Raw genomic sequence first — 60,948 nt, 5'->3', positions numbered from 1 at the left:
GTCCTGCGTGATTCTCTTTTGACCCCACGGACTGTGGTCTGCCAGGCTCCTCTGTCCATGGGATTTCCCAAGCAAGAATACTGGAGTGGGTTGCATTTCCTTCTATCATTTCTTAAATTATGGCTAATCTAGCACTGGGTTGAATTTTCACTAACACTTATCCAATCCTGGTCCCCAAACCTTCCTGAGTCCACCCATGGATGTTGATAAACTTGCTTAAGAATTCAGAGGACTGATTGCATCTCATCAGACCTGAAAGCTGCTAGGATTCAAATGACCTCCATAGCTGTGTGGAGACTGGAGTGGGCAGGCTTTGTCTGTTGTGTTCCCCACGTGATGGAGGAAAGAACACAGCTAACTCAGAGGTTTAAATCACCGTCTCTTGATGGCTTAAAATGTTTTCAGTCAAGATACTGGGAAACAAAGCCTGTTTCTTCCGACCACTGTCACCAACCAGCTCATTTGTATGAGCATGACTTCTCCATGGTGACACTATTCCCTCCACTCCCAATAGGGAGAAAATTGGTTCTTAGGAGTTGAAAAAAGAATTAGTGTTATGTATTGGGTTGGTCAAAAAGGTCATTTGAATTTTTGCATAATATGTTACAGAAAAATCCAAATGAATTTTTTTGCCAACCCAGTATCAAATGCAGATATACAGTATATCTAAGGTATTCAAATTTCATGGAGGAGGGGTGATCAGGAAAAAAAAGTCTAGAAAAGTTTCCTTCAGTTCGGTTCAGTTCAGTCGCTCAGTCATGTCTGACTCTTCGCGACCCCATGAATCGCAGCACGCCAGGCCTCCCTGTCCATCACCAACTCCCAGAGTTCACTCAGACTCACGTCCATCGAGTCAGTGATGCCATCCAGCCATCTCATCCTCTGTTGTCCCCTTCTCCTCCTGCCCCCAATCCCTCCCAGCATCAGAGTCTTTTCCAATGAGTCAACTCTTCGCATGAGGTGGCCAAAGTACTGGAGTTTCAGCTTCAGCATCATTCCTTCCAAAGAAATCCCAGGGCTGATCTCCTTCAGAATGGACTGGTTGGATCTCCTTGCAGTCCAAGGGACTCTCAAGAGTCTTCTCCAACACCACAGTTCAAAAGCATCAATTCTTCGGTGCTCAGCTTTCTTCACAGTCCAACTCTCACATCCATACATGACCACAGGAAAAACCACAGCCTTGCCTAGATGGACCTTTGTTGGCAAAAGTTTCCTTAAGGAGGTGATAATGAGAAAAAGGTTGAAATGCTGATATAGATTAAGTCTTGGGGGTTGGAACCCTGACTAAATCCTAGCAGTAAACTTTTTTCTTTAGTGAATTTTCACTATGCCTGAGTGTGTGGCAGGGGGCAGGGAGGAAGACGGGAAATAATGTTAGGTTACATCAACAGATAATGGTTAAATACAGGTGCTGCTTTGGGTTTTATCTTTGCCCCTTCTGCCTTTTTCCTTTGGACAAAAAAAAAAAAAGAAAGTATTAGTCACTGAGTCATGTCTAACTCTGTGATCCCATAGACTGTGTAGCCTGCCAGGCTCCTCTGTCCAGGGAATTCTCCAGGCAAGAATACTGGAGTGGGTAGGCATTTCCTTCTCCAGGGGATCTTCCCAATCCAGGGATTGAACGCAGGTAGGTCTCCTGCATTCCTGGTGGATTCTTTACTGCCTGAGCCACAGGGAAGCCCTTTCTCCCACCTGATCCTAATTCTTCTTGGTGGAACTATGAGAGCTACGCCCCAGGCCCACAGGACAGTACCCCACAGAACGAGGCTGGCTTTGGGGCTGGCCTGCAGGTGTACTTCAGAATTAGGATTGCTCTGCAACCAGAGTCCTGCAGGTCAAACTGTCCTGTGTGATGGTTAGAAGACTGACTTTCGTGTCAGAGCCCTGCATGGTCTAAGGACATTTCTCCTGTTTTCAAGAACTTCCACCCTTCGCTAATGGTCCACTGCACTCCTGTATAGTCAGCAGTTGGTTATACTGAATGCATACAATTTAAAGTACCATTCTGTTTCCTTGGGCCATTCTGCCAGGTTACCAGATTATTTAACAAAAGAGGCATTCTTACATAGTCCTTAATGGTGGTTTATGGATGTGAGAGAGGGACTGATATAATGGTATCAGGGTAATGTTCTGATACTTTATCCCAGACCATTGTCTTTTGAGATGTGACATGAGTTGTATGCAATACAGTCCAAGGACCAAGTTTGTCTTTTTTGAGTCTATTTTAAGAGAGAGGATTATTTTGAGTTATTGTTCAGTCACTCTGTCATGTCCGACTCTTTGCGACCCCATGGATTGCAGCACTCCAGGCCTCTCTGTCCCTCACCATCTTCTGAAATTTGTCCAAGTTCATGTCCACTGCATCAGTGATGCCATCCTCTGATACCTCTTTTCCTTCTGCCCTCAATCTCTCCCAGCATCAGGGACTTTTCCAACGAGTCAGCTGTTCTCATTAGGTGACCAAAATACTGGAACTTCAGCTTTAGCATCAGTCCTTCCAAAGAGTATTCAGGGTTGATTTCCCTTAAGATCGACTGGTTTGATCTCCTTGCTGTCCAGGGGACTATCAGGATTCTTCTCCAGCACCACAGTTCGAAGGCATCAATTCTTCCGTGCTCTGCCTTCTTTACGGTCCAGCTCTCACAACTGTGTGTGACCGCTGGGAAGACCATAATAGCCTTGACTATACGGACATTTGTTTTCAGAGCAATGTCTCTGCTTTTCAACACACTATGTTTGTCATAGTTTTCTGCCGAGAAGCAATCGTTTTCTGATTTCATGGCTGTAGTCACCCTCCACAGTGATTTTAGAGCCCAAGAGGAAATCTGTCACTACTTACACCTTTTCCCCTTCTATTTGCCACGGGGTTGGATGCCATGATCTTAGTTTTAAGCCAACTCTTTCACTCTCCTCCTTCACCCTCATCAATAGGCTCTCTAGTTCCTCTTTGCTTTCTGCCACTAGAGTGGTATCATCCGCGTATCTGGGGTTGTTGATGTTTCTCCTGCCTATCTTGATTCCAGCTTGTAACTGATCCAGTCCGACATTTCTCATGATGTATCCTTCCTCAAAACACAAACCAGTATGGTTCTTAGATTCCTTTCCAAGGCTGTAACAGAAGCTTTGATACCATGATTTATAAGGGCATTTAATGTCTCCCTGTCCCCAACACACACACTGAATACTCAAACAATGATAGGAGCCACTGTTTGAGCTCACAGATGGCCAGACCCTTTATACCCATGGTTCCTGATCTTCACAACAACTCTACAAGGTTTAAGTATCACTGTTTTACTGATGAAGAAACCAAGGCTCAAAAAAAGGTTGAAAGCCTTACTCAAGGTTACATAGCTTAGACCCAAGGACCATCCAGAACTGTCAGAACTTGAGTAGGTATCTTACAGATGATCTTCTCCTTTAGTCCACATAACTCTGAGGTAGGTATTATAACATCAATTTGACATTTCAGAAAATAAAAGCAATAACTGAACTTACAAGAGGTTAAAACAGGTAAAAGCAAACTATATTTTGTGCCAGTTAAGGTAGCAATACTCATTTTGAGTACAGCCTAGTGGGCTGTCCAGGGACACGATGACTCTTTCCCCATTAGGAGGATTCACACTTTTTTTTCCCCCTGTGATTACAAAGCAGGTTTTTAAAAATGTCGCACATGGGGCTTCAGGATGGAGGGGACACATGTATGCCTATGGCTGATTCATACTGATGTATGGCAAAAACCATCACAATATTGTAAAGTTAATTATCCTCCAATTAAAGTAAATACAGAGTCACACAGTAAACTGGGGCCTTTTTATCAGCACTGGAGCACAGAGCACAGGGGTGGCTCCAGCTGGGCAGATTCTGAAGGGTTTGTTAACCTACAAAGTGACACCCTGCATGGACTCATCTCAGCATCATGACCATACCGTCTGCCTTCTCATGCTTCCTATGGAGAAGGGCTTAGAAAATAAAGAACCTCGAAACCACTGGTTTCCCACAATTATTTAATTATCTCTGCACAACTATTTTTTGTAGAATGTTAGCTGTAGAGGACCAGAAATAAATACAGCTTCAGATTTGAACCGTATCCTGCTGTACTTTTTCTTAGAAGCCTGAAATAGAATTTTCTAACACCTTTTGTGGTTGGAAATACTGAATTTAAATAGGATTGCAGATACAAACATGTAGATTGATGTGTCTATTTCCATAAAATGCAGCCACCATATTGGTGAAGTATGGATACTAAAATTAATAAAATGACAAGTAGAAAAAAAAAAAAACCCAAATCTGGAGATAGGCACTGTAGTGACAATAAGCCTTTACATAACGTTAGGTGCTAATAAAAGATGTGAAAAATGAGTAACTTGTTTTATTTTGTTGAGGGACTCTTCAGGTCACAATTTTCTGTTGTGTACCTATTTAAGATGATATACTTTATTGATAAGTCAACAGGGCTTCCCTGGTGGTCTGGTGATTAAGAATCCGCCTGCCAGTGTGAGGTGTATGGGTATGATACCTGGTCTGGGAAGACTCCACATGCTGCCAGGCAGCTAAGCCAGTGTTCCACACCTACTGAACCCCAAGGGCTCGATAGCCTGTGCTCCACAACAAGAGAAGCCCCCACAATGAGAAGCCTGTGTACCGCAACTAGAGTAGTCCCATACGCAGCAACGAAGACCCAGCACAACCTAAATAAATAAATCTTTAAAAACTAATTTTAAAAACATGTTACTATTGCTGATAGCAGTGGCAATGACATGCATAATTATTCTTCCAATTTTTAAGAGGATAAAGCTGAGAAATTGGGGCTTACCTTGTGGTTCAGTCAGTAAAGAGTCTGCCTGCAATGCAGAAAACCCGGGTTTGATCCTTGGGTCAGGAAGATCCTGTGGAGGAAGAAATGGTAACCCACTCCAGTATTCTTGCCTGGGAAATCCCATGGACAGAGGAGCTTGGTGGGCTACAGTCCATGGAGTCACAACAGTTGGACACGACTTAGCAACTAAACGACGACAAAGCTGAAAAATTAGAAAGATGGAAATAGTTGGATCTGACTGCATGGTTAAAGAATAAAAACCCACCCGTCTTGTCCTTTTCAAACAACGGCCCCATGTGCCTCTGAATTGCCGTGATGTCTTACATTCAGGTTTGCAACTGTCCCAAATGGTTCCTTTACTATCTGGATTAAGTGACACAACTGGTGTAAATGTAGTTGAGTTAGGAAGCAAAACAATACCAACATCTGATGGTTTTTTTCTATAATGGTAAGAATTTATATTAGATGCCTAAAATTAAGCTTTAATTCAAAGGATGATCTACTATAATCAACTTTTTTTTAAGGCAAACAATTTAAACAGGACTTACTCATACTGGAAAAGTAAGAGATAAAAATCAATGTCATAGCATTTTATGGTTCAACTGAGAAAACTGGATACAGTATATTAATATATCACCAGAAAAATGAGGTCTACAGTTCCCCAACACAACACACACTGGATTCTGCTGCACATTTAGGACTCTGGAAATGGTTTAAGCATCTTAGTCATTTGGATTCTATGATATAAATCAAAACATACTATCTATTGTGTGGCACCAATTAAAAACAGAAACGTCTCTAAGAATTTACAGGGCCAAGAATGTTTATTTTACATCTTTGCTGCTTGATACAGAAGAATCTATGTAGGTGAACACTGTGACTTTTTCTTAGGTCTGCCAGTTTAATCAACAGTTCTACATCAAGGCCAACCACAACCATACCCGACCTGAATCTGGTTCTAGGCTCAGAGAAGCTATTCATTATAAAGAAGTGTATCTGAGGCTCTTCTTTATATCCTGGATTATGCAAGTCAACTGGTCACCATGGTTGAGTGGATTAGCTGCCACAGTTAACTCCCACCACAGTGACATCACTGAAGGGGTGAAGTAGGGAAGGTACATCAGCACCATAAGGTTGTCAGGAGGAAAAGGGTACTTTTTAAAATGGCATTATTATTTAATTATGTTATTTTAAACAAATGATGTTTGGCTTTAAGTAGGGATGATGAAACACTTAGGTTGAAGTTGTAAAGTATGGGTAGGGCTGTAGAAGACTATAAATATTATAGAGGGAGAGATAATATCATTATAAAATAGTGCTATATAATAATGTTTTCTTTATAAGAAGCCTTTTTTCTTTTTCAGAGCTTTAAAGCACAGATCATACCACAGTTCTATGTCAGAGGTCAGCAAACTCTGCCAAATGATTTACTATTAAACAGATCGTAAGTTGGGTTTCATGGTGCATGTATTTTCTAACAACTATTTAGTGCTGCTGTTGTACCTCAAAATTAGCCGTATACAATATGCAAATGACTGGGTATGGCTGTGTTCCAATAAAACTTTATTTTTACAAATATGGGTGTCAGGCCAGATTCCAAGCAAGAGCTGTCAGTTTACTAATCCCTCTTCTAAATAAATTACCACAGAAAAACAAGGTGAGCCCCATGTGCAATTTAAAATTTTATGGCAGCTACACAAAAAAATAAGCAGGTGAAATTCATTTTAATATTTTATTTAATCCAAAATATCCCAAATATCATTTCAACAAGTAATCAATATAAAAAGCTATCAATGAGATACATTAAAAAAATACGTCTTCAGAGCTGTTGTATATTGTACACTTAGCATCCTCGTCATTACAAGTGCTCAGCAGCCACATGTGGCTGGTGGCTACCAAACTGCACCGTATGTTCTGGATCTTCTGTGCTGGGATTTCTACAGCTATCTGGAGGTTGGCAACAGAACTGGGATTTGGCTCTTGAAAAGACAGGGGATATAATTATGCTGCCTCTGGGAGACAGGACAAGGGATTAAAGCTTTTGGGAAGAAATATGTGGCCTCGGACACTAGCAGCTGAGGTAGCCCGTGATTCTAGGGCCATGTAACTAGACCAATGATACAGTCAGAGTAGCTCCACCGCCAGTGCAGTGAGTCAATGCACATGCAAAATGCAACTGCCGTTAAGAGAGCTAGTCTTTAGCACTTAGACTGTATCCGAATTTAAAGCATATATGGATGTGAAAGATAGCTGGGTAGCAAGGAAAAAAAAGCCTCAAAAATTAAATTGAATTTTTAAAAAGATTAAAACAATCTAAATGCTTTTTCAGTTACCTCTGTCCAACACAGTATAATGCTAGTCACCAATAGTTTAACATGTTACTAAGAGGCAATCATAACCCTTATTTTAAGCCTGGGGAAATTCTTCATTATTTAAGCCCAAATTTCTAAGTGATTAAATCAACATTTCCAAATTAAGAATGGACATAACTTTTTGTTAATAAAACTTAGAGGCAAGTGTTTTTAACAAAAAATTTATTACCAAAATACAATATTAAAGTCAATACATGACAAACTCCTGTAAAGCAAAATAAATTATTCTAACATTGTACAGTATTTCCAAAGGTAGTTAAAGAAGCGCTAAGACCTTGCTTCGCTGTTTATTGAACAGATAAACTGTTCTACCATGAACACAATCCTAGAGTTTTAGGCGTTAAGGCATGCAGCTTGATGTGCAGGATAATTTTACAAAATGCAAATCATCCTATTTTAATGAGATACAGTGTCAGAATTAACTGTAGTCTTTACATGTCAGTGTTTCGGAAATTTTCAGACTTTGGCTATAGAAGCAATGCCGTAGTGTTACACAATACTTATTTCTTAAAAAAATACATGTATTCATGTCCATGAATATCAAACTCAAATTTCTATTAAATATATTTTATAGAATATTACTTAGAGCACCTTGCTGTACAATAAAAAAAGATTAAATAAGTGTCTATGAAAACTAAAAATATAGTAAGTCTCAAAGAGAAGCCTGCTTGTCTCTGTCAAGCCAAGTACATTGCAGGAAGATATAATGTAAACGTAGGTGCCCACCATTCGCTTTGTGAGAAGAGACAAAAAAAAAAGAAATAGTAGCAAAGCCACTGATAGCTACCTCGAAGGACCAAAGATCTAGAATAAAGGCTTCAGTCAGTGTCACTACACTGCGCTGGTTGGACTCAGAGCTTGAAGTCTACAGGTCAACTGGAATACAGGCATGGTACTGTTAGAACACTGGGGATACCAACCATATTCGGGATTACTAGAGAAAGAGAAAATGATAGAGCCCTGATAAAATATTATTTATAATGATCAGAATGCATCATCTTCCCCCTCCCCACCTTTGCCTTATCCAGTAAGTTTGTTTTAAAAACTATGCTCACTACCAAATCTTAGAATTTAAGTGTTCAGCATGGAAAACACATACTGAGTTTTCTATAACAAAAGATCGAGTACCAGTAAATGTTATTCCTATACAAAGAGAATTCCTGCTGATTATTTTAATACCTATCTCTTCTAGAATTAAAATTGCATATTTAGTCTTCATCAGTACTTTTAGAAATACTCAATTGTTCTTGGTGGAGACAGTTAACTTAAGGCTTGTCACAAAACCATTATGGGAAAGTACAAAACATTTTTGGTGTATGGTTCCTCCTACAGGCCAGGAGAAAGCTTTTGGAGATATTTTAGGCTAGAGTCAGATGAATATTTAAGACTTTTGAACTTCTGGGTTAATTTTTTTCCCATGAGCTAGGTAAAATTTAAATTTGTGATTCCAAATGGAAAATTTAACAACCAATGGAAGTGGTTTAAGGAAATGAAGAAAGTTAATTCAAAAATTCATTGTTGAAATTTTGGGAACGTTTTTTAGTTATTAATATTTTCCAAATGATTATGTAAAATTAAAGCCAAGGAAAATTTATGAAACAAAAAAACTCTTCTAAGGTTGTCAGTTTTCAGAGTAATAGATTTTTATACAGAAACACTGAGCCAGAGCCACCAGTAATGAAAAATCTGAGTGAAAACAATATAATAATAATGGAACCATTTAAAATGTATCATTTGAATTTGAAATAAAATTTCACTGTGTTTTAATCCTGAAAACAGGAGAAAATGAGAAAACCGACTGTATGGGGTCTTTTTTTTTTTTTTTTCAGAGGCCTTCCTCAGGAAGCTCTGAGGGAGACCTCTTTATGGGGGAAGAAGAGGGAAACTTGGATGGCCTGTATGGGGTCTTGAGTAATGCAGTTTAGTATATAAGAATTCATCTTCTCTTTAAAAACCAGATATCAGAAATGGATTAACTTTCACAAATAAATTAAAGCTACCTAAATTAAACAGCTGCAAAGTTACAATCAATTCTGTTTGTTCAAATATCACCATCAAATGAGATTAAAAAAAAAAAAAAATCAGACAATATTTCAAGTGCCTGGCCCCGCTTAAGTAGTTCCTAAGGCTATCTGAAAAATGTTAATTCATTTGACTCAAACCTGGACTTTGGGAAGAGAATTCTTTCCTAAAATGTGTCCATTGAGTATCCTACTCAAAAACTTCCGTTTCACTGTTTTCTAAGCTTATGAGAGTCACAGCCTTAGCTCTAGAGGATGAAGAGTCAGGTTCAGAAAGAGCACCATGAAGATGGCTCAGGGCATGGTGCACCGCCGCTTTCTGATTTGTAGGCAGAACTGACATTAGCAGAACAATGCACACACAATGATCAGGGCTACAAGAGCAAACCAACAACTGCTATCTTCACCCTTTGAAATACGCTCGAATACAAAATGTGTAATTAATGAGAAGATTTCATCTATCTGATGGCGCGTTTTCACTGGCTTCCCATGTGTCCTATTGCACAACAAAAAAAAAATGCAATTTCCTGGATAGGAGAAACCCAAATGTTTTTTGTTATTAAAAGTTTTAGAAAAACTTGGATTTTTTTACTATATTTTAGCCACATTTGGTTATACTTCGTATGCTAAGTGTAACTAAATAAAAAACTAAAGGAAATAAAATCTCAATAGTATTACTCATTTGAAGGGGCTTCTGAATTTCATCCCACTTCCCCTAAATGATTTTTATTTAACAGTTTAAACTATTTCCAAGGTCTCATGGCTAGACGCAGTTGCCTACTTCGTTGTTTTAACAGACTTTTTTAGACAGCAAGCTTGGCCTAGTTTAGAAGAGCGGATTAGAAGGCCTAGGTAACTACTGAGGAAACTGGGGTTTCTATCCACACTCTGAAAAGAATCTCTGAGAAGTGCACTGTGCTCCACGTTTTTATGAACCTTGAGTTTTGATTTGAGGTCGGTAGGAATTCACCTTTCTCCTCTTTTGCTCACAAGACATTCACTGTAAATTTAAGACAATAATTTACTTTGTAAATGGTTACTTATAATCTAGATTTGGATTTAGAGATCTCTTTTCTTTCTAAAGAGTAAAGTATTAATATATCTCAGGTTGAGTGTAGATTTATTCCTATCAATCTGGCGAAAGATTTGGATCGATCATCTCAAAGCCCTGTAATAATCTTTTTTTTCTTGTTGATACCACAAACCCTCAGACACTTGCCTCCCATTTCTCACAAGAGGCCTGTCATTCATGTTAAAATTGAGAATAAAGAAAACTAAGGTCTGCTTAAGACTGTGACACTTTAGTTAACAGTATGTTTTGGAATAGTTCCTGAAAAGCCCCTTCTTAACTCTTTTGCTTGCATTTCTACACTATAATAAGCTTTTAATAATAAATACACTCAAACTAAGAGGTAACAGAAGGTTATTATAAGGTTATATCTTTGCTGCCTCCTCAACCCACTTCCCCTCACTCAAATGCTTAAATATTATTACCCCTTATCTATTTGGAATTTCTTTTATTACATTACAAATTTGGTTCCAAAGTACCATCTGTCATTTCCTCAAGAATCACACCAACTATTTCTTCTGTGTCTAGTAAGTTGCTGGACAGCACGAAGGGCAGACTGCAGTTTAAAGGAGTCTTCCTCGGCTGGTTTCCTCTTTGGATAACAATTCCATCTAATTTGTGTTTAGAGTTGTGTTGTGGTCCTTATTCAGGATGATGTTTACAATTTCACCCTCATGCTCTTTCATATGATCCAAGAGATTCTCTTTGCTGGTAGATTCAAAACCACATATACAACAACAGAAGAGTAGAACACAGTACTCCACGCCAGGAGGGGCCAGACTGGAGTTTTTTGAGGTATTACTTGCAGGGCTTAGCTTCTCATTCTCGTTGGGACCTCTGACTTCATTGGGAGCCTGGGGAATCAGCTCTGAGGATGACACCAAATTTTCTGAACTTCCAGAAGTGAGAGAATCGGCTCTTTCTTCATTGCTGTTTAATACCATCTTTCCAGAGGATTTCCCCCGAATCCTTAAAACACATCAAACACTGAGTTGGTTATAATGTAGACTAGTAGATTTAACTCTAACTTTACAGAAAATATATAGATATGCAACAGTAATTTATTTATATGTAACAGTAAGATCAAATACCTGCCACTTTGTGAAATTGCATCATTAATAGCCTTGTTCACTTGTTCGTAGTTGTAATTTTGGTCACTGGCATGCTTCCACATGTGAGACTTCAAAGAAGGAGGATGGCTGCACACATACCCACACAATGAGCATCTGAAAAACCGAGAAGGAAATCAGATGACCCCACAATTTCATAACAACTGTTAAATTTGTTCTCCTGAGGACTTACTAGATGTCACATTTCACTGAATCTAAGATGCCACTGATTATAAGAGACATATTGATATCAGAGGCTAAAATGTCCTAGTGCAGATCTCTCAGAATCAATGAAATAAAAGTATTTTACATTATAAAGAAATGATAAGAGTCAGGACACAAACATCTCAAATTACTTTAGCTATTAAGTATTTGGAAAGATTTTCTAACATACTAACATGCTAAATCTTTGCACTAAATTATTTAACCACACACATACACAAAATCAATTCTCTATACCACTTTATTTCTTAAGAAAGCAAAAAGGAATTAAATAATTTTCAACATTAACTCTGTGCTTACTTATAAATTCACAGGAAATGTAAGCAGTAGTCCTGAAATGCTTCAACAATGTAGATTTCATAAGTAAAACAGATACTTATCTTAAAGTTTCTAGTCCAAGTAACAACTGTTTGACATAATTGGGCACATTCAGTAAAATCTGAACTGAATAAACTCCTCTTTTCCTTCTGTACCCAGTTCCTATCATTGACATCTCGCATCAGTATGGAATATTTGCTACAACTGATGAACCAATATTGATACATTATTATTAACTAGTGTCTACAGTTTATATTAGGGTTCTCTATGTTGTACAGTTCGATGTATTTTGATAAATGCATAATGCCATGAATCCATCATAACATCACGCTGAATAACTTCTCAACCTTAAACACCTTCTGGCACTCCGCCTACTTAGCCCTCCCGCCCTAACCACTGGCAGTCACCAATCCTTTTATTGTCTCCACAGTTCTGCCTTTTCAAGCATGTTGCACATTTGGAATCATACTGTATGCAGCCTCTTCAGACTGGTTTCTCTCCCTTAGCCATTTGCATGTAAGTTCTTCCATGTCTTTTCAGAGCTTGAGAGGCCCCTCTCTCCATCGATGAATAATATTCCACCAAGCTACCACATTTGTTACTGTTTTCCATTTGTTGTTCTTGTTCTATTATTTCCTTCTACTCTTTTTCTGCCTTTTGTGGTTTTCACTCAGCATACTATATGATTCAATTTTTCTCCTTTCTTAACATGTCAGTTATACTTATTTTTTTACTTTATATTATTGGTTTCCCTAGTGTTTGGCAAATACATTTACAGCTAACCCAAATCCACCTTCAAGTAACACTATACTGGCTTCATGGATAGCTCAGGTACATTATGATCAAATAAAGACATCTAGTTGCTCCCAAGTTTTGTCAATTATGAAAAAAGCTTTTATTAAACATTCATGTGCAGGGTTTTCTGTGAATATTAGTTTTCATCATTTGTGTAAATAGTTAAGAGCAGAATGTTTATCTTTTTAGGAAACTGCAAACATACTTTTAAACAGTCATTTTTATTAAACACTTAATTACCAATCTAACAAATCAGGTAACTTACCTGAACTCTTCACCACCACAACAAGAGAGTCAGCAGAGGGGTAACAGGACCACTTTGAGACATGCCAGAACATTCTGTTCTTAACAAGGTCTGCTCTCAGGATAAATTATTTAACCAGAGCCTAACCTACTGGAGTTTTATCAGAGCATAACTGACCTGAGGGAAAGAAATACTCAACTCCAGGACATTCCAGCTATCTTGTCAACCAGGGGCTGGGGAGGGAGGGGGCTGAGAAGCACAGTTGACAGCCCAGAGGCACAGGCTCACTAAAAAACTGAGACCTAGGCATGGACTACAGAACATTTTCCCTCCCTTTACTTTTAACCATCACATTCCTACTGACAGCAGAGCCTTTTACCCAGTACATCATGCCTGATTATCACGAAAAAATTATAAGACATACTAAAAGGCAAAAACCAAAGCTGAAGAGACAGAGCAAGCACATGAACAAGAGTCAGATATAGCAGGATGCTGGAATTATTAGACTGCTGATTTAAAACAACTATGATGAATAATTCTAAGAGCGCCAATGAATAAAATACACAGCATGGGAAAACAGATGAGTAACAAAGATGAGAGACGGAAATTCCAAAAAAGAACCAGAGGGAAATCAAAGAGGTCAGAACCCTATAAAATGAGAGAAAAAAAATAGATAATAGAAATTCGGAGTCCTATAATGGGCTTATTAGTGGACTGGATACACTTGAGGAAAGAATCTCTGAGCCTGAGGATATCACAACAGATAGAAACCTCCAAACCAAAAAGCAAAAAATAAATAAATAAATAAAAGGACTGGAAAAAACAGAATACACAACTACAAAAGGTGTAATCTATGTGTAATGGGAATACTAGAAGAGAGAAAGGAACAGAAGAAATTTATTTTAAACAGTAATGACTGAGAAGTTCCCTAAATTAACATCAGATATCAAACCACAGATACAAGCCTCTCAGAGAACACCAAACAGGATAAACGGCAGAAAGACTACACGTAAGCCTGTCAGTTTTGAACTACAGAAAATAAAAGAAAAAGAAAAAAGGAGCCAGAGGGAAACATAAGCAAAGAAGAATTAAACTTCTCAGAAACAATGCAAGAAAGTAGAGTGAACTATTCAAAGTGTTGAGAGAAAAATCAACCAAGGTAGAGTTATGTACCAGCAAACTTACTCTTCAAAAGTGAGCAGAAATAAAGACTTTCTCCAACAAACAAAGTTGAAGTAATCTGTTGCTGGTAAATCTGTCTTGCAAGAAAGGTTAAAGAAGTTCTTTAGAAAGAAGGAAAATGATCAAGTTCAGAAATGTGGATCTACACAAACAAAGGAGAAACGTCACACTGCCGCTGCTGTTCAGTTGCTAAGTTGAGTCTGAATTTTTGCCATGCCGTGAACTGTAGCCCGCCAGGCTCCTCCGTCCATGAAATTCCCTAGGCAAGAATACTGGAGAGGGTTGTCCTTGCTCCCTCCTGGGGATCTTCCTGATCCAGGGATCAAACCAGTGTTTCCTGCATAGGGAGGAGGATTCTTTACCACTGAGCCACCAGGGGAAGTCCCAGATAAGGTGTAAGAGAGGGTAAAATAAAAGTTTTTAATTTTAATTGATCTGAGAGATAACAGTTTGTTTAAAATAATAATAGCAACAATATATTCGATTATGTATGCTTATGTATGTGTGCACCACGTGCGTGCACGCGCACACACACACACACTCTCTATGTATAAGTGAAATGAAAGAAGTAATGCAGATAATGGAACAGAAGAATGAGGTTATTTTATTATAATGTACCTGGGATACCCATGAAGCCAGTAATGTTACTTGAAGGTGGATTTGGATTAGCTGTAAATGTGTATGCCAAACCCTAGGAATCCATTAATGAAAAGTAAAAAAAATTAAGTACAACTGATATGCTAAGAAAGGAGAAAATGGAATCACATAACATGCTCAATGAAAACCACAAAAGGCAGAAAAAGCATAAAAGAAAAAAATAGAACAAGCACAGCAAACAGAAAACGGTAACAAATATGCAACTATAATTTCAACTATTATCAATCATCATTTAAACGTCAATGGTCTAAATACACCAATTAAAAAATGGAGATTGGGACTTTCCTAGTGGCTCTAAGTCACTTCAGTCGTGTCCGACTCTGTGCGACCCCATAGACGGAAGCCCACCAGGCTCCCCAGTCCCTGGGATTCTCCAGCCAAGAACACTGGAGTGGGTTGCCATTTCCTTCTCCAATGCATGAAAGTGAAAAGTGAAAGTGAAGTCGCTCAGTCTTGTCCGACTTTTAGCGACCCCATGGACTGCAGCCTACCAGGCTCCTCCGTCCATGGGATTTTCCAGGTAAGAGTACTGGAGTGGGGTGCCACTGCCTTCTCTGTCCTAGTGGCTCAGGGGATAAGAATTGCCTGCCAATGCAGAGGACAAGGGTTCAATCCCTGTTCTGTGAAGAGACTCCACTACAACGAGAAGCCCACACCACACAATGAAGAGTAGCTCCCACTTGGTGCAACTAGAGAAAGCCCGCATGCAGTCCCAGTGCAGAGCCCAGCGAAGACCCAGCACAACTAAAAATACAGAAAAAGACAGAGATTGTCAGGCTGGATCAAAAACAAGACCCAACTATATGTTGTCTATAAGAAACTCTCTTTATAAAGACACACATCAAATGCATAAAGAATATCTACAGTAAGCCTATAGGTAACATCATACTTAATAAGAAACTAAAAGCTTTCCTGGTAAGTTTAAGAACAAAGCACAGATGTCTTGTCTCACCATGCCTGTTCAGCATCATAACTGAAGTCCTAGTTAATGCAATACATGTGCGTGTGTGTATACATGTATACAGTTTGTTCATGTGTCATCTGATTGTCTACACAGAAAATCTTAAAGCACATGCCAAAAAACTCCTAGAGCTAGGAAGTAATTATATCAAGATTGCAGGAAACAAGGTTAATATATAAAAAAAGTCAATTGCTTTCCTATATTCCAGCCATAAACAAGCAGCATTTGAAATTAAGAACATTTAATCCCACTTACCTTAGCAGTACTGAAGACAAAATACTTAGGTATAAAACTAACAAAATATGTACAAGGTCTGCCTTTATGAAGAAAACTACAAAACTCTGATAAATCAAAGAGTTATAAATGTAGAGAGTATCTATATTCATGGATAGGAAGATTCAATACTGTCAAGATGTTAGTTCTTCCCAACTTGATCTACAGATTCAATATTATTCCAATAAAAACCCCAGCAAGTTATTTTGTGGATACTGACAAACTGACTCTAAAGTTGACATGGAAGGCAAAAGATCCAGAAGAGCCAACACAATGTGGAAGGAGAAGGACAAAGTTGGGAGTGTGCCACCCACATCCATGGAATCAATAAAAGATGAGTAGTCACCAAGGTCTGAGTCACTGAGGGGGAATAGATAGGTGGGGTTCAGCTGACTTTTTTAGGGCAGTGAAACTCCTCTGTATGATACTGTAATGGTAGATACATGTCATTATACATTTGCTCAAATGCACAGAGTGTGCAGTATCAAGAGTGAACCCAATTATAAACTGCAGACAGCATTACAATGACGGGTCAATATCGGCTCATCAATTCTCACAAATATACTACTCTGGTGGGGGATGCTGATAACGGGGGAAGCTATGAATGTGTGGGGCACAGAGTATATGGGAAATCTTTGTGCTTCTGCTTGATACTGCAGTGAACCAAAACTGCCTCTAAAAATTAACCTATTAAAAATAAGCTGACAGTGGGGCTTCCCTGACGGTCCAGTGGTTAAAGCTCTGCATTTCCACTGCAGGGGGCATCAGTTTAGTTCAGTCGCTTAGTTGTGTCCAACTCTTTGCAATCCCATGAACTGCAGCACGCCAGGCCTCCCTGTCCATCACCAACTCCCGGAGTCCACCCAAACCCATGTCCATCGAGTCGGTGATGCCATCCAATCATCTCATCCTCTGTCGTCCCCTTCTCCTCCTGCCCTCAATCTTTCCAGCATCAAGGTCTTTTCAAATGAGTCAGCTCTTCGCATCAGGTGGCCAAAGTACTGGATTTTCAGCTTCAACATCAGTCCTTTCAATGAACACCCGGACTGACCTCCTTTAGGGTGGACTGGTTGGATCTCCTTGCAGTCCAAGGTGGAGAAGGCAATGGCACCCCACTCCAGTACTCTTGTCTGGAAAATCCCATGGACGGAGGAGCCTGGTAGGCTGCAGTCCACGGGGTTGCTAGGAGTCGGACACGACTGAGTGACTTCACTTTCATGCATTGGAGAAGGAAATGGCAACCCACTCCAGTGTCCTTGCCTGGAGAATCCCAAGGACAGGGGAGCCTGGTGGGCTGCCGTCTCTGGGGTCGCATAGAGTCGGACACAACTGAAGCGACTTAGCAGCAGCAGCAGCAGTCCAAGGGACTCTCAAGAGTCTTCTCCAACACCACAGTTCAAAAGCATCAATTTTTCGGCACTCAGCATTCTTCACAGTCCAACTCTCACATCCATACATGACCAGTGGAAAAACCATAGCCTTGACTAGACGGACCTTTGTTAACAAAGTAATGTCTCTGCTTTTCAATATGCTGTCTAGGTTGGTCATAACTTTCCAAGGAGTAAGTGTCTTTTAATTTCATGTCTGCAATCACCATCTACAGTGATTCTGGAGCCCAGAAAAATAAAGTCAGCCACCGTTTCTCCATCTATTTGCCATGAAGTGATGGGACCAGATGCCATGATCTTAGTTTTCTGAATGTTGAGCTTTAAGGAGAGCTTTTCACTCTCCTCTTTCACTTTCATCAAGAAGCTCTTTAGTTCTTCTTCACTTTCTGCCATAAGGGTGGTGTCATCTGCATATCTGAGGTTATTGATATTTCTCCCGGCAATCTTGATTCCAGCTTGTGCTTCCTTCAGTCCAGCGTTTCTCATGATGTCCTCTGCATGTGAGTTAAATAAGCAGGGTGACAATATACAGCCTTGACATACTCCTTTTCCTATTTGGAACCAGTCTGTTGTTCCATGTCCAGTTCTAACTGCTGCTTCCTGACCTGCATACAGGTTTCTCAAGAGGTAGGTCAGGTGGTCTGGTATTCCCATCTCTTTCAGAATTTTCCACAGTTTATTGTGATCCACACAGTCAAAGGCTTTGGCACAGTCAATAAAGCAGAAATGATGAGATATTAATTTTTTTCCCTAAAGGCTTACTATTCCAGTGACTAAATAGCCTAGCCAGCTTCTTCGTATTTAACTTAGTTTGTACCTTTAAAGTTCCAAAGACCTTTATATAAAAGTTTTTTTTAAATATGAAGTTTTTATAAAAATAATATACATGGCATTATTTACTATTATTCTTTTAATCTACTATAGAAGTCTGTTTTCCAGCACTTTATTCAGTATTCCTGCACTGATAGTCCTAAGTGAGATTGGTGTATATATATAGTTTTCTGTTGCCCTTGCCAAAATTTAGTATCAATATTATTCTAATTTTATAAAAAGACTTTGAAAGCCTTTTTATAAAGGCTTTATATTAAAGAAAAAAGAAAAAAACTTCTATAAAAAGGTGAAGGGCTTCCCAGGTGGCACTAGTGGTAAAGAACCCGCCTTCCAATGCAGGAGACATACGAGGCACAGGTTCAATCCCTGGGTCGGGAAGATCCTCTGGAGGAGGGCATGGCAACCCACTCCAGTATTCTTAGCTAGAGAATCCCATGGACAGAGGAGACTGGAGGGCTACAGTCCATAGGGTCTCTCAAGAGTCGGACATAACTAAAGTGACTTAGCAGGCATTGCCATGTTCTTCATGGGAGGTTTATTTTAGGAACACAGAGAACTTAGTATTAGGAAATATATTATAATAAATCATTATTTGAAAGGATCAGAAAGAGACAAGTCATTTTCACTGATGTTACTGTAACTTAATCCAAAGAAGTTCAATATCCATCTTAAGAAAAATTTTTATTATGGACAACTGAAGCAAAAACTAAGTAGGAAAGTATAATGAATCTCCATTTCTCAACTCCAGTAATTACTGACATTTTGCTCATCTTGTTTCATGTAATCCCTCAAATTTGCCTGATTTCTGCAGAAATGGTTTATTTGAATGAGGATCCAAATAAGATCTATAGAGTTATCCCTGGGTATATGCAGGGAACTGGTTCTAGGACCTCCCATAGATATCGAAATCTGAAGATGCTCAAGTCGCTCATGTGAAATGGTTTGGTTGGCACACATCTTGAACTCTTTTAATATGTAATAATTCTTTCTTTTCCCCATCCCCCTCATGCCATTCGTATGCTGAAGACTCCAGGTCATCTGGCTCCTAGAACATTTCACAAGCTGTACTGATTACTTTCTGTTAGTGTCATGTTTCTATATTCCCCACATCTTTTTTTTTTTTTGTAAGCAGTCAGAAGGCAATGGCACCCCACTCCAGTACTCTTGCCTGGAAAATCCCATAGATGGAGGAGCCTGGTGGGCTACAGTCCATGGGGTCGCTAAGAGTCGGACACGGCCGAGCGACTTCACTTTCACCCATTGGAGAAGGAAATGGCAACCCACTCCAGTGTTCTTGCCTGGAGAATCCCAGGGACGGGGGAGCCTGGTGGGCTGCAGTCTATGGGGTCGCACAGAGTTGGACATGACTGAAGCGACTTAGCAGCAGTAGCAGTGAGAGATCTAGAAAAGTTTCTAAGCCTTTGCACTTGACATTTGGGCTAGACAATTCTTTATTGTGGGGGCTGCTCTGAGCACTGAGTGCATCAGTGCATCAGAGCATCACTTTCCTCTACCCACTAGGTGCTGCTAGCATCTTCTCTTCCTCTTGTGAAAACCAACAATATCTCCAGACACTGCCAAATGTCTCATCTGGGAACTATGATGTAGAGGTTTTATCAGATTCAGGGTTAGTTTTTTCCATTTCTATTCTTTTTCAAACATAACTTGATGGGTACAGTTGTGTTCCCTACCACATTTTAGGAGGCACTTGAATCAGGCTGATAACACCTGAACCCAATTAACACTCAATAAAATTTCTCACCAAAATATGCTAGGCAAATAATGCTTCAACATGAAAAAATATATCTACCTAAACCCCCAAAACTAGCATAAAGCTTAAAGCAGAAACATCAGAAACTTTCCCATTAAGCCCAAGAACAAAGTAAGGATGGTCACTATCCCCACTGTTATTTAGAATTGTGGAGGTACTCTGTTGCTGTTGTTTGGTCACTCAGTCATGTCTGACTCTCTGCAACCCCATGGACTGCAGCACGCCAGGCTTCCCTGTCCATCACAATCTCCAGGCGTTTGCTCAAAGTCAGGTCCATTGAGTCGATGATGCCATCCAATCATCTTATCCTCTGTTGGCCCCTTATCCTCTGTTGGCTCCTCTTGCCTTCAATCTTTCCCAGAATCAGGGTCTTTTCCAATGGGTCAGTTCTTCGCATCAGGTAGCCAAAGTATTGGAGATTCAGCTTCAGCATCAGTCTTTCCAATAGAATACTTAGGGTTGGTTTTCTTTAGGATTGACCGGTTTGATCTCCTTGCTGTCCAAGGGAACTCTCTAAAATCTTCTCCAGCACCACAGTTGGAAAGTATCAACTGTTTGGCACTCAGCCTTCTTTATAGCGCAACTCTCACATCCGTATGTGACTACTGGAAAAACCATAGCTCTGCCCATATGGACTCTGGTCGGCAAAGGGACGTCTCTACTTTTCAATATGTTGTTTAGGTTTGTCATAGTTTTTCTTCTAAGCACCTAGTGTCTTTTAATTTTATGGCTGCAGTCACTGTCCGCAGTGACTCTGGAGCCCAAGAAAATTGTCACTGTTTTCATCTTTTCCCCTTCTATTTGCCACGAAGTGATGGGACCAGAGGCCATGATCTTAGTGTTTTGAAAGCTGAATTCTAAGCCAGTTTTTCCTCTTTCACCTTCATCAAGAGGCTCTTCAGTTCCTCTTTGTTTTTTGCCATTAGTGTGATGTCATCTGCATAACTGAGGTTACTGATATTTCTCCCGGCAATCTTGATTCCAGCTTGTGCTTCATCCAGCTGGGCATTTCACATGATGTACTCTGCATAGAAGTTAAACAAGCAGGGTGACAATACACAGCCTTGACATACTCCTTTCCCAATTTTGAACCAGTCCATTGTTTCATGTCCGGTTCTGTTACTTCTTGACCTGCATACAGGTTTCTCAGGAGGGAGGTAAGATGGCCTGGTATTCCCATCTCTTGAAGAATTTTCCACAGTTTGTTGTGATCCACATAGTCAATGAAGCAGAAGTAGTATTTTTCTGGAATTCCCTTGCTTTTTCTATGATTCAACAGATGTTGGCAATTTGACCTCTGGTTCCTCTGCCTCTTCGAATCCAGCTTATACCTCTGGAAGATCTCAGCACTGACATACTGAGTGCAGCACTTTAACAGCATCATCTTTTAGGATTTAAAATAGCTTAGCTGGAATTCCATCACCTGCACTAGCTTTGTTCGTAGTAACGCTTCTTAAGGCACACTTGACTTCACACTCCAGGATGTCTGGCTCTAGGTGAGTGATCACACCATCATGGTTATCCGGGTCATTAAGACCTTTTTTATACAGTTCTTCTGTGTATTCTTGCCACTTCTTCTTTATCTCTTCTGCTTCTTTGGGTTCATACCACTTCTGCCCTTTATTGTGTCCATCTTTGTAAGAAATGTTTCCTTGATATTTATAATTTTCTTGAAGAGATTTCTAGTCTTTCCCATTCTATTGTTTTCCTCTATTTCTTTGTTCACTTAAAAAGGCTTTCTTATTTCTCCTTGATATTCTTTGGAACTCTGCATACAGATGGGTTTATCTTTCCTTTATTCCTTTGCCTTTTGCTTCTCTTCTCAGCTATTTGTAAGACAACCATCTTGCTTTCTTGCATTTCTTTTTCTTGGTGATGGTTTTAGTCACCACCTCCTGTACAATACTATGAACCTCTGTTGATAGTTCTTTAGGCACTCCATCAGATCTAATCCCTTGAATTTATTTGTCACTTCCACTGTATGACCATTAGGTTATACTGAATGGTCAAGTGGTTTTCCCTACTTTAAGTCTGAATTTGGCAATAAGGAGTTTATCATCTGATCAGCTCCTGGTCTTGTTTTTGCTGACTGTATAGAGCTTCTCCATCTTCAGCTGCAAAGAATATAACCAATCTGATTTCAATATTGACCATCTGGTGATGTTCATGTGTAGAGTTGTCTCTTGTGTTGTTGGAAAAGAGTGTTTGCTATGACCAGTGTGTTCTCTTGGCAAATTCTGTTAGTTTTTGCCTGCTTCATTTTGTACTCCAAGGCCAAACTTGCCTGTTACTCCAGGTATTCCTTGACTTCCTACTTTTGCATTCCAACCCTCTATGATGCAAACGACATCTTTTTTTGGTGTTAGTTCTAGAAGGCCTTGTAGGTCTTTACAGAACTGTTCAACTTCATCTTCTTTGGTATTAGTGGTTGGGGCATAGACTTGGATCATTGTGATACTGAATGGTCGGCCTTGGAAACGAACTGAGATCATTCTGTCCTTTTTGAGACTGCACCCAAGTACTTCATTTCGGACTCTGGTTGACTATGAGGACGACTCCATTTCTTCTAAGGGATTCTTGCCCATAGTAATAGATAATATGGTCATCTGAATTAAATTTGCCCATTCCCGTCCAATTTATTTCACTGATTCCTAAGATGTTGATGTTCATTCTTTCCATCTCCTGTTTGACCACTTCCAATTTACCTTGATTTATGGACCTAACATTCCAAGAATATTGCAATATTGTTCTTTATAGCATATGACTTTCCTTTCAGTTACTAGTCAGTACAATTAGATAACAGAAAGAATATGTGTAAATATCATAAAGGTATAGTTGAGAAAAGTATTTGCAGATAATACAATTATGAACCTGGCAATCCAACAGGAAATTAATTACAAGTAATAAGATAATTCAATAAGCGTATAAAGCTAACATGCTGTATACATCAAGTTTCCCCACATAACAATACTGAAAACTAGGAAAGGATCCAAGTTATGAGAGCAATAGAAAAAAAAAAAAAAAAAAAAGGAAAAAGCCTAACAGCAAGTGTGTGTGTAAGCAGTCCTTGCCCTGAGTATTTCTGACATGAATGGATTTTCGTTACTATGGCATATAGTTAGATGAGTCTCCTAACACCACTGTTCAAATTTCAAAGTATTATTAACTGTGAGTAACTGTAGTGTACAAACTTCACCAGGAGCTCTTTGGTCCACTCTGAAAACAATAAAACAAAATATAATCAGCGACTAATTTATGTGATTTCTTTCAAAGTCTGTCAGTGATTAGTCAGTTGCTTCTATTAATTCAGTCACAGACAGCAAAGCGTGTAGTTATGTCGCCTCCTTGTATCCCAGTGATAAATTCATGTAACAATTTACAAAAATTGATGATCCAAAAAGAGAACTGGCCAACAAAATGGAAGAACACACAGCAAGAAACCCAAAAGTGGTAATGCTGGAAGTGAAATTAGACACAAACGTAAATGGACTTAGAGAACAAACAGCTGACCAGAGGAAAGCTGATGCTGCCACTGCTGAAGCAGCTCTAGGTATGCAGCCAGAGGATCTCCATGACATAAATAAGGAAAGCTGTTCCCAGGGAAAGTTACGCCAGAGAAAAACTTCATATAACAGAAACTCTTGGAGATGTTTCATGACATTTAAAGAGCAAAGGATAAAATGTTCAAAGTTGATCCCTACTTAGAAAGGAGTATGGCCATTGGCCAGGGCACAGAAAAACCGCTCACCCTGTGCTGTAAGGCAAACAGTGAGAACACAAGCACTGTGCAAACTATGCTTGAGTAGAACACTCATTTTCAGTGTTTCTAAGTTTTAAGCTACCGTGTACTAAGTTAATATTACTTTTACTATTTTTCATTTCCTTATACATCTGTAACTAACAGTAAAAGAGCTTAATTTTTAATTTAAAAAATCACAGAACTGTAGGTTTCACAATTAAGATGGCTTTACATAATTTCAGCTTGCCAATCATGTTTACGGTCCCATACTATTGCACAAACTGAGAACTACCTGTATACTTAATGCATACATATATGTATGCATGGATATGTGCACATACAAAACAAGAAATGTTCACAATAACACAAATGGAGAAAACTCTGCATGCTTATGAAGGACAACAGATGACTTGAAAAAAATGGAAGAGCTCAAACCTTGTTTGCATAAAGTTGTCAATTCCTTCTAAATTAATCTAGAAGCTTACCACGATCCCAATACAAATAGCAACAGAATTATTTTTAAGAGGAAACTATGACAAGCTGATTCTAAAGTTCGTCTGTGCACGTATGTATTACCCAATCAAAACCTCAAACAAGAAACTGAATTATCCACAAAATCTACATACTTCACTTCCTTATCACCATTTCTCCCAAAGAATTTGGAATAGTTTGCATATACAATTGGAAAAATGATTTTTTGTTTTGCGAAATGAAAAAGAGTGGTATAAAGTGTCCATTCAATTTTACAAAATGATAAACCCTGGGTTCACAATAATTGCTTAAGGAGAAGACTACCTTTATCTTAAGACCTCTTTGTGGGTTCCTCCAAGATCTCATACCTGTTCCTCCTCAAAAGAGGCATTACCTCTCTGAATTGTGTATATGATTTGTTTACTTTCTTAGTTTTATCTTTACGTATCCCTAAAATCTAAAAAGAAATGACACAAATGAACTTACAAAACAGAATCAGACTCACAGAATTCCAGAAGTTTACGGCTGTCAGGGGGAAGGATGGAGGGAAGGGATAGTTTTGGAGTTTGGGATGGACATGTACACACTGCTGTATTTAACATGGATAACCAATAAGGACCTACTGTCTAGCACATGGAGCTCTGTTCAATGTTATGCGGCATCCTGGATGGAAGGGCAATGTGGGGGAGAACGGATACATGTATACATATGGCTGAGTCCCTTCCCTGTTCACCTGAAACTTTCACAGCACTGTTACTCCGCTATACTCCAATACAAAATAAAAAGACTTTTTTTTTTTTTAAAGAGGAACTGACGAGTCTCTTGATGAGGGTGAAAGAGAAGAGTCAAAAACCTGGCTTGAATGTCAACATTCAAAAAACTAAGATCATGGCATCCGGTCCCATCACTTCATGGCAAATAGAAGAGGAAAAAGTGGATGCATTTTCCTGGGCTCCAAAGTCACTGTGGATGGTGACTGCAGCCATGAAATTAAAAGATGCTTGCTCCTTGGAAGAAAAGCTACGACAATTCTAGACAGCATATTAAAAAGCAGAAACATCACTTTGCTGACAAAAGTTCATAGAGTCAAAGCTATGGTTTTTCTAGTAGTTATGTACAGATGTGAAGTTGGACCATAAAGAAGGCTGAGCACCAAAGAATTGATGCCTTTGAACTGTGGTGCTAGAGAAGACTCCTGAGAGTCCTCTGGACTGCAAGGAGATCAAACCAGTCAATCCTAAATCAACCCTGAATCTTCATTGGAAGGACCGATGCTGAAGTTCCAATACTTCGGCCACCTGATGCCAAGAGCCAACTTCCTGGAAAACACCTTGAGGCTGGCAAAGATTGAAGACAAAAGGATAAGCGGGCAGCAGAGAATGAGATGGTTAGATGGCATCACTCACTCCATGGACATGAGTTTGAGCAAACTCCAGGAGATAATAGAGGACAGGAGCCTGGCGTGCTGCAGTCCGTGGGGTCGCAGAGTCAGACACGACTCAGCAAATGAACAACAGCAATCCCAAAATATTGTTTATTCACATATTTTTTGAGCATATAAATATAATCACACTTTATGTATTCTTGTGTGACTTGCTTCTTTGTCTTAGCTCAATGTGTCTGAGTTTCATTCATGCTGACAGGATCATTTATTTACCTTACAGGTTATGTGCTTTACTTTGATTTTTATCTCTGTAGTTTCCCAGTTTCCCTGATAGATAAAATATACACATAAACATTGTTTTAAATATTTACCCAGCATTTTAGTCATCTTCATTGGGACAGTTGTTCAATTTTATCTAGTTCACTATACTGTCTGAAATCAGAGTCTCTGCTTTTGGATGTTTAGTTAGAATTGCAAAGCCAATTTCTGTTCTAACTCAACTGGTCAGCAAATGTGGTCTTTATTTAAACATTTCCCTGATTATATAATCTATATCCTTTACACTGTTGTTGTTGTTCAGTTGAGGATGAGTATCTCTCAGAGCTGGAGAAAAGCTAAAATTTACTGTGAAATACTACTCATGGTCAGAAATGCTCTTTTCTAACAATTCAGGGTCTATCACTTTCATTAGCTTTCCTATGTAAACAAGGCATATAGATGAAGCCTTTTTTACTTTTCAAATTTCTTTCTCATTCTACTGGATAAAGATTTATTTCTGTAAATTTTGCTGTTGTTCAATATCCCTTAATATGAGGTCCTTAAAATCTTTTTTAAGAAGAGAAGAGATAAAGCAAGAGCAATGTGCTGAACAACTAAGTCCTAATTCTATGAATACCTACCTTAGCCTGGCACAAAGGTTATTCTGAAGGAACACTTACAATGGTGAATATTCATTTAAAGATCTAAGTATAAAAAAAAAATGCAGGAACAATCTGAAAATGGTAAGCATTTACTAAAATGATTTTTAACTGATTAGAGGAGAAAGAATACGATAAGAGAACCTTAACTTCAAAGTTACGTAAAGGTAGCTTAAATCTATTTTTACTTCCTTTTAAAGAAAATATTTCTATCAGCTAAAATAGTTTATTTTCATTCCTTCTCTGCTTTTCCTGTATAATTTCATGGGGCAAACCAAATTCTCTTAGTTAAAAAAAAAAATTAGAATGAACCACTATTAATTACTGTCTTGTTTTATTCACTTCACTGCACTTATTTTCTGAAATTCTAGTTTTACTTTTTTATTATCTGTGTTCTTTCATGAAGGTGTAAATTCCATGACTATGCGTTTTGCTGAGTCAGAAAAACAGAACGTTAATGATTCAATAGAAATCTGTGATATCATGATTTTTAACAATATATATTTGGTCTTCATCCCAGTTCTTGGCACAGAGCTCCTATAACCCTTGAATTCCCCAAGAGATAGTGTGATAAAGATCTTCTGTATGTTAATGAGGTGATTTGGGGGAAAGTTTCTAGGTCAGTGGTCCCCAGCTTTTTTGGCAGCAGGGACTGGTTTCATGAAAGACAATTATTACATGGATAGGGGATGAGGGAGATGGTTTCCAGATGATTCAAGGGCATTATATTTATTGTACACTTTATTTCTATTATCATTACATTAGATCATCAGGCATTAGATCTCAGAGGTTGGGGATCCCTGCCCTAGGTAACCTAAGGATGGAAGCTGATTGCCAGAGGAACCAACCATGTGATTAGAGGGTTGGAACTTCCAGTCTCAGAGGACAGACTACTGAGATTCAGTTCAGCCATCAATGGCCAATGATTTAATCAATCGTGCTTATGGAATGAAGCCTCCATAAAAACTTGAAGGATGGTTCAGAGAGTTCCCAGGTTGGTGAACACGTGAAGGGCTGGGAGAGTGGCACACCCAGAAAGCACGGAAACTCCACCTCTCCTGGCTTTGCCCTGTGTCTCTTCATCTGATTGTACACCTGTATCCTTTCTAGCCAATTAATCAAACCTGAGGAGGGAGTCACAAGAACCTTATTTACCTGACTTATGGCCAGCCAGTAGAAGCACAGGTAACAAACTAGATTTGCGATTGGCATCTGAAGTGAGGGCAGTCTTGTGGGACTGAGCCCTTCACTGGTGGGATCTGATGCTGTCTCTGGGTAGACAATGTCAAGATTGAATTAAATTTGCAGGACACTCAGCTAATGCTGCTGAGAACTGAGTTGCTCAGTGGTATGGAAAACATTCGACATCAGAAAATCCAAGGTTTCTGAATCTGGCTAAAAACTTGAACTGAATTTTTCTATAGGCTTTTTCCCATTGCTAATAGGTCAGTTACTTTAATCCCCACAGAGCTAAGAATGTGGTTACACTACCCTATTTCCCTGGCCTGGGGCTTTACTCCAGATCTGATTTAATTAGGAACAATTGTCTTGAGGGGTTAGGCAGAGGAAAGCAAAACCAGATGTCCTGCAGTACTGGAGGTATGACTTGAACATATGTGAAAAGACTGAAGTAGAAACCTTGCAATAGGATTTGTCTTACCACATTCAATTAGTTTTCTGTGCTTTTAAAGGAATACATAAACTAAGGCCCAGAGAAGATTCACTTCAAATTTTGTGATGAATCTAAGAACTCTTTGTGCCACTGTAAGAATCAAAGTCCATCAGTTCATTCTTTCTAAACAAAACACATTTCTTTTCCCTCCAAATTAAACTGTAAGCTAAACTGTTTTCCTTAAAACAAATTCAGGGTTTTCAAAGACTTGAGATTTTTCCCAAGCTAATGCAACTGATAATTCAACATGCTTTCAGATTAAAAGAGATTTAAGAAATCTGTACAGTGGAAGGCAGGCTTCCCAGATGGTACCAGTGGTAAAGAACCTGCCTGCCAACATAGGAGACAAAAGAGACACGGGTTCGATCCCTGGGTCAGGAAGATCCCCTGGAGGAGGGCATGGCAACCTACTCCAGTGTTCTTGCCTGGAGAATCCCATGGAGAGAGAAGCCCAGCAGGCTATAATTCATAGGGTCACACAGAGTTGAACACAACTGAAGCGAGTAAGCACAGGGTAGGAGGAGGGAGGGAGGTTCAAGAATGATGGGACATATATTAATATACACCTATGGCTGATTCGTGTTGATGCATGGCAGAAGCCAACACAATATTGTAAAACAATTATCCTCCAATTAAAAATAAATAAATTAAAAAAAATGAAGTCTAAGTTGGTGGAAGTGATGACATGTGACTTCCATGGGTATGTCATAAAAGGTAATACTGCTTTCATCTGCTTCTTACCTAAGCATTCACTTGTGGAACCAGCACACTTGGAAAAGGCCACGTGGAGAAATCGTGTACGTGCTCCAGCTGAGGCCCTAGTCGACAGTTCAACTGGTGAGGGAGCCCTCAGATGCCTGCAACCCCTGTCATCGCAGTTACCTCCAGACTTCAAGTCTTCCCGCTTGAGTCCCAGACCTCATGGAACAGAGACAAGCCACCCCTATAATGCCCTTTCTGAATTCCTGAGCTGCAGAATCCCTGAGTTGAATAGAAGAGCTGCTGTTTTACACCACTAAGTTGGGGGTGGTTTGGCAGCACGTCTCATGAAGAGTTCTCTCTGGCAAAGCAGATACAGGCGGAGTGGCACAGCTAACAGGAGCAAGGGTTCAAGGCCTGGCTCTGCTACCTGGGGAGATCGTGGGAGATCGTTTCATCTACCCAGCCTCCTTTCCATATCTATTAATACAACATTAATAGTAGTAACATTCCTAAGAACGGGGCTGTCATGAGGATCAAGACAGCTGACACAGACTGAGTACTCAGCACATTGCCTGGCCCATGAAAAATGTTAGCTATTATTCTTGTGTGTTAGTCACTCAGTTGTGTCTGACTCTGTGTGACCCCAAGGACTGCAGCCTGTCAGGCTCCTCTGCCCATGGAATTCTCCAAGCAAGAATACTGGAGTGGGTTGCCATTTCATTCTGTAGCCATTACCATCTGTAATATAGCTGTATAAAGACCAGACTTTTTACAATGACTGACCACATATAGGAGGCAACTCTGTCATTCCAAATGTCATTTCCATTGCTTAAACCCTTTCTGGTTTTTTTTTTTTTTTGAGATTTTTCTTTTACTTTTTGTGTCATATTATAAAACTAGGGTCATTAATACATAAGCACACAGAATTTTTGACTCAGTTAATGTGAATCCCTGAAAACAAGCATCATTATTTTATAAGCACACATTTTACCTCTCCTTTCATCATCTACCTTAATTGCATGACTATTCAGAAAAATCAGCATCAGTTTCAGAGTATAAAGATATATAAAGCCTAAGCACAAAGAAAAAGATTAATACATCTGATTACATTAAAACTAGAAATTTCTTTTTTTCAAAAGATACCACTCAGAGTAGCTTTAAGTATAGAAGATATGTGCAATACACATAATAGACCAAAAAACAAACAAAAACCCTTGCATTCAGAACACATAAAGAACTGCTGCAAAATCAGTCAGAAAAAAGCAGACCACCAATAAAGAAATGTGCAGTTAACACGTGAAAAGATGCTCAACTACATAAATCATCAGGAAATGCAAATGAGAACCACCACAACATATGTACCTACAAGAAGGATCAAAATTCAAGACTGATAAAACAAAGTATGGATGAGGGTCTGAACTGGTACAACCACTGTAAACTGGCATAACCATTTTGGATAACTGTTGACAATATCCACCACACCTCAATGTAGCATGTTCTACTGCTGCTGCTGCTAAGTCGCTTCGGTCGTGTCCGACTCTGTGTGACCCCATAGACAGCAGCCCACCAGGCTCCCCCATCCCTGGGATTTTCCAGGCAAGAATATTGGAGTGGGTTGCCATTTCCTTCTCCAAGTAGCATGTTCTATTACCCCCATATTCCATTCCTAGGTATACACCAATGGAAAAGAACCCATTTCATGAAAAAATATGTAAAAGAATATTGGCATTATTCATAATGGGGGAAAGTCTGGCCAATAATCTAAATACCCATCAAGAGTAAATAAAAAATAAATTGTGGCATAATCTTAAAATGGAATACTATACAGCAACAAAAAGGAACACATTAATCCTACACTGAATTACAGACAATGGTGCTGAATGAAAGAAGCTAGACGTAAAAGAATATGTGCTGTATGACTTTATTCACATTAAGTTCAAAAACAGGCAAAACTAATTTATGATGTTAGAAGTCAAGATGGTGGTTACCTGGTGGGGGATGGGGTAGTGAGTGGAAAGGCTAAGAAGAGGGTGCTGCTGAGAAACTGGCAATGGTTTATTTCTTGGTCTGAGGAATTACAATGATGGGTTTAATTTGTGACCATTCATCAAGCTGTATGCTTTTGATTTATGTAATTTTCAGGATATATGCTGCATTAAGTTATAAAGTCTATTTCAAAATTTTAAAAAAGAGAGACTTAAGAAACACATCAATCAAATGCAATGTTTGGACCTCCTGATATAAACAAAATAACTCTAATAAAAGATACTTCTGAAACATTTAAGGAAATACTGGGTATTTTTAGACTGGGTATTAAAATAGGATTGGTACTAAAAAATCAACATATAGTAATATATCTGGGCGACTCTTCTACTTAAGGAAGTATATTACCACATATTTATTTTCAAAACACAATAAATATATAGAACCAGAGCCATTTTATAGATGAGAAAAACTAAAGTATACAGATAACTATCAGTCATTTGAGCCCAACACTGGACTTCCCGAGTGGTGCTAGTGGTAAAAAAACCTACCTGCCAATGCAGGAGACCTAAGAGATGCAGGTTCGATCCCTGAGTCGGGAAGATACCCTGGAGGAGGGAATGGCAACCCACTCCAGTTTCCTTGCCTGGAGAATCCTATGGACAGAGGAGCCTGGAGGGCTACAGTCCATACAGCTGCAAAGAGGCGGACACGACTAAAGTGACTTAGCACACAAGCACATCAGTCATTTACTGAGTACCTAGTATGTACAGGCAGCGTGCTGAGTGCTTCAGTCCAAAGCCCACGTATGTCCCTGTCTGTCATGTTGTTCCTCCTGCCTTCCGTTTTGCCATGTAGTTTTGGAACCCAAGTACTTATATAATTATGTTTCTAAGGGAAAATGGGCTCAAAGCCACAATCAGGAGGAACCAAGAGCAAAGTGTTTTGTTGTTCCATCTCCAGCTAGTCATTCATAAAAGTGGTATCATAGGAAGGAAACCAGCAGTAACTCTAGTACCGCAATATTAAGCTAAACCAGAGACAATCTAATATCTGAAAATTTTGAATGCACCTTTAACTAATTTTGGGGTCAATGTTATAATTATCGTAAGTGGTATGTGGTTTACTTAGAATGTTCCTTAATAAAGCACTGAAAAGAACAAAGTTTGCTACATTTGGTAGATCTGACACAGGATGAGGTCTTTTTAATCTTTCCCTGTCCTAACATGGGAATGGAAAATAGCTCTCTTCCTTCTGCAGTGAGGACAGGGTTTCTGAGATGTCCTCATGAGCCAGGCCCTTCAGTGCTCCAAGAAACACGCTATCAGAAATGCACAGTGTACGCGCTGAGAAAGCAAGCCTCAATTCTGACCATAAGTGTGCTAGGCAGCAAAACCGAATGAAGCATACATGAAATAAGCCAGGAAAACTATGATAACTCAATATTAAATCAGATATCAAGAAGGCTATGCTTTCTATCAGAAAGTCCTAGAAACATATTGGAAAAGAATATGGTAACCCATAATGCTCTGTAGAGTGCAAATCTCATGAAGACAAAGGGGAAGTATTTAAAGAAGATTAAAAGAAGAATCACAGCATTTGAAAGTTGGAAAACAAGTGTTACGTGAAAGGTAATAATTACATGGAGGGGTGGGCATGACATTTTTTCTAAGGCACTCAGGTCAAACACAGTGAAAAAGTACAGTGTGAAAAAATTTGGAAAATAACCTACTAAGACTTCTCTGATGTAACAGGAAGAAGATTCTCACTGTATGTATTCATTATTTAAAACCATATATAATTATTTAAACCCATACACATATACTCTCTATATTAAAACCACGTATATAGAGAGAGAGAGTGAGAGAGAGTGTGCCACAGTATGGGATCAAGCAACGGCAATTTAAGGTACAGTCTGCCAGGTCCTCATTTAGATATTAATATAGTAACTTTCCCACAGTGACCTGGGTCACACCTATAAAACCTGGGAAGAGAGTTAAAACAGCAACCAAGTTTTGTCAAGGGGATAGAAAAGCTCAGGGCACTGCTGAGCACTATCGGTCACAGTGACTTGGCTTGGCTTTGACTGGAAACTCGATGTTCCCTGATGGCTACCAGTAGAACACACTGCCCTGTGACAGCTGGACAACCTTTGCAAAAATATCTGTATCTTTACTATACATAAACAACAGGTAGTTTATTCTCCAGAGGCAAAGTTTAAACAGTAATTATTTCTATTTATCAGCCTATCTTAATCAACTGAGAACACCTATATTTTCTGAATACATATTAGAATGAGCTTTTGTAAAAAATCAAGTAACAAAATTAAATGATCTTACTCTATACATGGTAAGATTTATTTTCAAAAACAGAATCTTTCACAGGGAATTTTATTGCTTTTAAGTTTTAAGAGTCTTTTGCTGGACTATTGAATACTTAACTACCGAATTATTGAAATGTACTCTAAGCAATGAAAATTGCTATGATAATTTATACCCACATGAAACTGACAGATATAGACATCTTCCTTTATTGCTACTAGGCAAAATCTAGTCAAAAATAAGCCTATCATCCTGAGACTAAAGCTTAAAATTCAAGTTCTTTAACAAACTACACAATACTCGTGAAACCAGGAAGTGAAAGTTTCTTAGCGCTTAACCTATGCTTAAACAACTGTTTCGAATTTTTAATTACTTCCACTTTTTCCTTTACAGTATTGTAATACAAGTATTAAAACTCCAGGATCTTCACACTTACCTGTAAGGCTTGTCAGAGTTATGGATTCGTCTGTGGTTTCTGACACCAACGTATGTTGTACTTGTATAATCACATACATCACATCTATACTGTTTCTGGACTGAAGACTTATTCCCTGGACAAAGCATTTCAGTTTTAGTGATGTGATTGGATTAGATTAAAACAACAATATTTACATTCCACTGTAAATGAGAATTTATACCACACAGTATTAACATTTCAATGCAGGTTTTCTCACTGGTTAATAAAGTCAACAAGCTTTACAGGTTCTCCTGAACCTGCACTTCCTGTGGATATAAAGTGAGGATCATCTGATCTGTAAAAATACATTCGGTTAGCTTCTACATAACCTTGTACAAAATTCTAAACTATAATGAACCTGATGCCAGCTGCCCTGCTGACTGAGTTGCAACTGATTTAACCAGAGATAAACTGTGAATCTGAAAGGTGTTGGTTTATAGGATATAGCTTATATAGCACATATAGGATATAGCCTTCAGGAAACACTGATCGCCAACCAGCTGTAATTTAATACTATAATCCAGTACTGTAAAGTACAGCTACAAAGCATCTACAACAAACTCAATATACAAAGTCCAAAGCCTTTTCACTCTGTAGGTTTCCTTTGTTTGTAACTTACAACAGAAGGAAAAGCAAAGGCAAATTATTAAGTGCTATGTAATGCAGTATAATTATACCCCATAAACGGACAGTTTAACAAGGACTAAGGTAAACATGCAGCTCTCTGAAATCCAGGAATCACAGATCCATGGAATTAGGCCCTGTTACTAAACTCACTCTGCAACAAGGCGCTGGGTGTGAGGGTTGGGCAGGATTCAAATCAGGGTAAGCTTGAGGCAATACAAGCAGAATGACTTGATCACAGAAAACTATTCCTGAAGATATTCAACAATTTATTTACTCTTCTGTCAGCACAAAGTTCATAGGCCATTCATAGCCTGAATGCTTTATATTCAGAAACAGAGCGAGCATAGAAATTGCAGAACAAGGCAGAACAGGAAGAAAGCTTAGGTAGAACACCAGAACCCGCTGCAGAAAAGTAAAATTGGTGATACAAAAGAACTCCCATATGGAAATTTTAACAAAACAAAGAAAATCCTTAGGTTAAATTTAAGCTTTCTAAAATTGCAATTTTCTTTGGCTAATAACTACTTTTGCCAGGCAGAACAAAAATGTCCTAATTTCCTGGTATAAATCTGTAACATTAATATACACACTAATCATAATTATAATCTAAGCACTGCTCTTAATTGGTGGGTTAAAAAGTTGGACTTGATTATAAGTGGCACTACTCCAGATATAGTTTAAAAAAAAAAAAAAAACCCGAAAAAAAGAAGTGTGAAATATTGTATAATGGTTCTGTGTGAGAAATATTACAGATCAATGACAACTAATAAAAATGACAGATGGGAAAACTTAATATAGCACAGAATGAGAGGCTGTGTTACTTCAAGCAACTGTTTCCAACGGAAAGAATACTAGATTTAAATTTCAAAAACTTGGGCTCAGTCCCTGCTCTGCCACTTAGTATGAGTGTGATCACAGGCAAATTATTTCCCCTCTTGAGGACTTGGTTTCCTCATCTACAAAATGGAAATACTGGAACCTCCTGCATGGTTTGTAAGCCCAGGAGCATGCTTTACTTCACCGCAGTCTGTACGTTACCCGTGTGCTGGTGTCAGTCTGACCCGTCACTAGCTGGAGCCTCCCTGAGGGCAGGGATCTGCCTGTTCTGCTTACATAAAATCCCCAGGGCTTGGCAAATCACAGGTTTACAATAAAGAAGAATTAAGTTTCGTTAAGAAACTCCATATGAAAGTGCTCTGTCTACCGCTCCTTGAGTATCTGTGGTGTTTGTTAATGTACTCGTTAATACCGTTGTGTGTTCCTCACTGGGCTGGGCCCCTCAAGGGCACTGACACCTCGACTGCACTTCAAGCACTTAGCACAGAATCCAGCTCACGATGGGCACTCCTTACCTTCTGGCAGGACAAATGTCTGAGGTGCTATTACACTGGGCCTCTGAGTCAAAAATGAGCTACAAGTTACCTGGGCTATCGTGACAGAGACTCGAAGCCACAGAAATATACATCACCCCTCTTGTTTAATAAGTTTATTAAATGGTTAAAAGTGTTTGGATAAAATGTGAATCATTTTCACCTTCTTTGCGAGCTCAAAGCTTGTTCTTCAGCCCAACCACCAGATTCTGAAATATCTAATATTGAATCAATAAAGCATCAGTGCAGATTAAGCAAGCAGGAATTCTCAGTCATCTGAATTGTTATCCTACCAGCAAATAGAGTTAAATAGGGGGTAGGGGGGTGAGGCATGAAGAAGCAATTTAAAATCTATACATGTAACCCTAAGAAACAAGAGTTTGAGCCACAAAGGAAAGCTGCTGCAAAATGGAATGTGGTGGAGAGATGTAATGCTATGAAGCCCAAACTGGTTATTTTAATTCTGAGCTGACATTTCAATCTTTTTAATTCAAATTGTGGGTTTTAATTTGTTAACTCATTTGGACAGTTTTAAATTATTGCTTTTGGAGATGGGGCTAGAAAAGACATATTCCACCGCTGGTAGTAACCGCAGGTGGTACCAGTGAGTAGTACTTACTTTATTCCTTCATTAGGGATTTATGGTCCAAAGATATCAAATGTTTTAATGTCTCCTTTAAAGGGGATATGGAAACATAATGAATTAAAATAAAAGGAGGCAGTTAGGGCTATTTTGTACAAAGGAAACAAAACAGTTTCAGCTCAGCCATCTACTGCGGGAACAGATGCTATGTCATAAACTCCTTTTGTTTTGGATAGTTTTACAGGGATGACATCTGTTTGACAAGGGAATTTTGGTGCTACAGTGGTGTCAAAATCAGTTCTTTCAGAAACATTCTAGAATCAGTTATGCTTTCTGGGGTATAATTTAATGAAACATTATGGTAAAACATTTTACTCTGCAGTTGTTTCTAACTTTAATTCTGAGGAAATCTAAAAAGGAAAGTCACCCCAATATGTTTTATTTCCCATAAACGCTATGTACCACAATTGAGACATTTAAAGGATATCAATTTAAGTGAGCTGATGCAAGGAAGCACAGCTTATTACACTTTATCCCTAATTCTCCGGATGTGGCATCCGCCTTTTCATGGAACTCTAATTAAATCTTTTGATTCTAATATTCCTATTAGCAGAAACTCGGCCGACTGGCACCTAACTGGTACATAAAAAGAGCCTGTGTTGTTTTTTTTTAAATAATGCAGATGAAATCTGGCAGTCACACTTGGATAAGAATAAGATCACAGCAGGAAGCCTCAGTTAAAGTTTGAGGTGGGGGCCTACCATCTGCAAAAGCTCCGTTCTCAGTGGGTCAACCGGTGCCGAGAGAGGGAGGAGGCTTTCCTTCCGCGCTGCAGCTTCCCTGGCTTGCTGGCGTGTTACCTCAGGGTTTCTGCTGTACCTGGCTCTTACAGGACAGCGTGAATTTCAGAGTACATCTACCTACAGTTGAAGCTGAGTACTTCCTAACAATATTCACTTAGTACTCAAGAGATAAGAGATAAGATTCACTCACATAGTATAAAAACAGAGCAGAAGAGACGCAGCCTTAGTCCTGAAAATAACTCACATGACAACAAAGGGCATTTTTTTTCACTTCGTACACTAGTCAATCTCATCTATATATACATTAAAAAAAAATGCACAGATACCTTCCTGAACACATTTTCCATCAGTTTTATCACTGGAAATTCTGGACTCATTAGAAGTTGCTATTGACAAGGTATCTGGAAGACTGTGTTGCTCCCTCTCATGGTTCCTCAGTTGACTCTAAAAAATTGAGAGAAATTAATATGTAGTTTTCAATAAACACAGTTGCACAGTTATTAGGAGGCTACAGAAAGGAGTGAACTGCTTTCATTACCAGTATTTAAAAACCAAATGCACTAAAAGATAACTTGACACATTTGACAACTTACAGGAAGAAATACACTAGCGAAAACACAATCTTATCAAAAAGGCAAGTTAGTTCCTCTTTCCACGGTCTCTGAAAGGAAGCCACTGCTGTCTTAGGGGCGCTTGTGCAGAGTGTGTGTGCGCTTCCTGAACCACTGCTGAGTCCAGAGGAGGAACAAGCAGAGTCTTCAGAGTAACTCAATACCTTCATGAAAATCAATCCAATCAGTTAACTTTTGCACTTCTGCCTTTAAATATCAACTAAATGTGTAAAAGAGACTTCACTGAACTGTGACTCCAAGGACCTCTTCCTCCTCATCCCCACCCCCATGAATCAAGTGTATCAGCAGAAGAAACTGGAACTTGCCTCTGCAGCGCATCTGTATGGGCTGCTTGTCCAATGGCCAGAGGCCACTTCAGAATTACATGAGAGCAATCCAAGTGAGAGTAACTATCTCTGACTCAGAGGCTCTTTTTAAAACTCTTGATTACCTATTAATTACCAGTGGACCTGGACCCCAAGACTGGCTAATACAAGAGCAAAATTCTACACCTCAGTTACCCCTTTAGGGATACATTCCCTGCCCCACCCCCTCACCAGTCAACTGGCACACTGAAGAAAAGTTCTAAACCAGTGATTCGGTGGATGCAAATTTCCTTTACAAAAACAGTACTTCATACTGGTTGCTGGTTTTAGGTGGCACATAAAATGAAAATCAGTCAAGGTAATCCTTGAAAGTCCTGTAAACTTCCCATAAAATATAACACACATGGCTCTGTTTCCACTGCACTATCTTTCATTATATCTCATACAGTCCATTTCTCCCTGTGCAATGGTATAAATCACCCTTGGCTTGTCGTGTGGCAGCTGAAGTGAATGACTTGCATTTAGGGGCCACGTAAGATTAAAAATAGGCATTTTTTTGCATTGATGACATAAGGCTAAATGTGAGTCAGATGTGTGTACAATGTCCCTCCACAGTACATCCCCTTGCAATTTCCCTGCACTTTAAAATCAACACAATTTTAAAAAGATATACACATGAAAACACTAAAGCAATAAACACAGGATCTGTTAAAGACGGGGCATGCGGGGAAAAAGAATCCTATGCCAGACATCCTGACGACCCAGATTCCAGTCCCAACTTTAACATTAATTAATAGGCATGCCCTGGGCACATTACCAAACTATTCTGGGCCTCAGTTTCCCTATCTATAAAATGAGGTGGGTGGACTGTACCTAGAAAGCTCCCTCTTTGCTCTAAAACTCTACGGCTTTCTGAAGGACTTCATGAGCCCATGCTTACCTTATAATGGAAGGAGTCTTCACACTGCTTGCACTGGTATATTCTTGTTTTGCAGTGGTTGATCATGTGGCTCTCCAGGTCTTTGCTGTTGTCGGCAATGTGCTCACAGATGGGACACTGGTAGGGCTGTCTCTGCCGATGGACTCGCAGGTGCTGCTTGATGTAACCCTTGTTACCGCTGCTGTAGTGACAAAGCCGGCAGCGGTAGGGCCGCTCGGCGTTAGGGATGTACTCCACCACACTGCTTCCCGACAAACTCGCATCGCTGTTGGGTTGGCATTGGGCGTTATCCTGCAACTCTTTCAAAATGTCATCATCGGAAGCATTTTGGTCTGTCCTTTCCCGTAACTTTTCAATCACAGTGAGTAGGGACATGCTGATGCCCGTCTTAACCTGCCCGTCTGCCAGCTCCTGCCTACCCTCTGGGAGTGCTACTAAGGTAGAGTTGCTTTGGTTGAAACTAGCTAACCCCTCAGGAGAGTTTTTCAGTGGGGACATCATTTTAGAATATGCTGCCACTGCCCCGTCTACTTGCCTTTGTCCGGTGTCCGGGTCTAAAAGGTTTATGTTTCCATAGTGCCCAAGGTTGGTTCGTGTTAGTTCTGCAGCTCTTATGGGCATTGTAACCAGGGCTTCCGCAGCTAAGGAGTGTAGTCTAAGAGACTCAGAATTTGTCCTTCTTCGGCCTGGTGGAGCATTCTCATCAGTAGCCAGTCCTTTGTTTATTAGCTCGCTGTCTTTCTTCTCTGAGTTGCCCCAGCCTATGATCAGCCCCCCGATATCAACAGTGCATTTATCAGCGTGATAGACTTCACCTCTTCCTTCACACACGAGCTTGGCTTCTGCTGGGCTCAGGCTTTTCCCCTCCTCGATTTCGGCGTTCATGAGGAAATGTTTCTGTGAAAGCGTTTCTTCGGCACTTGGCAGACGCTCCACTATCACATTAACATGGCCTTTTTTATTTGGGCTGCTGCTGATGATTTTCTGTGCTGATGAAAGCAGGCTGTCACCAACCAGGCTCTCCTCGGCATCAGAAATCACCTCAAGCATTTCTTCCTCATTAGGGTCAAGGGTAACTGACTGACTGAGATGAACCCCGCCTTCTGCACTCTGCTCCAAAGGAGAGGAAGACGACAATGGCTCTGAGCTGCAAATCTGCACCTGCACTGACGGCCCATTGTGGATACTCAGTTCGTTGTCTCCGATGGCAATGACTACTGCGTGGACACCGCTGGGTGCAGCAGCCACTGAAGAGTCCAGTAGGCCTAGGGGCTCGTTCTCATTTTCAAAGATTGGATAGGAGCAGTCGACCTCCCCGGCATGTTTCCAAGCATGTGTTTTCAACATTCTCTGCTGCCCACAAGTGTAACTACAAAACAAGCATCGATACATGCCATACTGTTCATAGGCATACCATTTCCTCTTACCTATTTCTGCCACGGACGCTGTTTGGACAGTATGAGTCTGTAGGTTGTCCACACTTGCTGGGATGTCAGGAATGGTTTCATTCTTTCTTTCTGAGGTTTGGTGACACAAGGGGTTGGTGGGGCTTATGCACTGTTGGGCTTTGGATTGAGTGTGGCTGTTGGCATCATTTTCATGGTCATTTACCACGTGAGCTTCAAGTTCCTCTTGGCTTTTTGATGTAATATGGCACTCTGCGCACATTAATATCACTTCATTCTGCTGACCGTGCTGCTTGATATGATCTTTTAACACAGAAAAAGATGATGACAGAAACTTACAAAGGCTACACTGGTAAGACATAGCCTTCCCATCACTCTGGGCAGGAGAGTCAGGGGTAAAATGTATTTGAGACATCTCAGCCCTTCTAATATCAGTAGCAGGTGACTGGGTTACTTTAGCTGGAATCTCACAAGATTCTTGACTTTCAAGAAGAGAGTGTGCTGCAGCACTAGAACGTGGCCGTTTTTTGCCAATTAAAAGACATTTTTGTGACTTTTCATGTTCCACTATCTTGCTTAACTTCTGGATAACATGGATTAATGGATCTGTTTTAGCTTTTCTTTGTTCATCAATTTCCAGTGATGAACTGATGACAGTTTTGGCAGTCAACATAGCTTCCTGTTCCCCAATATCTGACACCAACATGGCAACACTGCTGCCTTCTTCCATATCTAAAAAAACAGAATATATGACAGAAACACCAGGTTACAGGATCATTATAGGCATATAATTCAGGAAATCTAAACTACTCTTAGGAGTTTAAGCTGATCTAAGTATTTTCTAACCTGGGAGCTCCATACTGATATACTTGGCCATCCTCAGTAGAGACTTAAATTGCTTAGAAATTTTCTTTGGAGTGTTGTCCCCTATTGAGACGGATGATCAAGGTCTTTCAATCCTTCATTTCTTTCTTTGTAAATGAGTTAACGACATCTCCTTTTTTCTTGACTTTCTTTCCCCTAAACATCTAGTTGGACCTAATCAGTACTCCTTTTGTACAATGCCAGAAAAAAAAAAGACTGCTATTCCATTATTAAAGGGCTACAGTCATTCTCAGGGCATATGCAACCACCTCAAGTATTATGAAACACCATTCTGTAAATTCAACACATGAATGATGCAATTCTCAGGACACAATTTCTTACACCAAGTATAACTGTGATTTATTACTAAAACCATAAACTTTTTTTGCCTCCCCAGATCTTTACAACTGTGAAAGTATGGGCATGTAACTTTATGTAAAGGGCTTAGAGAATTTTGAGAAGTATTATACAATTGAAACTAAATAAAAGCAATGATCCAGTTCCTCCTTTTATTTATTTTCCTGAAGATAAACCACAAACTACGCTGTGGTTTTTTTAGAGGTCATATTAGTGGTCAACTATTACTCATACACACACACACTCAGATACATATACATTATATATATGGTTTTTTTCTGAAAGGGAAAGGGGCAGCAGAGAAGGCAAAAATTGATATCCCAGTTGTGTTTTAGACCTAAAAAAGCACAGAGGCCTTAAAAGGGGTTATCTGTAGGTTCAAGTAATGTGTCATGGCCAAGGAAGGCATTCAACATGAAATGCTTTATCTTTTAGCCTAAATCTTGAATACTTTATTTTCTGGCAGAACTTTCAAGCATTTCCTTTGGCTTAAAGTGAGATTAACTTGTTGACTTGGAACACATTTTTAAGTTTAGGCTTTTTTCCAGCACCAAGTTTTGTTTTTCCACATTTTAGGTGCATTCTGGAATCTTACTCACAACATTCAGTAAATGCCAGCAAAATTACAAGAACTAGCTACAGGGCCAAAGATCATATTCTTAAACCTCCGTACAGGCTCTGAATTCATTTCGGAAGGTGAAGCAAGGCTCCTCTTCCTGCAGGTGGCTGAATCAACTTTTAGGGGCCCATTAGCTGCTGCCAAGATGGTACCTGAATTCCTATAAGACCTCACCAGTCCTCTGAGCAGTTTCAGGCCCTTTCCTCCCCCATCAGCTGACAGCAGTTATGGCTTTCCTGCTCTTATTTTCTACTCTTTGTGGCACACTAACTTTCTTTTTTTTTTTTTTTACACACCAACTTTCTAAAGCCAGATCCATATCATGCAAAAAGGCAAGCATTCTACTCTGTTTCTTTAGTACCACTTCTCCCCTCCGTCCTGACACTCTGCCTTGCACGATGGGGTTTTTCTCTCTCCTACTTCTAGCTGCACTCCCAGCAGGGTATGCATTCCACAGCCATTACAGCAAAGACAGCTATGCCAGCTCCCCAAGGCCAGTGGCCCTTGGGTCACTGTCCCCCTAAACAATCTGAGGGCATTACCTCTCAAAAGACTATTTCCCTTATATTTCTCTCAAGCAGGAAGAACAGGGATGTTTTTAAATCTCTACAGTCAATCTTAAGTCACTAAAGAAGGGACCATTGGGAGAACAATTTGTTTCTTTAGAAAAATCCTTTGTGGCTTCACAGTGAAAATCAAAGTGTTAGTCGCTCAGTCGTGTCCAGCGTTTTTGTGACCCCCATGGACTGCAGCCCACCAGGCTCCTCTGTCCATGGGATTCTCAAGGCAAGAATACTGGAATGGGTTGCCATGCCCTCCTCCAGGGGAATCTTCCCCACCCAGGGCTCGAACCTGAATCTTGTCTCCTGCATTGGCAGGTGGGTTCTTCACACTAGCACCACCCGGGAAGCCTGCGCTGCCTGACAGGTCCACATGTGTAGGCCAGGGGAGCTTTGGCTCTTCAAGTGATTGCTGATTCCCTCTAGGGTCATTCACTTACGGTTTTATTTCTTTCAGTTCAATTGATTAATGCAAATTTCTTAAATAATAGTTACTAGGACTCCTTGAACATTCCATTTCTTACATAAGATTTGGTGCCCTACTACAGATGGAAGGTCTCCTTCCCAAGAAATGAGACAGCTACGTAGGCTGATTGATAATCTGGAGGTTAACAAGTGAATATTTGCTCACAGACTCTGCACACCCACAGGGTTACAAAGGTGACTCATATTATCCTTGTACTATTTAATGACATAATAGGAGGGAGACAGAGCAGTGCAAATTGCTCCCTGAGGATATTTCAGCATGTACCTTAAAAGAAAGTGAAATGAAGAAGAGGAGGAGCTCATCTCATCGCAAGAAAAAGACTAATACAAAAGAATCTGACAAAACATTCAGATTTTAAAGCTGTGTCTGCTCAGGCATTAAGAGCTAATGGAACTTTGCAGCAGATGCTCCAATTTTCCCTGAACATTTATGCAAGTATCTCATTTTAGAGACTGCATACATTTGGGGATAAGTACAGAAATGGCACCTATAAAACAGATATCACAACATAAAATACATCAGGAAACACCTGAAAAACCAGTTTGGGTCCACATGGCAAAGTCGATGCACAAGTCTCATTATAACAAAAGCCTCTGTTAAAAAAGGTTAGATAAACAGCTCATAATAAAGTATACTAAGAGAGGAAGTTAAGTTGAATACTGGCCAACTCCTAAAATTTTCACAAAAATTTCACTTAGGCCACCAATGTGCATGTGCATTTGAGATCACATGTCCTAAGATAAAATCTGCATAATAAAGGAGATAAAAATAAGGACGACAAATACAATCCCAGTGGCTCAAGAATGCTGACAACCTGGATTAAGATAATCTGCATACTATCCATGGCCTCCAAGAGATCAAGGTAAATGCAACTTTAAAAAAACATCACCAAGGGTGGAGGGGTCGGGGCGCTCAGAGAGGTGACAAATCAAGCCAGAACAGCAAATTTCCTAACTGCAATGATGAGTACCCTGGAATTCATTATATTATTCTTTCTACATGTGTAAACTTCAAAGAATTTTAAAAGTTATGCACAAGGCATCAAGCTAGGTATCAAGAAAAAAGGGAAAAAATTTTACTCACACAGTTTAAAACTGAGTTGAGTGGGAAAGACTCACATACTTAGAAGTTAAAAAGAATTAACCACTTTTAAATAACCCAGCAGTACCCAATGTGAGAAGGTCAGTTTTCATTCCCATCCCAAAGAAAGTTCAAACTACTGTACAACTGTGCTCATTTCACATGTTAGCAAAGCTATGTTAAAAATCCTTCAAGACAGGCTTCAGCAGTAGGTGTACAAGCTGGGTTGAAAAAAGGCAGAGGAACAGGAGATCAAATTGCCAGCATTCCCTGAATCTGGAGAAAGCAAGAGAATTCCAGAGAAACATCTACTTTTGCCTCACTGACTACAGTAAAGCCTTTAACTGTGTGGATCACGACAAACTGAAAAACTCTTAGAGATGGGAGTACCAGACCACCCTACCTGTCTCCTGAGAAACCTGTATGTGGGTCAATAAGCAACATTTAGAACTACACATGGAGTAACTGTTCAAAATTGGGAAAGCAATACAAGACTGTATATTGTCACCCTGCTTATTTAACATCTATTCAGAATATATTATGCGAAATACTGGGCTGGATGAATCACAAGCTGGAATTAAGACTGCTGGGAAAAATACCAAAAACCTCAAGATATGTAGATGATAGCACTCTAATGGCAGAGAGTAAAGAATTAGAGAGCCTCTTGATGAGGGAGAATGAAGAGAGTGACAAAGCTGGCCTGAAACTTAACATTCAAAACACTAAGATCATGGTATCCAGTCCCAATCACTTCACAGTAAACAGAAGGGGAAAAGTGGAAGCAGTGACTGATTTTATTTTCCTGGGCCACAAAATCACTATGGACAGTGACCACAGCCATGAAGTTAAAAGACGCTTGCTCCTTGAAAGGAAAAGCTATGACAAACCTAGACAGTGTATTAAAAAGCAGAGGTCTGTATAGTCAAAGCTGTGCTTTTTCCAGTGGTCATGTATGGATGTGAGAGTTGGAGCATAAAGAAAGCTGCATGCTGAAGAATTGATGCTTTTGAACTGTGGTGTTGGAGAAGACTCTTGAGAGTCCCTTGGACTGCAAGGAGATCCAACCAGTCCATCCTAAAGGAGACCAGTCCCGAATATTCATTAGAAGGACTGGAGCTGAAGCTCCAATACTTTGGCCACCTGATGTGAGGAGCCGATTCATTGGAAAAGACCCTGATGCTGGGAAAGATTGAAGGCAAAAAGAGAAGGAGGTGGCAGAGCATGAGATGGTTAGATAGCATCACCAACTCAATGGACATGAATCTGAGCAAATTCCAGGAGACAGTGGAGGACGAGGAGCCTGGCGTGCTGTAGTCCATGGGGTCGCAAAGAGTCAGACATGACTTTAGTGATTGAACAACAATCACCCAAGGCGAAATAGTTAGAAGGCAACAGCCTATGGCCAAATCCTAACAGACTGAACTCATTTCGGTCAGGAAGGGAAACAAAGGCTCCCTGAAGAGGTAAGATGCATACTGCATTCTGACAGAAGAGCCTTCTGGATGTCACCCATCTGCCCCTGTGGGCTCACTGACTGATTCTCCACTCTGCTCTCTATTCCAGGAGGAATTACATCATTAGGCTCCCATGCCCTCTGGCTGAGTTATGCCAACGGGGAGCCATAAGAGGAAATCAGGAGGAGGCAGCAAAGGGAGATCAAAACATTCATTTTTTTGGTTCCCTCCCTCAAGGTCACCTTTAACTGGCTGTGATCCTCAACAGAAGGCTATTATCTCCAGGCAGGCTGTTCTACAGGACTCTCTTTTCTCCTGATGCTGCTAGCTCCAGATAACTGAATGATTCCTGGGGCTTGACTATATAGGTCCTCCATCTTTATAAGTATCTTTTAAAATACATCCTCCCTGAATTGTCCTAATCTGAGTGTGCCTGCCATTTGCTTTCTTGGAATTTGGTGACAAGAAAGCAACCATAACATCAGTAGATTTTCAGAAGACAGAATAAGCATGCTATCTAGAGATTAGAGAAAAGACCAGTATGGCTGAACAGTAAGGTTTACTAGGATGAGCAAACTACTACTACAGGCACAGCAAAACAGGGTGTTTCTCATTTGAAATCTTTAGACATAACATTCGACCAAATATATCAAACTGTATAAGTAAATAAATGTTGTATCCCAAACCAGAAATGTTCTACAACCTTCTCCACTTTCCTAAACAATAGACTCCCACAGGCAAAAGCTTGTAATTAATGTCTTTCCCAAGAAAAGAGCCAACTTATATCAGCTGTCTTTATTTCCTTACAATTTGCTATTTGGCTTATTTGTACATCTAATTAGTTCCTTTTACTTATAGCAGTATGGTTATCATAAGTAAAATCAAGTTGAACAATTCATGTGGGCCTGGGTGGGACTGGATAAAAGCTGTAATTTTCTGTGGAAGAAAAGGCAGTTCAGTATGTTATATAAAGCATCTTTTCTTTCAGACTAAGATTGTTCTTCCAATTAGAAAAAAAATTGTGTTATAGAAGTAATGGTCAATTCCTCATTTTTCCACACTATTGTAATTCTGAAAGAGAATAATATTTATTTTGCTCTAGCCAAAAGGTGGCAGGGGGCATAGCTCATGGGTTCCTCTCCTAGAGGAACCTCAGTTGTGTGACCTTAGGCAAGTCACTGTTTCCAAGCGTTTTACATTCTGCAGCTGTAAAACTCCAGAGTTGTGCTGGACAAATTTTCATGTTTCTGGGCTTTAAACTGAAAAGTTACTTTGAAAATGCTTACATGTTATTTGTAGATTTAACTTACTAATGCCTCTAACATACTTGAGTTAAAATCTCCTTAGCTTAATGTAATTAACTGCCCACCAAGAAAAAAAAATGACTGTAAATATTAAAGTATGTCTAATATTCCTTAGCTGGCATCTAGCCTGGGAGAATATTCAAAGTTGGCAGCTGCAATTAAGACATAAGGCGAAACTAATGTTAACCAATATTCAGATTTAACATTCACTGAGCACCTATAAAATGCCAAGCAGTGTGCTGGAGACTACCAAAGTAAGTAAGAGGGAATCTGTGCCCTTGAGGTGCTCATAGACCAGAGAACAGTGCCAGTACAGATTCTTGTATTACTAATGTACCTGGGAATAGTGGCCTCTTTACTTGCAGATGAGGAAACTGAGGCTCACAGATGTAAAGTAATAGCTAGCTTAAGAATTAGAATACAGGTCTATCTTATTCTAAATCCATCGTTTCTCAGTTCAGTCGCTCAGTCTTGCCTGACTCTTTGCGACCCATGGACTGCAGCACGCCAGGCCTCTCAACATACCAATTTTCCTCTTAATTCTCAGCGTGAACAAAAAAATGTACAAAGTATAAATACTGAAAAGAGCAATAGCCCCTTACAGCTAGGCAGTATCAAACATGTATGTTTGAGCTTCATTAAGTCTCTGGGACAGGTTACCTGGGTGTTACATAATTCTACAAATAAGGAAACACTCAGTGCAGTTTAAGTGACTTACCCAAGGTTACATGGCTGTTAAGTGGCAGAGCCAGTGTCTTTCAAATCAATTCCTGAAATTAATACAGTCCCTTGGATCAATCTTCAAAATCCAGCTGTAGCCAAGAATGAAAGTATATAGTATCAAACATTTCTCTTTCTTGGTGAAACCAAGTAGTAGTTCTTTTTTTTTGTGGGGGAGGACAGTGAAAAATTACCCAATATTTCATGTAAAGAAATTCAGAGGAATGTTCATTGAACCCAATTATGTGATGCAAATTTACAAAATTTACCTAACAAGCAGACTTCAGGATTTGGCACAAGTTGGAAAAAAACAGCTGTGGCAATTTCTCCAATAATCGTATATTTCATATTTTAGCTCAAAATTTATCTAATTGACTCAAAATACTATTGGCTTTACTGATATAACTTTCTAATGAATAAAAAGCAGTAAGTTGTACACTGCCATTTTAATCTTAATCAAAAATACAGTCTAAATGGTTGATTCTGCAAACTTCGAATAGTTCTACAACTGAAAGGCAGCATGAACTGATAAGTCACAGTCGACTGTACTACGTATATCATCTAAGGCACTTTCTTGCCCCGGTCCTACATTTCTTTGCTATTTCTTATACTAGCCAGAATGAATTTAAAAGATCAAAGAATAGTATTCATTTCACCTATAATGCAACTTTATCGACTATGGTTAAGTAAACCGTTCATTGCCAGGGCAAAAAGCACATATTTGGCTCTCCCCTGAAATTAATTTTAAACGAGTTAGTGGGGTAAAGGAACGCAGGACCAGACTTTCTCTTTTAATCAATACTACAACCCATACACTGAGTCACAGCAAAGAAAGTACAGACTGAAAGAGGTGATAAATCCAGTAATTGCCGGATAAGAGAGATGCAGACCGAAAGCAAATTACAGCCCACTGCGGTAACTAAAAAGATCGCCTGCGGGTTGGGATGGTGACCTCGGCCTAATTAATCATCCAGGCCTTCCACACACAAACTGTTCACTCCGGATGCCCCCAGGTCGTAACGGTGGGGAGCTTTTCCCAGTGATTTCAGTGACTGATCATTAGAGAGACCACTTACTTCATCGAAGTGGTTCGAAATAGGTGCAGAGACAAGAATTGCTTTACCACTAGCTCCTCCTACATCAAGCAGTGGCTGAAGGGCAGGGGCGATAGATAGGGATTGAGAAAAGTAATCAAGAGACGTGGGGAAGACACCGTTTTCGCTTCATCCCGCCTAGGCGAAGCGGTTTCACCTGTGCAAAGGGAAGGACGCGACGGCCGGCGAGCCTGCTTGCGGGCCAGGCTGGTGAGAGTTAAGCCGGGAGCAGCAGGTTCCCCCCACCCGCAGCTGCAGGGCAAGCCTGGGGCCTCCACAGCCCTTGCTGTGGACGGGACAAAGGATTGAAAAAGGACACGAAACTTGGGGCATGTGGCGAGCACCGGGAGTGTCGACAGGCTGAGCAGGAAGCCGGCGCCGGTAGAGGCCTGAGGGGAGGACGCACATGGCCGGCGGTGGCGCTAACAGCGGGCGGAGGGACGGCCCGGGGACGCGGTACCTGCGGTCGGGCGGCGGCTGCTGCTTCCGCGAGCCTCCTTTGCCGGCCAGGAGCCGGCCGTGCCCTCGCCCTCGTCCTCGCCCAACTCTCTCACGGCTCTTTTCCCTCTTTTACGCCGCTTTCCCCATCCTCATCAGGAGCTCCAAAATGGCGGCGCTGGGGACGGATCACGTGAGCTGCGGGTAGGTCAGGTGACCCGAGTGGCGGGCGGCGAGGGCGGGGCGATGCTCAGGCCCCGCCCATGGGCATCCCGGGTCCTGGGGCTGGGCGGGCGCGAAGGCGATGCCACTCCCTCTCATTGCCATCCCGGCTTTTGGATGGGTTTAAGGCGCGAGTTGTCGGACTCCTAAGGTACCATGGCGAGGCCTTGTCAGCGGTCTTTGGTTCTTGAAGTCAGTAACTCGTCACTTTGGAGTCTCCACACGTCGCCCAAACCCTCTGTGGGCTGTCTTTATCACCCCATCCTCTCCCTCACTGGCTTTCAGCAGTGGGCCTTGACATTCTTTCAGCCCTATCCTTCTGAGTTTGCTACTGCTTTTGGCTGGGCTATACTTTTTTGTGGTGTTCTTGGCTAAAATGTAGAGGTCATACCTAGGTGCATGGCTGGACTTGAGGTGTGCCTGGTGAGGAGTAGAGCTGGCCCTGGGAAATCTATTTGCTGGTCAGACTGAAGATTTTCAGGAAAATTCCTGGGCTTGTAGGACCAGACTTGGTAGCTTGCTTGACCAGTAGCACAACTGCAGTCCTCTGAGGGCAACATAGTGTTGGTCATTTGGATCTGTCTTATGGCATACACACCAGCTTTATAAGCAATCCTGTTTTGTCCCTGGCTAACAGAGTAAAATGCAGTGTGAGTGAAGCTTTCTGCCCAACTTCAGGAGTGCTGGGCAGGTCGAGTGTCTTAGCAACTCAACAGCAGGGTGGTTGGATCCGGACTGAGAAGGAGGGCCATGAATAGTAGGAAGGGAGTGAAACTGAAGATTCCAGTCATAGTAATGCACTTTTTCATTGAGATACAGGTGTACCTGGAGGACAGTGTGGATTTAACCATTGCACTAAAGTGAGTCACATGAATTTGACATGAATTGGTTTCCCAGAGTATGTAGAAGTTATATTTATACTCTAAGAGTATGTAGAAGTTATATTTATACTCTACTGTGGTCTATTAAGTGTGCAATAGCATTGTACCTAAAAAACATTATGTGTTGTGTTGTTTAGTCGCTAAGTTGTGTCTGTTCTTTTGTGACTATACCCCATCCCCCCGCCCCACGCAGGCTTCTCTGTCCACAGTATTTCCTAGGCAAGAATACCGGAGTGGGTTGCTGATTCCTTCTGGCAGGAGAGGGAGAGTCTTCCCAACCCAGGGATGGAACTCATACCTCCTTCATTGCAATCGGAGCAAACACTGTTGAAAAATTGGCACTGATAGACTGACTTGATGCAGGGTTGCCACAAACTTTCAATTAGCAAAAGATGCAGTATCTGCAAAGCTCATTAAAAGGAAAAAATAAATGAAGTGCAATAAAATGAGTTATGTCTGTATCTCTTGGGGACTTCCAGGTGTATACAGAGACCTTTGCAACCGGCTGGGCCCTCAATTATCAAGTGGGAGAAAGGTCCAGAAAAACCTAGTCATTGTGCAGACAGGTCAGTGATTCCTGAGATGAGGTATCTGAGGATACAAATTCACCTGAATTGGGGGCGTGGGGGGAAGGCAGGGGGAGGTTGGGAAACCAGCAAAGTGAGAATTCTGCTAGTCCACAGAATTCTTTGCCAGTTGGACTAAATAGCTAAGAAGAAGGAAAGATAAAGGGGTGAGTAATTTTTTCACTAAAAGAGATTGAGCAGGAGACTAGCATGGAAGGGTGGAAGGAAAAATAATTGAGGAAAACCAGAATGCATAAAAGGAAGAAAGTGAGAACACTTAATGGGCAAATTTCTTTCTTTTTTTTCTTCTAGAGCTACTGACACGAACAATCCTTGTTTGTAACTATTGGAATAGAGGCTTTTCTTCAGTACTGTCTTAACTGTAATGTCCATGAATATAAAAATGGACAGAACAGAAATCAGCGTTATTTTATCAGAGTATGAAAAAACGGGGAGAAACTGTAAACGGGGGAAAATAAGGCAATTCTAAAACAAGTGAGAGGTTAAAGTTCCTGAGGTTGTCTTTTCTAATATTCACAAGCTATTTCCCAATGTTCCCCTTCCAGCACAAAGTAAACTTCCTGGCTCAGAGGTGTGGCCTGTGCCCAGTGTTGGCTAATGAATTGTGTTGCAGAAGTGAGGGCCACCTCTTCTGTCCTGGGGCATTTATTGCCACGGCAGTTTCCTCCAGAGTGCCCTCTCCCTGCTGGCTTTATGACCAGCCAAATAATGAAATGGTTTGAAATGGTGGCCACCCTGTCAGCCCACATTTTATGTTTTTTGGTCATGCCTCACAGTATGCACGGCCTTAGTTGCCTGACCAGGGATAGAACCACTGCCCCCTGCAGTGGACATGTGGTGTCTTAGCCACTGGGGGACTGCCATTGAAGTCCCCCAGTCCACATTTTAGAGTGGTGGTGAGGAGCTAAGCTTCTAGTTGACCCACTGCATAAATGTAGAATGAGGAAGTCACTGAGGTTTTGGAGCTGTTTGTTACCACAGCACCACATGGTCACTGCTGATTGACACTCCTCTTCCCTACACTGAAGCAACTGGAAGAGACAGAATCAATAAGAAGAAACCATTACAGGCAGATAGGAATGTTAATAAAAGAATTAGGACCTTAATTCCTGAATGCAGAGAAGGTATGAGACACAAGTTCAGTTCAGTTCAGTAGCTCCAGTCATGTCCGACTCTTTGCGACCCCATGAACTGCAGCACGCCAGGCCTCCCTGTCCATCACCAACTCCTGGAGTTCACTCAGACTCATGTCCATCAAGTTGGTGATGCAATCCAGCCATCTCATCCTCTGTCGTCCCCTTCTCCTCCTGCCCCCTAGTCCCTCCCAGCATCAGGGTCTTTTCCAATGAGTCAACTCTTCGCATGAGGTGGCCAAAGTATTGGAGTTTCAGCTTTAGGATCAGTCCTTCCAAAGAACACCCAGGACTGATCTCCTTTAGAATGGACTGGTTGGACCTCCTTGCAGTCCAAGGGACTCACAAGAGTCTTCTCCAACACCATAGTTCAAAAGCATCGATTCTTCGGCACTCAGCTTTCTTCACAGTCCAACTCTCACATCTATACATGACTACTGGGAAAACCATAGCCTTGACTAGACGGACCTTTGTTGGCAAAGTAATGTCTCTGCTTTTGAATATTCTGACACAAAGTCCAATAGAAAAACCTAGGCAACTTCAAAAACTCAGTGGAGCAAAACTCAGTGTTTTGCTTTCCTACCCAAAAAGCTCTCCAGAAAATTGCAGTAAACATTTTTAGGTCTGGGAACACAAAGACATTCAGGTGTAATTCAACTGAACTTGTGGACATCTCACCGAAATCTCTTCTAGGCACCTTCCACTTGCCATAGAATACCATTTGTTATGATTTAATTAACCAATCCTAGAAAGATTTAGGGTTATAGATAGGAAACTTGCTTACCCAGTTATCTAGTACCTACTCAGTGGAATCCTATGTTGTCTCCAGACGAGAGATGACCCAGATAACTGAATCCTGTCTCCACACATCTCATTATTCTACTTTGGAGTCATTAATTAGCTGATCAGCTTAAGGGTTTCACTTCTACGATCGTCAGGGGTCTGTATCTTTGAAAGTGAATAGGTTGTCTGATAACACATTGTGTGTGCTTGACAACTTAAGCCAGAGCACAGTTTAAATTTGGGGAACATTCACAACAGTGCGGTGAGCACGTTGCCAAGGTGATGTCTGGTTGTAAACTGAATGAGACGTGGAACCAGTTGAAACTTGAGGAGAAGACCAACTTGTTTCCAGCCATGATGTTCGTGAAGGACATCTTGTCTTTGGTGTAATAGGATTAGGTTAGATTTCTTTTAAAGGGATGATTATAAGTCTTTGGCACAGCACAGAGTTACAGGAGACATGTTAGCCTGCGTTTCTTTTAGTTGTCATTTTTATCATGACCTTTAAAAAATATACTTTGGATGAACTGCCTCAAAAAAAGGAAAGATTAATAGACCCACAGACATAGAAAACAAACTTATGGTTCCCAAAGGGGAAGGTGTGAAAAAGTGAAAGTGTTAAACAGCTCAATTGTGTCCGACTCTTTTTGACTCCATGGACTGTACCAGGTTCCTCTGTCCATGGAATTTTCTAGGCAAGATTACTGGTGTGGGTTACCATTCCCTTCTCTGGGGGATCTTCCCGACCCAGGAATCAAACCTAGGTGGTCCTGCACTGCAGGCAGATTCTTTACCATTTGAGTCACCAGGTCAGGGGAAGGTGGGGGGACTGGTAAATTAGGAGCATGGGATTAATATATGCATGTTATTGTATATAAAACAGGGAAGCAACAAGGACCTATTGCATATCACAGGGAGCTATACTGAATATCTTATAATAACTTATAAGGGAAAGATTCTGAAAAAAGAATATACATATGCATATATATATATATATATATATATATAATTGAACAGCTGTGCTGTACATCTGAAACTAACACGACACTGTCAATCAACTATACTCCAATAAAAAAAGGGAAGATTGTGGGAGGGTCAGAGATGGCAGGGGACTAAATGTGAGGGGAAAAAGATATGATGGTGTGAGTGGAGAAGGTACACACAAATTTTTTCTTGACTTTCTATTTAGCCATTGTGGGGCTGTGAGCAGGTGGGCTGTGTCTTTCTGGTGTTTCCATTCCTGTCTGTAAAAGAAGTTCAATTTATCCTCTTCTTTAGCTTCAAATGTCTGCTATATGGAAGTACAGAGTTTAATTATAGGAGTCCTTTGGGTTCAAAATGGGACTTCATCATTAAGAATAATGGCAAGGCTTGATTTTATTAATGAATGAAAAGATTGCTTGATGTAAGTCAGAAGGAATGTAAGATTAAAAGACATGATATATTATTATATATACAGCTGTCAGTAATAAATTAACATTAGCACTAGGTTCCTTACACTTTGCATCCTGAATGTACACCTAGAAATACTTCATAATTATAGTTCAGGTCTCAAGAATCATCATAAATTATCCATCTGTCATTCATTCACTCCTAAAAGCCACAGACCTACATCATTTCAATAGCAGACTGACATCTAAAATCTCTGGTGCTATGAGGCACACATATTAATTTATTTCTTATTGAGGACTGGATTAAACTAGAAGGATACACAACTAATAATGACCAGGAAGAACCGGAGGAGGAGCAGGGGGCATCTGTTTGTGAGAGTGGGGCTTTGTTCTTGCTTAACTTTCAACTCAGCGATTTTGGGTCTGAGCTGTTAACTGGTTTAGAAGAGGTCCCCGAAGAGCTCAGACTGTCACAACATCTGAAGCAGCACTGTGGTGCAAATGGTGATGGAATTCTGTATGGAGCTCCCTTAACCCTGGACCGTCTTATACCAGCATCTGTGAGTGAGGACAGGCATCAGTGGTGGTGACATCTAGTGGCTCACCTGGGATGTTGCAGTCAAGCCACAGAGCCCTCCAGTGGGAAGCAGGGAGTTTGCCTTCTCCAGCTCACCCAGGCCTGACCCCTGGGGCTCTGAATCAGTCTAAGAGTTTGCTTTCTGACAGAGCTGCCCTGCATTCATGTTGATTTATGGTTGGGGTCCAGGAGAGGCACAGGCAGGCTAAGAGTGGAGGTGGAGCGGGGCTGTTCAGGAGGGTGTCAGGAGGCTCCCTTCAGTCTGGTCTGCATACGCCTTGGACTGTGGGCTGGGCAGAGCTGCGTGGAGGAGCAGGGAGTTGGTTTCCACCAGACTGTCTCTCTGCTTCAATGCAGACTGGTTATTGGAGCACTCAGGCAATTTTCAGTCGTCTTTGTCAATAAAGTCTTTTCCACCAGGGGAATGAAAATGAGATTTTGAGGCCTCTGGAGGGCTGTCTCCTCTGGCCACTTTATCTGCCCAGGAACCTCAGCCGAGTTGGGTGGCAGCTATTTGCCGTGTCCACAACCCTGTTGACAGATAATACCACCTGCCTCTGAATGAGACAGTGTGATTCTAATAGGGCACCGTTAAATTCTTCTCACAGAAGCGGTTTCCTTAACGCAGTGACCTTTATTGATGAGAGGGGTAGAGGAAGAAAATGAAGAGAAGGAGATGAAGAAGGACACTAAGAGGAAAAGTAGCTGCTAATCAAACCAAGAGAGTCTGGCTAAAGGATAATCCCATGACCTCCAGATGTGTCATTTGTTATTTTGACAGGTCCTCTCTAGGTGATAGACTGGGAGAAACCGGCAGGGAGTGTCACCTCTTGCTTCCTTAAGGCATTAGTAACTGGATAACCACAGACAGTAAGTAGACCTCCTTCTACGGTCCTCCAGTCTGAGCTCTTCATATACTATGGGAGACCATGCATAAGGAATGTTATTTGATCTTCTGGGATGTTTCTTTCTTTGAGAAAAAGACATGGGTGAGAAAGGGAAGGGAAAATGCATATAGTGTCAGCCCCCTCTCCTCATTCTGCAGGCACGGACCCAGGATGAAGGAGTATATAGCACTCAGAGATGTTCTACACTGTAACTGTCATGCCTTTTCTGGCAATGAGGCCAGAACTGGTCATCAATGGCTCCAGCAAGCTGTAAGATTGGGAGGACCCACCAGAAGTCTATTGTGAGATGGGAGTGGCATATCCAGGGTCAGGCATGGTGTGAGATTGCAGGGCACATGTGAGTTTCATGAGCAAGTTTCCATGTCATCTTCATGCAGGGCACAGGTGAGCATCATGAGCCAGGCTTCCATGTCATCCACCTCTCTTGCACCAACATCTCTCCCTCAGCTTACAACTCTGGGCCCCAGACAGGGAGATTCCGTGCCCAGATGATGGGAAGGGAGAAGCTTGAGCTAAGGTCTTGGTATGTGGAAGGATATGAACCAACATGAATGGAAGTGTGAGGTGAGGGTGAACATCAGGCATCTGTCTGGATTGTGAAGACACCTCTGCCTGACATAGAGGGATTGGAATGGGGAGTAGGGAGATCTTTGGTCTGAAAGGCACACTGGGGTTGAGGCTGACGTAGGCAAAGACAAGCAGCGAGCATCTGTTGGGGGATCTGGTGGTGTAGGGCCCTGTGTTAGGGGCTCTGCTTGTCTTGTTTCACACGTCTTTGTGGACTTGGCTCAGCGATCATTAATTACTTACATAATCTCTGCCTCAGCATCTGTCTACCTTGGCAGGGAATGAGTTCCAAGAGCCCAGGGAGCTTGCCAGTCTTGTGCATCAATATTCCTTGTGGCCTAGAATAAGACCCTGAATGTAGTTATACTCAGTAAACACTTGTTGATTGAATGAAAAAGTGATTTCATTCAGCAGATGTGCTCCCAGACCTGAGATTTATTTGAGGAGCTACTTGAAAGCTGTGTTTGGGGAGCATTCAATTGAGAACTAGGGGCTTAGGAGGGTCCAGGAACTACTTGGCCTCAGCGAGGTTCTAAGAATCCAGGCTGTGGACTGGGTATCATCCTGAGCTTCCAGACCTATTGGCACTCACTGGCTGTGTGATCTGGGGCAAGGAACTTAACCTCTCTACCTCTGCTACCTCATTTGGAAAATGAGGATAGGGACACCTATCTGGCGAAGTTGTTGAAAAATTTTAATGGACATAATGTATAGGAACCACTGATGTGCTCAATGGATAAACAAGTATTATTATTGCAAAGGTTTAGACTAGAATAATATGCAGGAAGAGATGGAGGTGGGACTCTGATCAGAGAACATGTAGCATTTGAGGTTAATTGCAACTAGGGTATGAAGTGGCAGGCAAGTGATTACCTCTTGGGAGGTGGGAAGGACAGACAGCTCTGGGCTCCAAGACCCATGACAGAAGCAAGCACAGAAGTCAGAGGACACGCGGAAAAGAAGAGGCCAGAATCAGCCAGCTACTCTGCAATCAGCACATCAGTTGTTAGCCCTGTTTGTCATGTCACATACGACTACATGGGTTTCCAGCCTGTTTTTCCTAAACGCAGATTTTATTGGCAACAGAATGTGTGCTGACACCCTAAGATTTTGTTACATTATGGTTAAGAAGTCCAGAAGACTTTGGACTTGGCTTTGAAAAATTGAAAGTGAATTGAATTTGCATTATTTAAGTGGCTTATTCAGATTAACACTGCTATTTCTTCAGATTTAGAATTTCAAAGACTCAAGATTTGATATTTCAGCAGCAACAATGACATCTAGGGGTTGATTTGTACAGGTTTAATCTTAGATATATGTCCTCTACATTTTGGAAAAAAAAGGGGTGCTCACACATTGATTCCATCCAAAGTGTCTGGACTGTGTGAACTTGGTCGGTGGCCAGAGAGACACTGATGGATCAAAGTAAGCAAAGAGCCAGAAGTGGCTTCTGCTTCATCTGAGAAAACCAGTTCCTTCTAAAACTGCAGCACCTCTCAGCTTACTGAAAATACTCGTTTCCCCATGACCTTTTAACTAATGATATAATAGCATCCTTCTCCATTCTCCTGCTTGAGTCTCGACTACTCTTCCTGGGAGTGACAGAACTGCCTTTCCTGCTTGGAAAGGGGCTGGGACCACAGGTTCTAGCTCCTTCCAGTTTTTTCCATTCTTGATTGTTCACGTCTTTCTACCCTATGATTTTACCAGATTCTTTTTAATGCATCAATCTGTTGACTTTGGGGCTTTGACTGTCAGACTCAGAGGGAGCTTTTGGTCTGTTTTCAGGGAGTCAGTCAACTAACTGTTGATTGAGCACCTTCTGGGTAGTCTTATCTGTGTGCACACCTGTGTTTGTGTGTGTGTGTATGTCCCGTGGGATTGATAGGGGCCCAAAAAGCAATCCTCCTAGATTAAGTCCTTAAAAAACATAGTTTGTTTAGAGGACACCAAGCATACATGTTAATAGGAAATAAATTATACATGAAAACATCTATGAACATACTGGAAAAATTCACAAACATTCAGATGATGTTTAAAGTTCCTCTCAGCCTGAAAATTCTGTGATTTTGTGCAGATTAAAATTAGTACCCTGTGACACTGATGCATAATAATGTTGGTAGCAACACAAGAATTATAGATTTTTTTTTATGTTCTAGTGAAAGCAATGCAAAATTGGAGCTGACCTTCATCATTATCAAGCTGTGAGGCTCACTTCTGATTTGCAGACCTGTACAGAGTGAACTGAGGCTTCCCAGGTGACTCAGTGGTAAAGAATCTGCCTGCCAATGCAGGAGATGCAAGAAATGTGGATTTAGTCCTTGGGTCAGGAAGATCTCCTGAGTAGGAAATGGCAACGCACTCCAGTATTCTTGCCTGGCATGGACAGAGGAGCCTGGCAGGCAACAGTCCATGGGGTCTCAAAGAGTCAGACACGACTGAGGACGCATGCAACGACGGGGTGAGCTGAGGGTTGGGAGACCTGGCCCAAGTGTACCCCTCTGGAAATGCGCACCCCGATTGTTTAACTTTCTGATTATCTTAAGATGGGCCGGGAAATCCTTTCTTACCAACCTTTGCTGTTGAACGTTTGTCTCTTTAGCTTATTTGTCCAGTTTCCTGCCATAGCCAGCAGAATGTATAGAACAGACTGTTAGGCTGTCAGTTTCACGTTCCCAAGAGTCCTTGAATAGTTCCCTTTCTGATGGTGCCTCAAAGTCTCTGGTGGCTCCTGATAGAGATCCAGACCTTTCTCCTGTCTTCAAGGTCTGGCCTGATGCCTCTGGCCACTGCTCCAGCCACAGTCCCATCACACCTGCCCATCCTCAGGCGTACTTTCTGGTCTCCCAGCTATACCTGGTGTCCTCCAGCCTCTTCCCACTACTCTTCACATGGTTATCTCTTACTCTTCTTTGGTCTCAGCAAACAGCCATTTTCTCAGGGAGGCCTTCCCTAACTTTCACACCCAGGTTAAGTCCTTTTACCCTCTCTCAGAGCCTTGTGCCCTTCCTTTGATCACAACTCTTGGCATTGCTGGAGTTTATCGTATGTCTGTTGCCTCCATGTCAATCCCCCTTCATAAACATTGTATTCTGTGGCATCAGCCAACGTGTTGTGTTAGTGTAGTGCCTGGCACTAATAGATGCTAGTGAAGAAATAAACTGAATGAATGAATGATGAATATGGTGGAGTTTGTTGTAAATGACTGAGATTCTTATAGTGTTTCAGTTTCATCAATCCAGTGTCAAATCACTCTGATTTAGCCCATTCCCATTCCAGCTGCTATCACAGAAAGCCATAGACTAGGGACTTATAAACAACAGAAATTTATTTCTCACAGTTCTGGAAGCTGGAAGGTCAAAGATCAAGGTGCCAGCAGATTTGGTTACCAGTGAGGACCCACTTCCTGATTCATAGACAGCTATCTTCTTGCTGTGTCCTCACATGGCAGAAGGAGCCAGGAAGCTCTCTGGAATCTCTTTTATAAGGGCACTAATTCCATCCACGAGGGTCCCACCCACATAGTCTAAGTTCCTCCCAAGAATCCCACCTCCAAATACCATCACACTGGGAATGGGTTTCAACATGTGAATTTCGGGGGAGCACAACATTCAGTCTACAGCACTCCATTTGATTGTACAAAATAGAAAACTAGATGGTAGATAATGTGGGTTGTATATATGTGAGTCCTAAGACCCACTGAGGAAAATTTGATTTGAATGAATATTTCACCATGTCTCAGTGCTGATATAGAAAATCCTAATCACTTGAGTCGTCTCATTGATCAAAGGTCCTCCTGAATATTATCAGTGAGATGCTGTACAATAAAGAGGCACTGAGGACTTCCCTGGAGGCCCAGGGGTTAATACTTTACCTTCCAATGTAGAGGGAGTGGGTTCAGTCCCTAGTCAGCGAGCTAAGATCCCACATGCCTAATAATCAAAATGTAAAACAGAACCAGTGTTGTAACAAATTCAATAAAGACTTTAAATATAGTCCATGTTAAAAAAAAAAGATATTAAAAGGGGACACCCCGGGCTTCCCTGGTGGTCTAGAGGTTAAGAATCCACTTGCCAATGCAAGGGACACATGTTTGATCCATGGTCTGGGAAGATCCCACATGCCAAGGAGCAACTAAACCCATGCACCGCAACTACTGAGCCCAAGTGCTCAGACTACAGAGACTGTACCCAGAGCCCATGCTCTGCAACAGGAGAAGCCATCACAATGAGATGCCTGCACACTGCCCCTAGAGAGTAACTGCTGCTCGCTACAGCTAGAGAAAGTCCTTGCAGCAGTGAAGACCTAGTACAGCCATAAATTTTAAAAAAAAAATCTTTTTTTAAAGAGGCACCTGGTATAACTAGTTTTGCTTTGATGAAGTTCATCGATGTTTTGTTGTTCAGTCACTAAGATGTGTCCAACTTTTTGCAACCCTGTGGACTGCCGCACACCAGGCTTCCCTGGCCTTCACCGTCTTCTGGAGTTTGCTCAAATTCATGTCCATTGAGTCAGTGATGCCATTTTTGTTATCAGATGGCCAAAGTACTGGAGCTTCAGCTTCAGCATCAGTCTCATTGA

General features: G+C 40.8%; 1 protein-coding gene across 3 annotated transcripts; it reads right to left on the bottom strand.

The window, feature by feature from the left end:
* Positions 1 to 6,534: 6,534 nt before the first annotated feature.
* Positions 6,535 to 49,498, bottom strand: ZNF507 (zinc finger protein 507). 3 transcript variants are annotated; one of them, XM_015458067.3, is made up of 7 exons: positions 49,341 to 49,498; positions 47,785 to 47,878; positions 38,936 to 41,073; positions 37,385 to 37,502; positions 33,655 to 33,769; positions 11,370 to 11,504; positions 6,535 to 11,247 (listed from the first exon to the last, which is right to left on the bottom strand). In XM_015458067.3, the coding sequence occupies exons 3-7, from the start codon at positions 41,069 to 41,071 to the stop codon at positions 10,890 to 10,892; spliced, it is 2,862 nt and encodes a 953-aa protein (XP_015313553.2). In that variant the 5' UTR covers positions 41,072 to 41,073; positions 47,785 to 47,878; positions 49,341 to 49,498; the 3' UTR covers positions 6,535 to 10,889. The 3 variants fall into 3 exon arrangements, with proteins under 3 accessions (XP_015313553.2, NP_001193127.1, XP_059732866.1); NM_001206198.3 differs by lacking the exon at positions 47,785 to 47,878 and having other exon boundaries at positions 6,537 to 11,247; positions 49,341 to 49,470; XM_059876883.1 differs by lacking the exons at positions 6,535 to 11,247; positions 33,655 to 33,769 and having other exon boundaries at positions 11,376 to 11,504.
* Positions 49,499 to 60,948: the final 11,450 nt, after the last annotated feature.

The sequence above is a fragment of the Bos taurus genome, chromosome 18 (genome assembly GCF_002263795.3).
Source record: "Bos taurus isolate L1 Dominette 01449 registration number 42190680 breed Hereford chromosome 18, ARS-UCD2.0, whole genome shotgun sequence".
Taxonomy (NCBI): domain Eukaryota; kingdom Metazoa; phylum Chordata; class Mammalia; order Artiodactyla; family Bovidae; genus Bos; species Bos taurus.
The sequence above is the reverse complement of the archived record's forward strand: the minus strand, read 5'-3'. Positions and strand labels throughout refer to the sequence as shown.

Bases quoted from the DNA above. Each gene is read 5' to 3' on its own strand.
- ZNF507 (XM_015458067.3), bottom strand. From the start codon at position 41,071: ATGGAAGAAGGCAGCAGTGTTGCCATGTTGGTGTCAGATATTGGGGAA. The intron at 37,503-38,935 runs GTAAGCATGGGC...TCAATTTTTTAG, and splicing joins AAGACTCCTTCCATTATAAG to AGTCAACTGAGGAACCATGA. The intron at 11,248-11,369 runs GTATTTGATCTT...ATGTGTTTTAAG, and splicing joins GCAATTTCACAAAGTGGCAG to GATTCGGGGGAAATCCTCTG.